Here is a 72089-nt window from a genome sequence, read left to right as displayed (position 1 = left end):
CAAAATAAATAAAATACTCTACAACATTTAAAAATAAGTATTTTTTAGAAAAAGTTTTTTTTTTCTATTTGAAATGAATATAACTCAACTAGTAAATAATAATAATAATAACAAATATAATGTCAATCTCAAAATCCCTCACTCCTATATTCTCAAGTTGATCGTCTTTTATTTGTTTATTTATTGTTTGTCGTCCTCGGTGATTTTTAAAGGAAAAGTATTGCTATCCCAAGAATTTGAAAAATATTAGTTTGCATATATTTTTTCCTAGTAAAGGGACTTTATATGATTGGATTAACATTCATACTAAATAAAAAAAAATCGATGGTTGCTAATATAACAATCAGGTCCGAAGTATTAATAGATATAGCACAAAGTAAATAAATTTGTAGATATAGCAAAATTTAAATACAACTCTTAGAGTCTATCAGTGATATACCATATTGTTGATAGGAGTCTATCTACGATAGACACTATCACAAATTGATTTTGCTATACTCGTAATTCTTTTAAATGTTGTCATACACTTAATTATTATCCATATAAATTCTACCCTTTGCAATTACCTTTAGTAATAACAAAAATTTAACAAATTTCATGTGCAAATTTTTATACTATATATGTTGTACCAACATGTAAGTGAGATTTTATATAATTTAAAAAAAAAATTATTCAATTATTTAACCTATCATTGATGGGGTTGAATTTTAAATACAATCTTTATAGTTTGGACTTTAGTTTCAATTTTGGTCAACTTAATGATAAAAATTTCAATAGGGTCCTAATAACAACATTAAGACTTTGAAATAGTTACTAGACCATAATTTACCTTTTTTTTTTCAACCATATATAAAAAATAAGATAATTCAGAAAGTGCACCGAGATATCTCAATTAAGAATGAATGTTGACACATTCATTGTACTCTCATCATACCTCAAAAGTCACGAAGTAAATTAGTTAGGAACATATTACGTATTCAATATATTGTAACGACTTTGACGATTTGTGAGGTTTTTACTAGGTAACACATGACTATATTGAAACTCTTAAATGACCAAAAAGCAACTAAACTTAAGTCATATCACATGCATAAGACTAAATTGAGAGATCTTAATTGAATATTTACCAACGAAACGGCGAATTTGACCAAATTTACAATTTAAGCTATTGGTTGAATTTTTACTCCGTTTAGTTTTCCAAAAGATAAATTCAATTTTCATACTTTTACCTAATTTTTATCAATTAAGCTGTCCCGAAGTTTATATTTCAATTTTTTTTAAAAGTCAATTTGCATTTTTTTTTTAATGATCCCAACCGTCCATTTTCATTTTCTTTTAAAACTTTATTTTTAGAGAAATATATGATAATAAATGTAGATCGGAAAATGTATCAAAATATCTCAACTAAGTTGACATATTCGCAGTACTCTTATCATATCCCACTCCAATTCATTTATAATCAAATCAATATATATGAAGAGCACAAAGACAAAAATAATCAAAAGCATAGAGGGCTAAAGAGAAACCCCGTAGCAAATGAAAAGACCATGCCAAATTACATAAAAATAGCTAAGTTAAAGGAAATCATGGTTGGACGGTAGTTTGTAAAGAATTTTGATCGATGAGATCAACAGTCTGTTAGAGAATATATGTTTTTTCAGATTTTGATTGACAATATTAAATGTGTTATGTTGAAGGTGTGGTTTTTTTCTTTCCAATTAGATAGACCAACCAATAGCGATCGATGAATTAAAAGTAAAAACTTTATCAACAACATATATTCATAGAAAGTAAAAATGATTGGACTAACATAGTACTTTCACATTCTATGAGAATATTACATATAAGATGCTCAAATAACATATAGATACACAACATTCTTGAAAGAAATGAATGCAAGAGTGTTTGTCCAACATCATTCCTTATATAGAATCTATGATGATTACAAAATTTGAAACTGGCCTTTGTTTACAAGAGTCACAATACACAAACCAATTCATATAGGTAAAAAAGCTTATCATGGGTTTGAATAAAAAATGGTTGCTTTGCTCACATTAAAAAAAAAAAGAAAGAAAGAACTAAATGGGTAAAGAAAGTACATAAAATGTAATGATATATAGAGATTTCTAGGGTTACATCTAGATGTGTATGAATTGATACCTTGATATATCAACCCACTGTCACACAAATTTGTACATTATTCAGCTCCCCCCTTATCTTTATAGTTATCCTTTTTTAAAGTAACCCTTAAAAACACACAACAACATCAACAACAGCTAGCTTTGCATTATCTTGTGTGGTCCTCTTATAATTATGTCAGTACAAAGCAGTCAGTTTCAGCCGTAGCCTTATTACTAGTACTTCACACAAACAGGAATATATATATATAAACAAATTAGGGTTTATTTATCTATTTATTTATTTATTTTTATTTTGGAATAAGTGGGTGGGGAGATAAGAGAGGACGGCATGTAAAAATGGAAAAAGAAAAAAAAAAAAAAAAAAAAAAAAAAAAGGGCCATTTTTTAAATTATTTTTTAGGGGAAGCTATGGAATTAAGAAGAAGTGGAGAAATAAAAACAAAGGGGAAAAAAGGAGGGGCTTTGATGGCTGATGGGAATATTGCCATTTTTTTGAAGAAAGATGAGATGGTTTTGTGTGGTTATGGTAGTTGGTGATTGGCTAGGGTTTCAGAAGGTCTTTGTATGAACAGTGATCAAAGTACAAATGGACTGTTTTTATATTTTTATGTTTTTATTTTCAATTTCAATCTTTTTTTTTAAAAAAAAAATACATTTTTATTATTTTTCAAAATGTTAATACCTTTTAATCTTTATTAAATTTTGAGTTTGATTTCAATTTAATCTCTAGGTTCTAATTAAAATGTTATAATTTTATCGACTTTGCTTCAATTTCGTCCCCATATTTCAAATTTTATACTTTTCATCTCGATCTTTCACTAAATATTCATTTTTAATATTTGACATTCTATTAATTAATTTAAATTATTAATAAGTAAAATTTTAAATTTACTTTCAATAATAATGAAAAATAGTGAAATTTAATTATATGTCTTTTAAATTAATCAATAGCCATTAACACCAAAGACGGAACATAATCAGTCGTATTTAGTAAAGGGTTAAAAAAGTGTAAATCTTAAAACCTAGAAACTAAATTAAAAAAAAAAATACATGGTTTTGTACAATTTCTATCTTCTTCTTCCTTGTGGCTCTTCTCCAACCCTTGATGTTTGGTCTTTTTTTCATTGATAGACACCTTCATTTGTACGTACTTTATTGATATACTTGAATGAAATGAAGCTGGAATATGACGGGGCATTAAGAGAAGGTGTCAATCTAATTGAGATTTTTCGGTACACCGATTAATCCACATATCGTATCTTTCTAAAAAAAAATGAAACAAAACTCAAATATATCAAGAGTAAACTTGTAACATTCCGAAATTTTTTTTCCCCTAAATATAGTCAATGAAAGAGAAAGGGAGGGGAAAAAAAAAAAAGAAAAGAAAGAGGGGGAAGAAAGGGATAAGCACGCATGGAGGGAAAGGCAATAACAACAACAACATTCTCTTCTCCTATGGTGAATTTGATTGATGGACACATAAGGGTTAAGAAAAAAAGGAAAAAAGAAAAAAAGAAAAAAAGAAGAAGGTGTTTCTCCTTTTTGTAGAAAGTGACATTGGCTAATCTCACATACACAAACAAACACACACACACAAAAAATAATAATATTAAATAAAAAAATGTACACATACACATATATATATTCCCCATTTTCATCTAATCTTTCTCTCTACCACTAGCGTGCCTCTTTGAGTCAAATAATTGTCCTTTCATTTTAAAATCTTAGACATGGCCACGTGGATTCTCTCAATATGCAACTTTATCGCACTCGTCATAATTAAATAAAAGTGAATTACACTCGTGAAATGATGAATTAATGGTTAATATGAGCATAGTTCAACTGGCATAGTATTTGTACAATCGATTTCAAAGTCAGAGATTCCCCCACCCCATACCTTAATTATAAAACCTTTGCAAAAAAAAATGATGAATTAATTAGTGTCGAGTTTCGTTCACTCTAGTTTTGAGTTTATTGCAAAGTATAGAAATTTATTTAATTAATCTAATGGATGTGTGTATTGATAAAGATCATGCTTTGTTATGTAAGGACATTATCACTCATCTTGGTATACTACATCTAAATTATTTAGTAATTATGATAATACTTGTATTTCACTAAATTGGATGCCTTTCACCTCTCCCTTGCCACTTTGCTTTATCAATGAAGATCTCTCCTAATATCATTCAAAAAAAAAAAAGAAAAAAGTGCTTGTGTGTAGGTTTAAAATTTGAAGACCCCCCTTTATTAGGTTTTCCATGTGTCTGAAAAAAATAGATGAATTTACAATACAAATACAATTAAAAAAATAACTAGATAAAGTTAGTCTTTTTAGTTCATTCTCTTAATTAAAAACAGGACTATACAAATCTAGGCTTTTTAGCTTTAGTCTATATATATAAATTCAAAGGAGGGAAGTATCTTTATTAGCAAGAATCTTGCCTAGATCTTGTAGAGTATGTTTACTTTTAAGTTAAAAATGGCATTTACTGATTATATAAAAAGAACAAATAGCTAGGCTACTCTTAATATTGAAGATGATGAACAATTCAGAAATTAATAAAAGTTGAATTGGGATCAAATAATAATCCAACTAACTCTTTGGTCTTTTGGTTGACTATTCAATTGGATGGATGAACCAATTTAAAGACGAAAATTCAAGAAATAAGAATCTTAATTAAAACTCAAATTAGCGATTTAAAATCATTCTCAAACATGTTATTAAAAAAAAAAAAAAGTAAAGTTGATGATTAAACAAACATTAAGTTTGGTCAATTTAAACCATCACAAATAATGGATCATAATATAATTACACAACTTAAACCCTAATTAGCCCTAAAATGATCCATGCAAGGATTTGAAAGTTATGATTAGGCGAAGGGCTCTTCTCTAACTTTCTCATATAGCTCATCCTTTGAGACGTCTCAACTAAGTTTTTACATCTATAATACTATCATCATATCTCAGACCCAGTGTACCTTCGTCAAGTTCATCCTTTGAAACAATGATATTCGGCTACTGCATTTGGGATGTGATGAGAGTATTATAGATGTGTCAACCTAATTGAGATATTCGGATGCACCTACTAATCATTTTTTATCATTTAATTTCTTGTTTAGAAAATGAATTCTAGAGGACTTGAGAGGGTTTAAGAAGGAAGATGTTTGGTGGGTTGTGGGGTTCCAAAACAAGACCTAATTTCCCTTTTGTAACTTTCATTGCTACAAACCACGTGAAGAAGTGGAACTAAGAAACCATTTTTTGATTAATAATTAAATAGCCTACATTTTTATTTTTTTCCAATTACCCCACTCACTCAATTCACATATAACTTCCCATAATATCACACTAAAGATGCAAACTTTTTGCTCAAAAGGAAAGAGCTTTAGAAAGAGATGGATCCTTGCCTTTGTCTTTCTTTACACATTAAATAAATTCAACCTCCTTCCTCTACCTTTTCTGTCTTTCTTTACAAACTCACTACTCAATTTTTTTTTTTTTTTTTTTTTTTTTTGGGGGGGGGTGGGGGTTCAAACTCTTCTAATTTTCTCTGTCTGTCTCTTTCTATTCAGCTCCCTCCAGTCTATATACAGTAATCTCCACTGTGCTGTCTTTCTCAAGCTCTATCTATAGCTTGTCCTTCAATTCCCATTTATTGAAAAAAAAAAAGGTGAAAAATGAAGTGAATTTATTGGTTTTTTATTTAATTATTGTGGTTGGTTTTATTTCACCCTCAGCAGCCAAAATTACTGGAAAAAGAGAGGGAGAGAAAAATGAAGTGAAAAGGATGTGAAGCTTTCTTTCTTTCTTCTTCAAAGTTTTGCACTTGTCATCAACTGAAGCTACTTCATCATCAAATCTAGGTCTTTGTCCACAAAAATTTTCAAAAAAAAAAAAAAAAAAGGAAAAAAAACATGTTCTTCTCCACCAATAGTAGTAGTAATACCAAAAATGGCCATGACCCATTTTGTAGTTTGCCTCATATTGACCATTCATTCCATCTTCCCATTTCTTTCTTCCCTTTTCCTTCTCCTTTTGAGGTAATTGATGAAGAATATGATCATCATCATCATCAAGATTTTCTCAATTTCAATAATAATTCTTCTTCTTCTTCTCAAAATATTAATCCACCCATTATTTCCACTAATAATAATACTCCCTCTCTTGACAAAATTCTTCCCACAATTTCAGCTCAAAAGAAGATGAAGAAAATTCCACCAAGAAAAAGATTGTCAAAGAAGGATAGGCATAGCAAAATCACAACAGCCAGAGGGGTAAGAGATAGAAGAATGAGGCTTTCACTCCCAGTGGCTAAACAGTTCTTTGGGTTACAAGATTTGTTGGGTGTTGACAAAGGAAGCAAAACAGTTGAATGGTTGTTGATTCAAGCCAAGCCTGAAATTTTGAAACTTGCAAGAGAAAAAAATCATTTCTTGATGAGTAATAATTCTTCTTCTAATTATTATTCAGCTTATTCCAATTCTTCAGAGCTTGATAATGAAGTTGGAGTTATTATTGGTGATCAAAATTTGAACACCAAAGATAATAACATCAAAATAAAGAAGAAGAAGAAGATGATGATCAGAGCCAAACAGCTTCCAAGAAAAGCCATGGCTAAAGAATTGAGAGAAAAGGCTAGAGAAAGAGCAAGAGCAAGAACTTTGGAGAAGAAAAATCAGATCTTTATTAGGGATTCTTGTTCAGATCATCATCCAAATTTTACCAAAATTATTTCATCTTCTTCTTGGAGCAGTCCTTTTGAAACTACTGGTGGTGGAGAGGAATCAGCTGGTACTCAAAGCTACAATAATCATAATCTCAATCTTGCCATTGAGGTTGAAAAACCAATCACTAATTCCCAATTTGATTACCAATTCCACCAAAATTTTTCTTCTTTTGATATTATTTTGCCAAAGTGGAGCCCATCTGAGGATTCAACTTTCAATTTGCTGCATCAACAGGTGAGTTATGTAGTTAATTAGCTATAATGTTTCCTTTTTTAAAAAAAAACCAAAATCTTAATCAAACAGTTGCTCTATTTACTTGAATATATAGAGTACTAAAGTTTGTAACTTTTTGACCAAGACAAAAATGAAGTACATGGGTATAGAAATTTTTGTGATTTTGATCAAACCCATATAACCTTTTTTTTTTTTTCTCTTTTTTTGCAGCATGAATTTGAAGACTCTGATATCTTTGGATAGGTTTATGGATGGTCTGCAAGGCATGTTACAATCCAACAACATGGGGTTATGTTTCTTAATTTTCTCAAAGGAACCTACCTAGGAGGTATATCAAGTTGGAAAAAACAAATATTATTGTTATTATTATTCTGAGATAATTTCATGTCGTGTGTTTTGTTCTTCTTCACTTTCTGTTTGAAATTAATGTAAAACATAGAAATGTTTCTCAATATATATTTTCATGAACTTTCAATTAGGGACACAAATATTGTGCAAACTTTTTTCTATGTTTCTCTCTTCATGATCTTCTTGAACTTTTTGTAGATATTTCTTGAGAACCCTTTGTTGAGAAGTTGATGTCGAATTAAGGAATAGAAAAGGCTTGAAAATATTGAGAAATTTAAATTCGAAATTCATTATTATTAGCATTATTATTGTGTTTCTTCCCTTTTTTTTTCCTTATCCACAATTCCTTTTATCCCACAAGGATCATGTTTTTATTATTTTCCTCAAAACTATGCATGATGATGATCTAATCTGTGGATTACTCTGAAGCCAATAAGGAGAGATTTAGAGAGCATACCTTTTAGGAAGTGATAGAATAGACACAAGAGAGCAATTTAACCATATCCACTTTCTCAAATTGTGGATTATGCCAATTTTCTTAGACACTAATTAATGACAAAAATTTTCAAAGTATGAATGATGGATTATGTTTAACAATAAAAGTGCTTCCATTACCTTGTAGAACATATATATCCACTAAATCATGTCATAGGCAACCAAACTAATTTAGGGAAATATCAGCTCATAGTTTTGATAATAAGCTTCAATGGTCTATGTATATTGTTCATAGAGATAAATAGTAGAAATTTAGTTTTATATAATTTTGTGTGTTTATTGATTGTAAGTTTATATGATTTACTAGATTATCATCATTGTTGATTATTCTACCGCTTTAACTTGGACTTCTTTTTTTGTAGTCTCTTGATCTTCTTTGTATGTTTCTCACATATGCAATAAAGTATCGTTTCTTTAGAAAAAAGCTTATATGATTCGTACAAAGTAATTTTATCACAGAGGCTTAGAAAGTACGAATTTATAAAGTTTGTGAGATAAAGGATGTTTTGGTAGATGAATGCATCTTCTGGATCTTGGGGTATGATGCGGATGTTAAGGATGTGTGAATCTAGTTGAGATATCTTGGTGCAACTACTAATCTCACTATTTTACTATCTTGTTAAAAAAAAAAAAAAAAAGATAAATTGATGGTTGAAGGATTAGTGAGTGCATATAGTTAACACACTATTAGAAAATACATGCGAGTGTTAGGGATTAGTCATGAACATAGTTAACACACTATTAGTAAACCACATTAATTTATGTGTTTTTTTTTTTTTTTTTGTTAATATGCAAGCCCTAAGTAAGTTTATCATGGAGATATGAAATTTATGTCACCATATATCTGTTTAAATTCAATAAGCTTATTGCATCTAATAACCTGAGGTCATAATCTACAAAAAGTAAACTGATTATTGTTTGATTATTTGAGGGTTAAATTTTTGGTGTAGTATTGGTGACTGTAATTGTAGTGGAATTGACTTTATGAAGTACAAAGCTTAATATGTTGTTGTCATATCAAAGGAAATGCGATCCCAGTTTTTCTCAACAATGCTTGGCTTCATCACTTTGAGTGTCCTTTTCAAATCAAATGTTATCCAAATGTCTGAAACAGCTAGCTTGGTGTTTTCCTTAGCTTTATCAACGAACCAAACTCCTCGACAATTTTCTATAATTGACCCAACAAATTGGCAACTGAAACTTTATGCTCATTGTTTTTAACTATAATTCTGTCTTCTTAGTCTCAAGAATCTTTGTAAGAAAGTTGTCAGTTTCCCAAGAACAATTACAACTCTTCTACATGGTTTTGATGAACTCTATACAATAATTCAAAATGTTTTTCTTTTGTTAAATAAATTAAACACTAATTTACCATGGATTAACCTTTTAGATTTAGTAGTAATTTTTTAAAATAATATTTGAGTATGACTTGCCTGATAGACTATATATGATTACTCCACTATTCCCATGTCATGCATTAACCATACATGTATTTATTTATTTTTAACAATTAATAAGAAGTCGAGGGATCAGTTGGTGTACTCAAATATCTCAACTAGGTTGATACATTCTTAACCGCTTCATCATACCTCAGTCCAAAAGCAGCTAGTAGATTAGAAGGATATATTGTTAGGAAGGCAATATTAGCTAGATTAGAAGGACATGGGTATATAAGGTAACTAACCATACATGTATTGTTATGAATGCAACCAAAGTCCAATAGATTTGAAGAATGATTTGTTAGAATAAATGGTAGTGATCTTTTGTGTAGAGTTGCATTGTTTCATGAATGAATATGTTCTTTTGAAAATATCTAACGTGAAGAAGAGACACGAGTATCCGAATGATCACGAATAGTCTATAAATATCCCTCTTCTACAAATTTCTTTTAAAAAGAACTTTTTCATAAACATTTTTTTCTCCCAATAAAACTTCTCCCTTTTTATAAAGTTATTGAAGTTCAGTTTATTTCCATAAGGTATAATTCATTGGATCTTGTGGACAGCATGTCATTTCTATACGAAAATTAATATATTCTATTCTGGGAAACAATTACTCATGAAACTCAGGCACTAAAGTGAGGAAAATTATTTTAAGAAGACCATGAAATTGTTGGGCTCAAATTCTTTTCGGTATATCAAGTTCTGTATTTTCTAATTTTTTTAATGATATTATTCATATAACATAATCATGGGTACATAAGGTAAATTAAGGACAACTATCTCCAATGCTATGAGAAATTTTAGGTGAAATCAAAAGCAAAGTCATGAGAGTAGCGTCTAAAGTGGACATTATCCTACCATCATGGAGATATATGAAGGATTGTTGCCCCTAACAACTGCTATTTGAGTCATGTCCTTGACTTAACCATTTGTCGACAGGAAATTCTTTGTTGAAAAAAAAAATCCTCTAGTGGAGCACAAATATGGGAAACATTACAAACCTTGCCCTCTCTATGCGAATCTTTTTTAATGGAATGCATCATCATTTTCAGGACATGATGAGGGTACTAAGAAGATGTCAACCTAGTTAAGATGTCTCATCCCATGTATAGTATTTTGTTAAAAAAAATAAATAAATTAACAAGTCTCAATGATGTATAGTCATAGTTTTTTTTTTTAACAAGTCATTAAAGAGATAGGAGGGACTAGTAGGTAACACTAGAATTAATGTGATGCATAATCATAGTTATAGTGAATCCATGATTGAGCTAATTTTAGACGACGGTATCCTCTGGTGAGGAGTTGACTAGTTAAAAAAAAAAATGCAATATGATCAAATGTAATTTGGAGGAATGACTATTTTGAGGAGAGATTCGAAGTGGTACTTTGTTTGAGGAGACCTTTTGTGTTATCTTTTTTAGGGGAAGCCATGGAATTAATTAGAGAGGAAAGGAAAAACAAACATGTATTTATATGAAGTACGAAGGGGGTAAGAAAAAGTACCTAATTCGAAGCCTGATTATCTTCCTTTTGTTTTTTCTGATCGTTGCATCATTAACACCAAAGTTGTACTTTTTGGGATTGTAAAACACACTACGTAAGCCCCTGAAATATCGATCATCGGATGGTTAATACAAGTATTTTTTTTTTTCTATCAATTTCATTTTCTTTTTATATAAAAGATAATTTTGAAAATCTTTATTAATATGAGAAAATACAAAGATTAGAGAAAAGCCTTCCAATTAAGAAATATAAAGTATAATAATCATAAAAAACCTTAGATTTGGTGCTCCAAAAAATGGCTTTTGTGATTACATCCTTCAAAGAGATGAAGATATTTGGGGGTTTCTTCGAAAATTTTTCTTGTTAAATTCTAAATTTAATTTGAGCCACATATTATGATGAGATTTTTTTTTTTTCATATCAACTTTTTTTTAAGAATAATTAAGGAGACTTAAAAACATGCTTAGAGTATATTTGTTATTATTTCAAAAGTTAAAAATCTTGAAAATTTTGAGAACACTAGTTATTCCTTAAAAATATTATTTATATTCCTACACAATTCGTTTTAATTCTCGAACCTAAATATTATTCTAATTCAAGTAAAGACTAAATTGCGTCCAAAAAGCAGCAGGTCATGGATTCGAGCCAGCCTGGGAGCTGTTTGTCGTAGTTTTTAAAGGAAAAAAAATCAAGTAAAGAGTAACAGAATAAAAACATACAAACTACTGCACTATTAGGGCAGGGTTTGTATTAAAATTACAAAAGTTCAATATTTCTTAAATATAATTTTGCTAGCTATACCTAATTTAAGTATTAAGAAATTTAGTAAAAATGAATATTAGCATGAAGCTCTTACTATCAACCTCGAAGTCAAATGATCGATTTCTCCATCGATACATGGTCAAAAAAGTATGAAAATTTCAACTTCGATCAATTCGAGCATAGAAAGTTTTGATCCTAAATTTTTTGAATTTGAAGGGGAAAAAGTTGTAAACAGAAACTTTTCAATTTTATGAAGAACCCAAACATATCTCTTGAATCAGAATGTTATTATTAATTAATTAAGTGAAATCTGGACATTTTGTGGTTTAGAATCAGAAAATTTCACATGTATACAATTACACCCCAACCACAATATCCACTGAAAAAAGTCTTTTTTAGAAAGCTAATTTTTAAAAAAAGAAAAAGAAAAAAAGAAACAAGTCAAGAGTTGGTGTTTGCTAATAATAAATTAAAATGGAAAAACTTACCAATGATTTTGTAGTTTAGGATAAGAGAATTTTTCACATATATGCCAAAGAATAAAAAAACAAATCAAGAGTTGATGTTTGTTAATAATGAATTAAAATTGTTAAACTTACTAATGATTTTAGTTAGTTGTGGATAATGGATTGAGGAACATGACATTTTAAAAGGAAAAAAAGTATTAAGAGTCTTGTCATAATGAGTGTCCTCTTGGGAAAAGATAACCAAAAAAAAAAAAAAAAAAAAAGGCACTGCTCCCATAGAGTTTGTTTGTACATAGTGACAAATAATATAATATAAAACATTTAATGAAGTACATTTCCTTAAAAAAAATATTATTATATAAAACATCCTTCCTAGGGTTCTTTAAGCAAAAAGATCAATACTGTTAACACACAATCATGTTTGATTTTTAGAGCTATAGAAAACCCTTAACCAAAATATAATAGAGCACTTATATTAGTGGGTTTCATTTCCCAATCATCGTCACTTCAAAAAGAAATTATTCTCACTCACCATCGAAAATTAATTTGACTGAATAATTAGTTATTTTAAAAGCATTTGATTCTCAATTTAAAAATCGAAAAATTTATAAAATTACTATCGAATTTCTTGTAAAGAAAACTTTACCTTAGAATAAATTCTAAGACATAAATTTGAAATGTCTTTATTTTTGTGTAAAGCAAGGTTGATGTAACCCATTTTAAGGATAATAACACAGCTTTAAATTTGTGATTGGATTTTTAGCTTTTGATGTTTATTGTAAGTAATCCAATTTTACTACTTATTTTAGTTTAATAATAAATGTTAAAAGCCTAGATTTGTGTAACCTAGATAGAACAGCTAGTCCATCAGATCACAATAATGTTCTATCTCTTTTGGTTCCATTATTAAAATTCCCTTTGATTTGATGCAAAAATCCATTTGGGCCAAAATTTATGGGAAGTATAATTGCTCCACTTGTGAAATACCAACTTTTAATTCCTCAAAATCACTCAATTGATTTTTGCTTCTTCACCATTAAAAGCCCAAACCAATAAGTTTTTGACAAAGGGTTCCTTTCTGCACTAAATATTTCCCTTTCCAAAAATAGACAAAACAGAGAGAGAGATAGAGAACCAATAATTCCAATACATTTCTCAGGCAGAAGAAGCATTTTAGCAGTAAACCCATCTCATTCTCAAGCAGCTGAAAATGTGATTTTTTTTTTTTTAAAAAAAAAAATTAACTAAAAAATAAGAAGAAATGAGGCACAAAAATATTGGAAACAGATGAAAAATATATGAAAGGAATGTTCTACACAACTCCAGAAAGAAAATTTACATTACAAGAAAAAAAAATCAGAAAAAAGAAATTAACATATTATTTTTTTAAAAAAAAAAAACAAAAGAAAAGAAAAAGCAAGAAAAACCCATGAAACAAAAGAGAGAAAGATACCATCTTTGAGACTTCTCATTTTAAAAAAAAACAAAAAACCAAAAACAAAACCCTAAAATTAGGAAGCACAAATCTGCTATTTTTTTGTGATCATAATGTTCGTGAAGGCTTTCCTCTGGCCTCTATTTCAGGCATGTTTGTATCTAACTACAACTCTCTCCTTGTATGTATTTTTTGGGAATGAATCGTCTGTTTTTGGCTCGAGGATGATGAAGGTGCTAAAAGATTATCAACCTAGTTGAGATATTTGGATATACCTTTTGACTCCTCTATCTTAAGTATCTTGTAAAAAAAGAAATTAGGAGGCAGAAATTTGTTCTTCAAATCTAAAGAATTTAAGCAAAAAGAAAAAATCTAAAGAAAATAAAGGAAACCCTAGAGAGCTAGATCTATGTTGATGTTAAAAGAAAAAAAAATTCAAAACTTGAAATAAGCTTAAGATATATACCTCTGAGAAGATGGGAACTTTAGTATAATTAAAGCAGAAAGAGGAAAATTATCTGTTGGATCTGATCTACCATTTCTTCGGTAGATCTTACAAAATCTGAACTGGAATTGATAATTAATTAATTAATTATTAATAATAATAATAATAATAATAAAGAGAGAAAGAAGAGAGAAAGAAGAATGAAAGAAGAAAAAGAGATGAAGGAGCATTTTGTTTCAGACAACAATGCCACAGGGTAACAAAACCCAACAAGGAAACGGAAGCCCTAACGGCGACGGAGAACAGTTAAATAGGGCTGGAAAAGTGGGAGCCCGTTGACGACAACCGTTTAAAATTGTGGCTGTGACTTGGCCATCACAATAACCTTTGGATTCTTTTTATACAATTATTTTTTTTTTTTTTTACGGATTAATTCCAATTTTAGTTTTTTCTTCACATTTCTTTTACAAATTTTATTATACCAACTGTCCTACATCCAAAATCTTCTCATGCCTTTTTTTAATTACAATAATTGGCGTAAGAAAATTTCAACTTTTTATCTAAGAAGATAGTACAGGTTAATTACTTATTATTTATCTCTACTTTTTTTTTTTTACTAAATTCTTATCTTTCTAAATGTAAAAATTAATGTTTAATAGAAGATTTTGGTTTACTAAAAAAAATTATTAGAGATTTCTATGGACTGATCATGAGATAATTAGTATAATTTTTCTAAGAATCACACTATATACAAAGGATACATCAAAATTTCTGCCCAACTTATAGTCAAAATTTGTCAGAAAATTTTAAAAATTTCTAACTTAATTCTTCATTTAAAATATTACTATTTAGAAATATTTTAATAGATCACTTTGATATGTTTATCTCTTCTTTGTTTTCTTTGTCATTATTTTCTTTTGGGATACATCAACTAGATTGACATATCTGTAACACCCGTGTCATATTCCTATTCCACAAGTGATGTGACTTATATTTATCTTCTCTTTTTTTTTATATATAAAGATATTGAAAATTTAACTGATGAGAGTCAAAATATAAAACTCCTAGGAATATTATTTTTAATTTCGTGATTTTTTTAAAAGGATAAATTTATTTTTGCACATTTCTTTTTAGAAGTAAACTTTTTAATGTTTAATATTTGCTTTGTTTTCCTTTTATTTTTAGGAAGGATAAACTATTCATAGAATTTTTTTTGCTTTTAACAGGATATGATTGGGTGAAAAGGGGATTAGTCGATGTATTGGAATATCTCAAATATTCATAGAATATTTGAATCTTTAAATTTTAAATTCAACTAAGTTTTATTATTGTTGTTAAGTCCTTATGATGATTGCCTAAAAGAAAAAAAACAATATTGAATCTTGACCCATTTTTTAAATAAAAAACTAAGAATTAAAACCTCTTCCTTTTGTTTTTGAAATTTGAGTAGCATTTTAAAAATATTCTGAAGAGTAAATTACATTGATAACTAATAAACATAATTAAAAATTAATAAAAAAAATAATTAAAGAATACTAGATGTCAAGGGATTAATAGCGCACCCGAATAACTCAACTAGAAGTAAACCTTTTTAAACCAATTTGAACATACTTCAATTGACTTATGTATATATTTTCAAATTTTCTAAAATACATATGGTTATTACAAAAAAACACTATTTGTAGTAGAAATTATTCACACCATATTATATATTTTAATTTAAAAAGTCCAAAAAGCTGAGAAATTTGCCTCTTCCCAGAACAGTTATGGGCCATCCACTTATTATAAATTAGGTCAAGAAAATTATCCTCTATTTCTTATTCAAGCCAACTGGGTAAATTTTAAAAATAAGGCCAGTGGGCTTTCTTCTGTAAGACACTCTATAAACTATCCCAATACTAAGAGGCAACATATAATTAAATAAATGCCCATCTCTTTTCTATTATATGTATTTTAAAGTTTTGTTCCTAATTAATATATCAAACATGGTCAAGAATTAATTCATTTGTTGGTTGATTTTTTTCTAATACAAACTAGAAACCAATTTACATAAAGTATACATCTAAAGTTCAAATATCTTCTCCTTCCTCCTTACACATTTTTTAAAAGAAATTACATTATTCCAATTTATAATTATATTGAAACTCATGATGTTTAAACTTCCAAAATACAATAAAATCACTTATCAATGCTTAACTTTATAAAGCTTATGAACCAACAAGAGGAAAATTAAAAAAAAAAAAAAAACAAAATTAAAATAGAATTTTTTTATATATATACATTAAAATGTCTGAATTTTTAAATATGAAGTAACCCATTTGCATGTCAAAGAAAATAAAATTTAAAAAAAAAAAAAAAAAAAAAAAAAAACAGAAGGTAAAGGAAAGGAAACCAAAGTCCAACACATAAGAATTAGAGAGAAGGAAAAAAAAAAAAACAATATAAGAAACCAAAGACATGTTTGCTTCAACACTGATCCATTTTTTAATTTAACGTCGTAATAAAATTGTATATAAAAGAAAAAAAATATATATCAGAAGAGAAGAACAAGAAGAAGAGAAGTTAAAAGGGTACCTGAAAATATAAGATGGCCAATGCTTTGAACATAAGCACTTGGAGAACTTCCATGGCCACAAAAAGCACTACAGTTCTGCAAAACAAAACAACAACGTAGTACTTGTACATATTGTTGGAACTTTTCGAACAATTTTTAAAAGATTATTAATGGTCTCTCTTATAAGAGAAAATTAATTAAAATAAAAAGAGATTTGAACTTTTGTAACGTGTCACTTATTCATATACTAGTCTAAATCAATTGATGAATTGCCCATGTGATCAAATTTAAATTAATTCAAAAAGTGTGTATTATTGATATATAATAGTATCCATTACTTGAATAAATTCATGTACTCTAGCAAGGATTTTTCCAATAGGACAATATAAATATATATATATTAAGTACTTTTTAGATTTGATATGATTACATTATAGATTTAAAAAGAAAAAAAAAAAAAAAAAAGACGTGTCTTCTTTGAGGTGTTTAGAATTCGAATGGGAGAATTAAACTCGCTCTCTATATTAATATATAATTGTTTAATTTTTCGAAAATTTGAGCTAAAACTTAGATTATTATTATTAAAAAACATTGTTACAAAATTCCTTTAAATTGAAGAACATGTTAGATGTTACTAGTTCTTCATATGACTCTAATGTTTGGTGGTTTGATTGATTTGATTGATTGAACTATTTGAATTCTTATGAACACCTTAGAATAACAAGTAAAGAATTTTTAAGAAAATAATAAAAAGAAAAAGAAAGAGGAGTTATTAGTTGTGCAGAGGAGATCAGACAAGACAAATTTTACCGAAATTGAAGGCTGCAATCTTGGGAGGACGGATCCGGCAATTATTAATTTTTCATTTTGAATTCAAGAATTCCAACCCCTAAGACAACCTTTGGCTTTAGTTCTTATATTTTGAATCCTTGGAAAAATTAACTGTCAAAATAAATTTTGTTTTACGATAATTGACATAATTTGGGAGGTTCGATTTCTTATTTCCAAAATTGTTATACTAAAAAACTTGTCGTATCAAGTTTAATGGTGAATTTATTTTATCATATTAAAATTTGTATCAAGTTTAATCATAAATTTATACTAGATAAAAATTAAAATTTTTTAAGTTTTGTAATTTAAATCATTTGATTTTTTTCCAAATATCATAAAGATGTTTTTCATTAACCATTCAATGAATTATAAAAAATATATATGATATGAAATTAATAAAGCTTGAAATGACATGGTCATTTGGATTGAGGTTTTCTCAATACCCAGGAATTAAGGATGCCTGAGAATTATATGTATGGGAATAAAATTATTAATAATCAATGATGACTATATTTGGTTGTGCATGGAAAAACAATGCCTGAGAATGGTATGTATGGGAATTAAAGATAACTATATTTGATTGTCTAAAAAATTTTATCAACTTTTCCTGAGAATAAGTAATATATGTGTTTTGTGTTGCATGAGAATATTATTAGATCACCCAGATAAATGTTATTTTTGTTTAAATTGTGTGATCACTTTCAAAATTTTGTGCAATTATAAAACATATAACTAATAAAAAAAAAGTTGCCTTAATTGATTTTAAATAATTAATTTGTGCAGTTTTATTTTTATTATGCAATTATTAAAAACAACCTTAGATAGCTACACTATATTTTATTCCAAAAATCAAATATAACCAATATCAAAGTATAAATACTAAACGTAGACAAAATAAGCATTTATATTACGTCAATATTTGTAGTTACAAACAAGAGTACAGTGCAACATTCATTCAAAATGAAGATACTTAGCAAGCACTAACATGTTGACTCAAAATAAGGAGTACAAGTCATTTGATAAGGGCACCAAATATATATATATATATATATATATATATATATATATCCATATCCATAATTGTCCATGTATAACAGAGACATTCAGAAAATTCAGCAAGAGACCAAGGAGATATATGGATGATCAAATCCTCAATTGAAAAACATGTGTAATTAATCAATGGGTATAGGGTAGGAAGGGAAAGAAGAAGTGAAAACTCATACTTCTCAATGGATATGTAATTCCTTCACTTGTGTGGTTAAAATATTCTAGGAAATGTCTTTTTCAAGATAAATAAACAAAGTCCACCAACCAAACATGGGTTTTCTAAGTCCATTCTCATTTTCACCATCTTTTCCCTCCAACCAAACAGCCCACTAGAATTATAAAAAAAACTTGAAATTTATGAATGTTGATAAAATTATTTAATGGTTAATTTATGTATTATTGTCCAACTTTTTTTAGTGCAAAACTTTATGGTGTTGAAATTATTGAGTTTGTGAAGATATTACCCTTTTTTGGTTAAACTTAGTGGGCAAATAAGTAAAAATTGCACTTAATATTTATTTAAATTTAGAGTCAAATTTGAATTAAATAAAAATTTTATGGTCCAAACTGATTCAATCTAACAAATTTAGAGATATATCTATGTTCGAATTTAGTATTTATTTAAATATTAAAAAAAACACATAAGGCTTCATTTGATAATCATTTTACTTTTTATTTTTTGATTATTTAAAAAAAATTAAGTATATAATTACCACTTTCATATATTGATTTGTGTATGTCTTATTGTTCACATTTAGGAGTATTTTTAAATTTTAAGCTAAATTTTGAAAACTTAAAAAAAAAAAAAAAAATTTCAGTGTTTGGCCAAGGATTCATATATTTACATAGAAAATATGAAATCTATGATCAAGAAATTATATGAAAAAAGCACAATTTTTTTTTTTAAAAAAAAAAAACAAATAATTATCAAATTAGAGTTAAAAATGTCATGTTTAAGATTCAAGGCTAGGTGGTGTAACTTCTAGGTAATTCTTAATTTTGCACTTAATCTTTTAAAACTCTCAAATTTATTTTCAATATATTAAAAAAAAAATTAATTACTTCTTTTCAAGAAAAAAAAAATGTTGAATTTTGTTAAGAAAAATATGTAGTATAGTATCGTACTATTTTGTTATGGTCATATTCGGACTTGGCATAATTATGTAAATATGTTCTTTTATTGTTTTCTAATATAACATGCAATAGATATTGTTGAATATCATTAGATCCCCAATACTTGGAAGAAGGAACAATTATGAACATAAAGATTCATGGATAAAAGAAAACAAGATCTTATAATATAGATCATTAAACAAGTAATTAGCAAAGATGAAAATCTTGAGTTTGTTTGTAATTTTCAACTATACGATTAAAACTGTTTCAACATAAATATAGCTCAAGAATAATTAACATGTATTCTTTTAGAGTTGGATGTTCAAATCTTCATACTCCACAGTTATTTCTTAAAATTTATAATTTAAATCTCTACTTAACATCGTTGAACTATATATATATGCACTAAGATTGAATAATACGGCCAAATCTTGCACTTGAAGGAGCATGAGATCTATTAAAACATAGTATGTCAAAGGAAAAAAAATCTTTAATGAAATCGTCACAATAATGTAATTGCTTTTAATAACCATTAGATAATCTAGATTATTAATAATTAACGATTAGATATAAATTTGGGATACTTTTATCTTTTTTTTCTCATACATCCAACCATTTAAAATGGTCAATTACATCACTAAGAATAATTTATCATGCCAAACAGTTATATGCAAATCTTGAACTTTTCTTAATCTCTTCTTTTGAAAATTTATCTATATATAAATTAATGGTAGGTTGCTTACACAAAGTATATAGTTTTAGCTTTGGTTTATTTTGATTCCCTGGCTTCCATTAATTATAATTTTCTAGCTTAAATCATCATAGCAAATCCATCCCTTTAAAAAGAAAGCATTTAAGGATATCTTTGCTACTAAAATATAAAATCATTTAACGGAAGAAACCCATAAGATTAATTGGACTAATTAACTCATTGGATCAATTATTTTGGATTTGGGATGTGATGAAGACGTTAAGAGTGTGTCGACCTAGTTGAAATATTTGGGGGCGTCTACTGATTCCTCAGACATCGTATATATTGTTTAAAAAGAAGATCAAAATGAATAATTTTTAAGGTTCATATATAAAGTTACAAAGAACCTAAGAACTTGGTGAAGCTATGCTATAAAAACTAAGTTGAAAATAGGAAGTAAAAGTAGCTTGTGGATCCAAAGCTAAGAAAGCAATGCACAAAAAGGGAACATCTAAAATGATATAGTCTCTTCAATTTCAAATGAAGAACATAAACACAGTCATAAAAATAGGAATTTTCTTTTTATGAATAGTATAAACTATATACTACACAAATATCTTTATATACTTAATTTTCATCTTTCATTTTTATGCATTTTTAAATTCATATATATTTTTTAAATATGTCATAGTTTGTGAATATATATGCTCAACTTAAGATGCTGAATTATTCTCATTTATCTGAATTGGTAAAGGTCAATCCTTGGTCTATATATTTACTATTAATAATCTTATGAGTAATTAACATGAGCTCAAAATTTTAAAACTCACTTTTCAAATTAAATAAATTCATTTTGTTTAAAGCTCATGGTATATAAATTTAGACAAATAAATTGTGGGGTAGTTCATATATCTTGTAAAAATTGTGAGATTTTTAACATATTCTTTAAGATAGTGTCTCGTTGGAGGCATCATTCTTGAATCAGATATCGTTAATTTTTGGATTGAATATCCGTTTGGATTTCAAAAGCTTTGAAATCATATTAGATAAATACAAACTTCATCTCAAATCAATCGATAATAAAAAGAGTAACTCAGATCTTTTAAAGATGGTGAGATTCTTGTGTCTTTAGTTAGAATAATACACCATATTTATTATGGTCATGATAATAGGTACACTAAAGATGTGTGGCCTTTGTGGTCTTATTGTATTAGGGAAAGACCTTCTCAATGTTATAACATACGCACTGGTTATAGACCAATCATGAACAAAAATTTGTTCGAGAGACAAATTATTAGTCACGCTATGATAAAAGGGAAAAGATAGGAATTCTTCGAGGAGATGTTTGATCTAAAGAGTTGGAAGAGTAGGAATTGGGAAAATTCGAGATTTTACCATTCTCTGGACCTTACAATTTCATTCCTTGCCTCAAACGATGAACGAAAGCAAAATCGAAGTCTGTGGAAGAAATAGCAAAATCTGATAATGTGGTTGGAAAAATTAGGGATGTTTTCTTGGAGAGAGGGTTTGTTACTATTAGGTGTCAGCTTTGTGTAATGTAGTTTCTTCCTCACCTAACATCTCCCCTTTGTCCCTCTCATTGGCCCTTCAAAAAAATAAAATAAAATAAAACAAAACATAGTTGTCCTTTCTCTTGAAGGCTCTTCAATTTTATTGGTCCAAGGATGTTCCCAAATAATAATTTTGCAACTAATTTTCTATTCTTTGTATTAATTAATTTCATCCCTATTAGACATGATGTTTCTCGAGATAGAGATATATAACGTTACATATTGATTCCTAAAGTTAAAATTTCTTTTTTTTAATTAGTTCAACAAGTATAGATACAAAGATTCAAACCTCTTACATCGATAATATATATTTTAAGATAATTAAATCATGTTCATGTTGAGAAAGAAAACTGAGCTATGACCTTATTTATATAAGGATTCGTGATCCTATACTAATTCAACATTGTAAATGATATATAAAATGAGGGTATAAGAAGTGTTAAAATTATAATATAAAGGTTGATGTTAGGCTCTACAATTGATCTATGAAGAATGTGGTCAAAGGTAAGAACATGGAAAGGGATAAAGTTAGATTTTGTGGGATATGTATTCAAATTATATATGTATATCAGAGATTCAGAGCATGCAAGTCAAACCCATGACTGAAGTCTTGCAATAACTTTGGTTCATATTTCAAATGCTTGTCAATTCTATTGGCTATATCTTTCATTCTCTTTTAGAATAGCCAACAGTTTGAGATGTTAAAGTCATGGTTCATATAAAAGTTGTGTACATCAATAATAAGAAAAGAGTTTCTGATATTCACAATTCATAAAATTTGTCTATATATATTAAGGGATGAAACCTTGAGATGGACAATGCTTTAAGATGAAATGAGAGAATAGATTAGTTTAAATACTCAAATTGCTAATTTGTGCTTAAATTCTCCCTACTTTGTATTATATATTCCATATATATAACTCACTCGTGAAATAAAATTGGTCTTATTTGAGATCCATAAACATTGGCATGGTCAAATTCCTCCAATAGAAATCGAGTCTTTCCTTTGGAAGTGGCCAGGCCTCTAAATCCTCATGATGTTGATTTGTTTGTTAGTGTTTGTTGTTTGAATTTAAATTCTTTTTAATTTCAAAGAAAAAACTTGTAAAATATGAAAAAAAACATATATATATACTTTTTCTAAAGAAATGAAGATTGGAGATTCTTATATGTTATCTTTAAAAATGAGATATCTCAAGCATATAAATACAACGACCTTGCTCTTTTAAGTATATATTAAATCGAGTAGATTGAGCAACCATTCTACAATCATATCATTGATATAGAACATTATACACACAAATGTTTAATTGAATCCCCATCTTCATTCTTCTTTTGCAAACATTTGCCACCCTCACATCAACAAAGTAGAGAATTATGTAATTATAACATCAATTGAAACTTGAAGTAGTGATTTTTAGGATAGTTATACATTTTTAAGAAATGGGTTGTCAAAAAAATCATTACTTTGGAAGAGGGATTGAAGAAAAAGGAAGATTTTTCAATGGTTTTAAATGGTGATGGAGTAAATTGTTGGGCCCTCAAGTGAATGAGCAGTTGACACTTGACACGTTTATGCAGAAGAAAAGTAGGGATAAGAGAATCTGGTGGCTGTTCTGAAATAATGCAATATCCAATGGAACAAACAACAAAATCTAAATACTGATTTTGTGTAATTCAATTTTTATTTTAGCAATTTAATTATTTATTTTGCAGTGTGTGATAGAGTAGCCTAACCATCAACATTTATTGTAAAACTCAAACAGTCTACTAAAAGATTTCTGTAAACCTAACACGTCTCTTCTGTCCTTTGTTTTGACTAAATTTTCACTTTCTTTTTCTTTTTTTTTTTTTTTGTTTTTTTCTTTTTCCTTTTGTTGTTCTAGTACCTTCTTTGTTTTTTGTTCTTTTTATGCATAAAATTAATGTTTATTCCTTCGGTTCTACTGTCACTCGACTTTTGGATCTTGCTTTGATCTTTGTAGTGAGAAGAATGGCGGGCCAAGCATTTTAAAGCAACTAAGAGAAATTTAGAGAAATAATTGTTGATTTGAACTCTTCATATATAAATCTTCCAATTCTAAAAATTTAGAGAATTTTTTCCGATAACATTGTGAATGTTAATCAACTAAGATAAGAGAGATGCAATTTTTTCCTCCTACATGAAAAGGATGAAAAATCGAGGCTTATGATTGTAGCGTTGTGCTGCCCTGAGAATATCTATTCCTTAGTTAATCTAGTGATGTGGAATATTTTTCTTTTATCTAATCAAAAACCACTCATGAAGTATAGTGGTAGTTACAAACCTTCAAGCTTTCAATTATAAAATAAAAATTGGTCCTTCAAACTTTTACGTGTTAAATTGCATCCTCAAATTTACAATAGTAGAAATTGGACCCCCAAATGATAGAAATTGAACCCTCAAACTTATACAATTGTTACAATTTCTACGATTTCTGTAATTGTATAAGTTTGAGGGTCCAATTTTAATATTTCTGTAAGTTTGAGGATATAATTGCAACTATTATCCTATTTTAAGGATACTTTTTACAATTTTCCCCCAAAAAAAATGACTTATTAATGAGTCAAGTCAATTTGAGCATAATGCAATAAACAAATGTACTTTCTTCTTCAAGTCCTAAGGCTCAATCCTTCATCCAAAACAAAATAAAACTATTCAAGGCCCATTTGTGGATATGTACGCTAGAATTCTTCTGTTGAAGTCTTCAATCTTGCAGTAAGAAACTTCTTTTTGATCGGTACAATTGATACCCAAAAGCTGGCCCAGTTGATATGGAAATGGCATTATGATTAATAGGATTGGAGTAAATTAAGATGTCTGATTATGATTAAGATTAATTTTAATAAAATTAAGATTCATTTCCTAAATTTATTAAACTTAGGGTTAGTTTCTTTGATTAATTAAAATTAGGATTAGTTTACTTCCAATTCTATATAAAAAAAAAAAAAAATTTAAAAAAAAATCTCATGAGAATCTTTTATTCAAAATAAAGACGGTTTTATTCCAAAAGATTTCTCCTTTTATCTTTTAGGTTATATCATCTTTCAAGTTTCACCCAATAGGTTAAACCGTGCACTTGGAACTCTTCTGTCTAGCCTGATTTTGGGATTCCATTCATTCACTGTAGCCGAATCTAAGGTTGTTTGTAGCCACCATTCTAAGGTTCCAACTAATTGAATTATGCGCAATTGTGACTAGAATGATTTATCTTCATTTCAATGTAAGCAGATAATAACAAAAGAAATGATAACTTATGTACTGCTTTGTGATGGAGGATAAAAAATGTCAAGAATAACTCGCAGTGAAGAATTGTGATAAAGGAGGGACTTTGATTGATTGAATTTCATTGTGCTATATCACAGAGCTCAGATTATATACCTAGCCTCGAAGAGGATTAAGGTTGAGAGCCAACAATTGGGAAGGATTTCAACTAATGTAAGAAGAAGAGCTGATTACATCCATTATGAATTGTTCAGCGTCCGATTTTTGAATTTAATTCTAAGTTTGGGGGCAGCAGAAGTAGTACCTTCTGATGCCTCGGGCTTACTATGAACTCCTACTATTAATCTTGATCCACTAGGTTCGTTTGCTTCCAACTGCACGGGTGTTGACTTGGTTGGTGGTTCTTTTATTCGAGGCATTGCAATTGGCAGTGGCTTCACCTCTTCAATCAATAGCTTTGCCATCTCTTTTTCTTTTTGTTTCTTCTCTTTCTTCAGCCGTTTGCGCTCAATGTATTCAGGATCGTTGCGATGTTCTTTATGTTCTCGTTTACGTTTCTTTTCTTTGTCTTTCTTCTTCTTTTCCTTTTTCCCATGGCGAGAGTGCGAAGAGGCTAAGCCATGATCATGCTGTGGTAAAGAAAGTGTCTGAAGACTTGCATACTTCTGTGCATCAGCATCAATATTGTTATCTTGTATGATGCTCGATGACGAAGGATCTTCTGGCTGAAAATGTCCAAAAGCCCTACTGGAATCAGCCGTGCATTGGAACTCCTTCTCGAGTTCGTCACCATAACTTGTAAGTTTTGCACTGCCAATGCTGGCTGTCATGTGAGACCCGCGATCGTGACAGGAGTTAACTTCCTCTAGAATATGGTTGCTGATACTTGTAGCCTCAGCAATATTTCTTTGGGGTGCGTCAACAGAAACGGAACTACTGGGACCAACATCTGTTTCACGAGGTGCAGCATGAGATCTTTCAGTGGTCAGATTATCAGCATCTGCTCTACTTGTAGCAGCAGACGATCTGACTTTGATCTTAACAACCGGCAACTTCCTCTCGTGACTGTTGGAAACAGAGGCTGCTTCTCTGGGAGCTTCTGCTATTGCCCTAGCTTGCTTAGGAACCTCTGCAATTGCTCCTCCTTCCTTGGAAAGCTCGGGAATTGCCAAGCTGTCAGGCCTTAGTGTAGGAGTATGAAGTGGTTCTGATGACAGAGTTGCTGGAATATACGGCATAGGCGCCACTGCAGAGACTGATGATGGCTCTGGTGGATTGAATTCAGGAATGAGAGAAGTTAACATCCTCTTCTGTTCACTGCAAGTTCCCGTGTCACCCATATGCAATGTTTTATATTCTCTAGGAACTCCATAAAGTGTTGGGGGCCTGAAAATGAAGTAAAAAGAGAGTTTATACGAAACGATGCTTTGTCAAAAAAGGAATACAACAAATAAATAAATAAATAACAAAACCGTTGACATCATTAAGGTCAGACTAATACATAACAAACATTAGCATAGCCCTAGACCATGTTTTATCAGACTAATACATCAAAGTCCATCATGCTATATTCTCTAGGAAATCCATACTGATGGTTATATACAAAACCAACACAGGCGCTACTAAAGACAGCTTCAGTTAAGTAAAGAGCATCTCTTCTTAGTGCAGGAACATTAAGGTCAGACTAATTGAATACAGTAGAAAAATGTAAGGAAAATGTCAATAGCAGACAGAACCGTAACGTGCCCTCTCATGAAGACTATTGGAGAAGCCGATGACACTTATCCCCAAAGATCCACTTGAAACAAGCTTGGATACATAGTAGCGGAAAATGAAGACGCACAAGTTAAATCTATTAGACCTACCAACGATTTAAAGCATTACTTGGCATGTTAAGCCCATTTGTCTTCTGTTTGTCACAGAAACATGGTCAGGGGGATAAAAATAATAGAAAAAAAAAAGGAAAAAAAATACAATAATTAAGTACAAAACAGTAAAGCTTGCATTGAACTACGAGTGAGAGCAATTATGTATTCCCGTCTCTACTCAATTCAACGCTTGGGTTACCAGGGAAAAGGGTACCCACCTTCCTGCAAGGACTTGTAAAATACAGAACAAGTAGTGACGAAGATAGACATTGTTAAATGCCATCTGGCCTTCAAGTAGGAGGAGCAAAGCAACAAGAGTGTCATTATTGACTACATCATTTGAATCAGATCTTCGCATTATCTGACATAAACGCATAACTTGGACCCCCAGCTTCACTTGCCCTGCAATATGAGAACTTTCTTTCTTACGCTTAGAGAAAACCCATTTATATGGAACAAATAAATGGAATGGTCATTTGAATGAACGAATAATTAAACAAAACAAGAGATCAAAAGCATAGAAGACTAGGGATAACTTGAAGAGTATATGGTGGTGGTGATGGTGGGGGGGGGGGGGCGGCGAGACAGAAAGATGAATGGCAGAATCAAACCTCGCAAGGAACTCTCTTCTTCTAAATATTTGATAAACAACAACAATGCTGCATCAATTCCGTTGCAGTGGTACTCAAGATCGAGAAGCGCTCGGGTTGCCTCAATTCGAACTTGCCACATGGAACTAAAATCTCGAAAAGGTCTTATCAGTTCAGAAATACGATCCTGTAGGAAGTTTAAAATACAATATGATACTCTTGTGGAATAGAATATCATTATAAAGTGCACCTCTTGACTAATAATATGAAGGCAAGAAAAAACTTACAAGAGAGAGAAGTCCAGATAGTTTCAGTGCAATCTGGGTTAAGGTTCTGATGCAGCTAATAGTCAAGATCCCGTTATAGCTAGGCATCAGCCTGTCACATATCATTTAGAGATGCATAAGATCTAGTTTCTTCATAAACACACTCCATATAATCAAATACCAATAGGTTGACCAACCTGTCAAACTGCAAAAGTCTATCAATCCTTTTAAGAAGCGATGCTAAAAAGAGAATGCTCTGCAATTTATCAAGGAAGAAAAATAAAAGAAATTAAAACAAGGGTCTAGGTAGAGAAAGAAACATGGCCAATAAAAGCAGAGGCAAAATGACTTATCTAAACAAATAGGTTAATTTTATTAAGGGCTCATTGGAAACTGTTGATTATTTCCCTTTTAGTGATATTCTCCATTGTATTTTTTGTATTATATTTGCTGTATCTTATTTTATTATATCTACTGTATTTTTACTTTTCCTTATTTCTAATGGGGTGTTCTTCTATTTAAGAAACTCTTTCCTCCTAAGAGAAATAAGAGAGAGAAATATTTTCCAGCGCATTAAATTTTTTGAAACCCCAAAAAAAACCTTAAAAACCCTAATTTTCTGAAAAAACTTAAAAAAAAAAAAAAAAAACAAGCCTAGCCTTGCTGCCGCTGCCGCCACCGGTCGTCTCTTCGCAGCTGCCACTCTCTTCCACAGGTCAGCATTCGCGATCTACCTACAGCGCGTCTCTGCCCTTGCAATTTCGCATCTCTGCCCTCACAAGTTCGCGCCTCTTCAGACTTGACTGCAGGTTATCTTCATCAGCCGATCTCGTCTGCATTGTCGTCCGTTGCTTTCTGCCGCTCACCACCGCAATATGTCGGACATTAAGACACCTATTGCTAAAGTCATCAACAATTGCATCCATTCCAACGGACCCACTGTTCAAATAACTACCATTCAACTTAATAGGGAAAATTTTCTTCGTTGGTCCCAAAGTGTTCAGATTCGTGGACAGGGGAAGATTAGTTACATCACTAAAGAAACAATCGCCCCTAGCCCAGATGACTTCATTTGTTGTGTAGGACGCTGAAAATTCCATGATCATGATTTGGCTTGTAAATTCCATGGTTGAAGACGTTAGTTGTAACTATATGTGTTACTCTACTGCCAAATAATTATGGGATAGTGTGATTCAAATGTATTCTAATTTGGATAACAAGTCACAGGTGTTTAAGTTGAATTCTAAATTGAATGATATACAACAAGGAAGCCAATCAGTTACACAAAACTTTCAGTCCCTATTTGGCAAGACCTTGATCTCTACGCAGCTGCCCACTCTCTTCCGCCGGTCAACATTCGCGATCTACCTGCAATGCGTCTCTGCCCTTGCGATTTCGCATCTCTGCGCTCACAAGTTCGCACCTCTTCTAACTCGACCGCAAGTTATCTTCATCGGCCGGTCTCTATTGCATTGTCGTCCACTGCTTGCTACCACTCACCGCCACAATATGCCAGACATTAAGACACCTATTGCTAAAGTCGTTGACAATTGCATCCATTCCAACAGTCCCACTGTCCAAATAACCACCATTCAACTTAATAGGGAAATTTTTCTTCATTGGTCCCAAAGTGTTCGGATGTATATTCGTGAACAAGGGAAGATTAGTTACATCACTAAATAAACAATCGCCCCTAGCCTAGATGACTTCATTTGTTGTGTGGGATGTTGAAAATTCCATGATCGTGACTTGGCTTGTAAATTCCATGGTTGAAGACGCCAGTTGTAACTATGTGTTACTCTACTGCCAAGGAATTATGGGATAGTGTGATTCAAATGTATTTTGATTTGGGCAACAAGTCACAGGTGATTAAGTTGAATCTTAAATTGGATGATATACAACAAGGAAGCCAATCAGTTACACAAAACTTTTAGTCCCTATTTGGCAAGACCTTGATCTCTTTAATATGTATGACCGGAAACAGGAAATCTACAGAGAACCAAAAGCACTATAAGAAAACTGTTGAAGATGGTCGCATTTACAAATTCCTTGTTGGTCTCAATGTTGAGTTTGATGACGTTAGAGGTAGGATACTTGGGAAAACTACTTTTCCAACTATTAATGATGTGTTTTCTGAAGTTCGTAGGGAAGAAAGCCACAGGAATGTTATGATCGGAAAAAAAAAACTATTGATTAAGTTGAATGCTCTGCATTGGTGACAAACTGAAGGCGTCTGATCAATCCAACAAGCCACTTGAAAAGTCTCGTGTCTGGTGCGACCACTGCAATAAACCTCAACATACGCATGAACTTGTCGGAAACTTCATGGAAAAACTGCAAATTGGAAAAGTTCTAAGCAAAGTGAGAGGAATTCCCATCAGCATACCTCTAATGCTAATGTTCTTGACTCCAGCCCATTTACTGAAGAGCAGATTGATCAAATTCTGAAGATGCTAGAGACCAATTCATCATCTGGTAATCCTAGTGTTTACTTGGCACAATCAAGTACTTGTTCTCAGGCTCTCTCTTGCCTCAATTCCGAAGCCTTTGATCATATGACTAGCTCCTCTTGTTTATTTGATTCATATTCCCTCGTGTATTGCAATGAAAAAATTTAAATTGTCAATGGTAGTTTCACCTCTATTGCATGAAAAGGAACTATTCCTTTGACTATAAAACTTACATTATGATTTGTTCTTCATGTTCCAAAATTAGCTTGCAATTTGTTATCTTTTAGTAAATATCTTTTGTGAAACTCATTGTATCTTCCAGGATCAGGACTCGGGTGGACGATTGGGCGTGCTAGGATGATTGATGGTCTCTATTACTTTGATGAAGTTTCAGCTAGTCATAAAAAAGTTCAAGGTTTGTGTAGTGTTTGTTCTCCTTCTGCTAAAGAAACTATCATGCTTTGGCATCGTAGATTAGGACATTCAAATTTCTTCTACTTAAAATATTTGTTTCCCGGTTTATTTAAAGGATTTGATTGTTCAATTTTTCATTGTGAAAGTTGTATTTTTGCCAAACATCATCGGTCCACTTATTTGCCTAGACCTTACAACGCTTCATCACCTTTTTCCTTAATTCACACACTGATTTTTGGGATCCGTCTAAAGTTTTGATTCATAGTGGTAAGTGTTGGTTTGTTACCTTTATAGATGATCACACTTGTCTAACTTGGCTCTATTTGTTAACAAAAAAGTCAAGGTCAAAGAGGTTTTTGTTCGGTTTTACAATATGATTGAGACTCAATTTCAAACTAAAATTCGTATTCTTCATTCTAATAATGACACTGAATATTTTAATAAACAATTAACCAATTTTTTACAAGATAAGAGTAATTTTCATCAAGCTACATGTCGCGATACTCCTTAGCAGAATGGCATAATTGAGCGAAAAAATACACTTAGTTGAAGTTGCTCGTGCCCTTATGTTTTCTATGAATATTCCAAAATATTTGTGGGGTGATGCTTGCATACCTAATAAATCTCATGTCGTCTAAGGTTTTGAATTTTAAAACTCCTCTGAGTCACTTCCGAGAGTGTTTTCCTAATGCCCGACTGTATTCTGACTTACCATTAAAATTATTTAGGGGTATTGCTTATATTCTTACCCTACTCTTTCTAACACTAAACTTGATCCTCGAGCCATTAAATGCATTTTTTTAGGCTATGTCTCTCATAAGAAGGCTTACAAATGTTGTGATCCTTTGACCAACAAGTATTTTGAAAGTAGGATGCGTCTTTTTTGGAAAATCAACCATATTTTAGCCCAAATTCTCTTCAGGGGAGACATCCAACCTTGAAGATAATTTTTGGGACACTTCACCTCTCCCAAACATCACTTGTTCTGAAATTATAAGTTCTAGTCCTTCAATGCCAAAAGTTGGAAGTTCTTCTTTAGGGGGAAAGACACTACAAACTGACTTGACAGGTCAAAATCTTGAACTTCAAGTTTATACTAGAAGAAACTTGACTCAAAGAGAGTGAGATCAAACAATTGACTTATTGCAAGACCATGGTCCGATGAATGATCTTGAGGATCCAGGTATTAGACACTCTACTTCTATTTCTCCTGGTTCGCCTTCTCATAATCCTTTACCTGATGTCTCTGATCTTGATATTCCAATTGCCCATAGGAAAGGTACTCGTAAATGTACCAAATATCCCATTGCAATCTTTCTTATCATAGATTGTCTGTCATAAAATAACCAAGTCTTCACATCTAAAATAACCAACCTATTTGTTCCAAGGAATATTCAGGAGGCTCCAAATGATTTGAATTGGAAACTCAGTGATGGAAGAGATTAATGCACCGAAACAAAATTGCATATGGGACATAGTTAAACTACTAAAATATAAGAAAACAGTAGGATGCAAATGGGTGTTCACTGTAAAGTGTAAAGCTGATGGAAGTATTGAATGGTACAAGGCCAGATTGGTGGCCAAGGGGTTCACTCAGACCTATGGAATTGATTATCAAGAAACATTTGCTCCGGTTGCTAAAATTAATTCTAACAAAATTCTGCTTCTATTGCAAACAATTTAAATTGGCCTCTTTATCAACTTGATGTTAAAAATGTCTTCCTTAATAGGGATCTTAAAGAAGAGGTGTTTATGGATTTGCCACCTGGTTTTGAGGTGGATCTCGGGATTAATAAAGTGTGCAAATTAAAGAATCATTATATGGTCTTAAACAATCTTCTAGAGCATAGTTTGAATGTTTGGGAAAGGCAGTCACTAGCTATGGATTCAGTCAAAGTCAAGCTGATCATACTATGTTTTATAAATATACTAGAAATGGCAAGATTGTTGGGTTGATAGTGTATCTTGATGATATCATACTTAAAAGTAATAATGAGACAGGACTGAATATCTTGAAGAAAAAAACTTGTTAATGATTTCGACCTGGGATCCTTGAAGTATTTCCTTGGCATGGAAGTTGTCAGGTCCAAAAATGGCATTCTTGTCGACTAAAGGAAGTATATTCTTGACCTACTGAACGAGACACGTTTACTTGATTACAAGATAGCAGAAACTCCCATTGAGCAGAATTTAAAATTGGTAGCTGCAACTAAGAAAGATGTAAAAAAAAAGGAAAAGTACCATAAACTTGTAGGGAGACTCATACACCTCTCTCACACATGTTCTGACATTGTTTTTACAGTTAGTATGGTAAGTCAGTTCATGCATTCTCCCGAGCCCATTCACTTTGACACAATTTATAGAATTTTGAGATATTTAAAAGGTACTCCATGAAAAGGTATATTATTCATGAAGTATGACCACCTACATGTTGAGGTTTACACTGATACTGATTGGGCAGGTAGCACGACTAATAGAAGATCCACTTCGAGTTATTACTCTTTTGTTTGAGGAAATTTGGTTACTTGACGAAGTAAAAAACAAAGTGTGATTGCAAAAAGTAGTGTTGAAGCATAATTTAGGGCATTAGCCCATACTATTTGTGAAGGCGTATGGATAAGAAGAAGTTAGCAATTTCCATTATCCACGATCCAATCCTTCATGATAGGACAAAACATATTGAAGTTGATAAACACTTCATAAAGGAGAAGCTTGATGCAAGAATAATATGTATCCCCTACCTTCCGATAACATAGCAAATTGTAGATGTGTTAACTAAAGGTCTTCCAAAGTGGTAGTTCAACAATTTGATTGACAAGCTGGCCATGAATGATATCTTCAAATCAGCTTGAGGGGAAGTGTTGATTATTTCCTTTTTAGTATTTTTGCATTATATTTGTCGTATCTTATTTTATTATATTTGCTGTATTTTTATTTTTTCGGGGTGTTCTTCTATTTAAGAAACTCTTTCCTCCTAAGAGAAATAAGAGAGATTAATATTTTCCAGCAAAAACACCCACCCATGAAAGACCACACAGATGTACAGTAACCCCATTACCAAAAAGGAACATAAAGGTTGAATAGGGATTGCAGAACAAGTGTAATAATAAATGGGTTTTGGGAATGTAGTCATTTATATTTTAGAGCAAGTAGATTGCCTTGAAATGGCGGTGTCCACATATATGAGCAAAGATTGTTCTGGTGGTTTAAGAAGACGAGATTTCCTCTTAAGTTGAGAAATTCTCGAGCTAAATTTGGTGCAAGGATGACGAAGACAAAGGTTTAGGAAACAAACTTCACGTTTTAAAACAGAAAACAGAAAACAAATTTGTTATCAAATGGAACTTTTGTAACTACGATGGCAACCATCCATTAGATTTGAAGTGGGCAAAATACTAAAAAATTCAGCACTGGGTGCAGTCATATAAACAATAACTAAGAGATAGAAAATTAAGTTCTACAACATATCATATCAAGAAACTATCAAATGATACAAGCAGAGAAGAGTACATTCCAACCTGTTGCCCAAATTCAAGCTCACCAACTGACTGGACTAGTGCAGCCAACCAGAAAACATCAGAGTACGGATTCCCATTGTTGTCGTTGTACTACCAAAATACAAAGAAATTGGTATTTAAAAATGAATCACAAACAAAATTTTGAAAAAAAAAAAAAAGGAGAGGAAAAGAAACATAATATCAAAAAGAAAATTAAGTTATAATTTTTATGCTACCCCAACTACATGCAGAGGTTGTTTAAAAATAAAAAGAATAATAATAATTATAATAACAGTGGTCATCATAAGATAACGATTCTCTTTTTGGCATTCCCCGAGAAAAGTCTAAAAATTACCCCAAATCTTCAGTTTATATTCCCCTATTGAAATTTCAAAGTACTAGCGCATTTTTGTGATGTAGCATCGTTTTAAAATGTTGTATCGCCATATTCCTCAGAGCCATGTGAATATTCCCCCGCCACATACTAAAAACATTGTTCAAAAAGAAAACTTCTGAGGTGTCTTCTTTGGCGCCTCTGTCGAATGGATTTCATAACTGTCATGAGCCTTGAAATTCTTGGTTTTTTTTTTAAGATAAGAAACATTTAATTGATGAATGAAATAAAGAGAAACTCCAACATCAATAGGTGATTTCAACACCAATTGGAAATTAAATAAGATAAACTTAAATGAGTAAATGGGTGGTTAGTTTTGCACCAATAAAAAACAATGGCAAAACCAAATCCAACAATCTATCAAAAGAGGAAAAAGAATCTCTGAATAAATGGCCATTGCACTCAGTCCAAAGGAATTCTTGAGTTTGGACCACTGATCCTTTCTAGTGTGTTCTCTCATTACTCCATTTTGCCCAAATTAAATGCCATTGTTTCTTCCAATTCCTCCTATTTCCTCTTTGGAAGTCAAAATCCCCAAAAAGTTAACATTTTTTACCCGGCTGGGGAGGATTAACACTGTTGACTTTACCCAGAGGTCTATGTTAGGCCTCAATGATGTGTTGATGCGGTTGTGCTTCTGAGGATTTTTTTCTTTTTTCTTTTTCTTCTTCTTTTTTTTTTTTAATAACAATTTTTTTTTTTTTTGCTTCTGAGGATTTGAATCATCTACTACGGATTTGCTACTTGCCGTTTCAATTTGGGATAAAGGGTTGTCTGTTACATGTCACCCTACCCTATTTAGAGAAATAAGAGAACGTTTACATGAATTCATAGTTCTGGGGGAAGGTGTGGTCCAAGGAGTCCATGGATCATTTTAGTATCTCTTTATGGTGTTTTGTAATTACCCCTTGTTTTTAATTCTCAACAATTGAAGACTTCTTTTAATGGAAAAAACAACCGCTCTTCGAGGAAAAAAAAATGAAAGAATATAAGGGCTTATATTCTTTGGTCAAATGCGGTTAAAGCCATGATTTCAGAAATATGGTTTGAGCAAAACCAAAGAGTATTCCACAACAAGGCTACTGAATGGTCAGACAGTTTTGGTTCAGCCCGCTTATTAGCTACCTCTTAGTGCTCTCAGTCCAAATTTTTTTGCTGATTATTCTATTCAGAACATTTTGCTCAATTGGAGTGCTTTTATACCTTCTTTATAATCAACTAGTAGCCTCTATTTTTGTTCGTTAGTTTCATCTTGTAAATGGATATGATGAGGGTGCTATGGAGGTATCGACCTAGTTGAGATGTTCTCGTGCACCAACTGATCCATAGAACTTCGAATTATTATAATTATCTCGTATTGTTGTATCTCGAGCATTGTATTTTGAGCAATTAGTCTCTTTTCATTATATCAGTGAAAAGTTTGTTCTCTTCAAAGTCGAAGCCTAAAGAGGAACATGAAATCTATCGAAGGACCAAGCATTTGAAGAATCGCTCTCCAAACCTTTATTTTTATTTATTTATTTTATTGAAAACAACTTTCATTGAGAAAGAGTGAAAGAATACAAGGGCATACAAAAAAAATAAGCCCACAAAACAACCCACTAGAGAAAGGGTTTTCAGTTAAGTAAGATGTTGCCTAGTGAATAATTACAAAAAAAAAAAAAAAAAAGAGAGAGAGAGAGAGAGCGCGCTTCGGAACCGAAGCCTAAAGCGAAACATGAAACCTCACTAAGGACCAAACCTCGTTAGGGTCCTTGTCCAACCGTCTAAACACCCTCTCACTCTAAATGTCCCACAAAGCAGCGCACACCCCACCAGACCACAACAAATGAGCCATCTCTCGACAGATGGAGGAGGAACTCCTCGATCATCGTTCGAATATCCCTCTAGCCAACAATTTGAATATCAAACTCTTGCAAGAAACAACTACACATAGACCTCGCAAACTGGCAACCCCAAAGAAGGTGATTTTCCTTCGCCTTCCAATAGAGAATACAGCAAAAAGGACCCTTAACGGATCCATCTTCTTAGCAAGCCTATCCAAAGAGTTCAAACAATTAAGCAAAACCTCTTAGTAAAGAACCTGATTTTCTTTGGTATCTTCATCTTCCAAACCACATCAAAAACCAACTCACTAACAGGAGAGAGATCCAGCAACATTCTACATAACGATTTACAAGAAAACCCATCCATAGGATCAGCTATCCACATGTGAACATCCCTTCTCCCCTCCCTAAAATTGCACCTTTCCAACAAAGAAAGAAAAGAGGTCACCTCCATTGTCTCCCTATTGAACAAATGGCAACTAAAACCGAAAGAAAAGGACACAGAGCTCCCCGACCAAACCAAAAAGTCATAGACCGGACGGTTTTTAAAGGAAGACAAGTGATAAAGATATAAAAATGCAAAGCAAAGGGGACTATCCCCAACCCACCGATCTTCCCAAAAATACATTTCCTTACTATCCCCCAATATAACGAACCAAATGGGAAAAGGAAGCTTGATCATTATATCTTTCCAAGGATTCCAGCGTGTGCCCTTAACCCCCTTCACCACCCAATCAAAGGAATGAGTACCATGCTTACTCACAATGATTCTATGCCACAAAGATTTGAATTTAGGGGCAAAACGCCAAAGCCACTTAGCCAATAGAGCTTTGTTACAAACTTTTAAATGTTTTACCATTCCTCTCTCCCTAAAGATCACACAAAATAGCACAAACCTGACTAGCCATGAAAACTAGCCTAAAAGGAAAATTTGGGAAACTTCCTTCCCAACCCTATGATGGGCAAGCTTGAAACTGGAAGTCTAAAAAGGCTAAGCCAAACAGATCTTGCATACTCACACCTCCAAAGAGGTAAAGAATATGCTCGAGGTTATCATCTACCTTCCAAGAGAGAATAACAGAATGGGCCAATAAGGGAAACTTCCTCGAAAGTCGATCCAAATTATTAGCTTGACCATGTAACACCTGCAAGTTAAAGAACCTAACCTTCTATGGAATCTTTATCCTCCACATAGTAGAAAAGATAGACACACTGTTAGGAGAAAGGTCCAATAAACAACGAAAGAAGGAATTACAAGAAAGACCACCCAAAGGGGTAAGGAGTCCGAACCCTTCCCTTCCCAACCTAAAGTCAACCTCTCATATCAAAGACGGGGGAGAGGAAACATCCACCGCTTATCTATCGGTCAACACATGACAGAAACCAAAAGAAAAAGAGACCTAGCTTCCAGATCATACCAAAAATCAGCCACCAAACGATTTTTAAAAAGAGCTCCCTACGTAATTGGACCACTAGAAATTTTTTTGTAACTTTTTTGTGTTTCTCCTTTATTTTTTGGTTGGATTTTATTGCCTTCCCCTTTTTACTGACTGCTTTATTCCAAGTTATCAAATCTTGGTTTGCTCCTATTTGGTGGATTTGTTTTCCTTTTTTACTGGCTTCTTTATTCCAAGTCTTAATTAAATATTTTATCATTCCAGAACCAAATACAAAAAAGTACAATAACTGATGAGGAAAAAAAATACCATTTCTCACTAATTTGCCTGCGTCAATTATTAAGGTATTAACAAAACTAAATTACTCAAGAAGATAATCACTAGTTAAGCCTCTTAGATTTAGTTTAAATTCAGATAAACATCAAGAGGAGAAAGAACCAATACATATAATAGTTACGTATAAAGCAGTTTTTCAGCTTCCAAAGCATCTGTTGTCTACTGTTTACATAATTAAATAGTTGAACCTTAAATCTAGACAACTTGGCAAAAACATCATAGTTAAAAAACGAAAACTTGTTTATCATTCTCATATTCACTATTGGCCAACTGTCAAGTTCAAAGAATAGCATCACCATTTACAGGAAAATTCAAGTACATACAAACCTAAATACTCCCATGTAACCCCTTGTAAACAAACACGGAGCATTAAAGAGCATTAAACAAACAAGCAGGGTGAAAATCAAGATTTTTTTTTTTTTTTGGGTCAAACATATTGGCCCGCTCATGAAAACAAGCAGAAAGAACACTACCTTCAAAAGTTGCAAAACAAACTCAACAGCTTCTCTAGGGCTTTTTTGGTCAGAGGTCCTGACCATAGCAACAGCATGAGGAATGGCCTATAAGAACCCCCAAAAAGGAAGAAAGAACCACACATGCGCACACAAGGAAAAATATAGCACCTTAGTATTCGAGTGAGAACCAAATAAAGTAAAAAATTAAGTGTACAGAAATTGTCACTCAAATAAAGTAAAAAACAACGATCAACCAACAATCCTAGATTTCTAATATCTAGACGTGATTGAAGGATTCATTCAATCAGTGATGCACACATCAACTTTAACTCAGACAATATTCACTTCTAAGTATGTGCTCATGTTCTTAATTATGGGCATGAGTCGTGGGGACCGCCTCGTAATGTTATTAAGAGTACAAAAAGAGCATACAAAATATTCTGAAATCATCAATGACCACAGCACAGACCGACGAAAAAGTCCTTTAGATCATTAGATGCATATTCTGAAAATGCTCATAAAATAAGCCACTCCTTATTGTGCATTGTTTGTATGTAGTCTGCATGAAGGTCAATTCAAACTCTATATAGAAAAGAATAGGACTGTAGAGACAGCAGAACGTAAAAAATAGGCAACAATGTCATCTTTTAAACAATCTGGAAGAAAGAGAACGACAAAGCTTTCAAGATTATATCCACTTGGAGAGTATCTGATTTAATTGGAATTATTTAGGTATCATTTTAATGATTTTCATAGTATTAGTATCAGGTTGTTTTGCATGAGTATTATCTGAATAACCGATGCCCACATAAGATATCCAGAAAGGATATGCAACAAATTGTGACAATTTTATGGCTTCATATGGTTTATACAAGAACCATTTCAGAACTGTGGAAACCAAATAGGCTGTTCCACAACACATTACAAATCCTACCTCATTGCATTACCTCAAGAAGAAAATACTCCGGAAAATCACGAAATTCATTTGGCCTGGTAAGAATATCAGAAAAAGAAAGAGTCATAATAGGCGATCCAAAAGTAAACTCACTAAAACAAAACTCTTTTGGATCTTACTTGGGGAGTCCAGTATCTGCATCAAACCTCTGACTTTTAAAAAATTTAATCAAATTAAGCAAACCAGCCCAATCAGTATCCTGCAGAAGAAAGTCAAATTCAACTAAAAGAATGAGGAACCTGCGTTACTTTACAGTTTACACAGGTTAAGTGACAAATTTATAGCTCCTGAATGTCTACGTTCCACTGGGTTGGAAAAATGAGGAATCGTTATTTAACCTTCCAACAAGGAATAGTCAATAAATAAGTAGATAAATTGCTGTAGAACCAATTTAGATAAAGAAATAAAGGTTTCAGTTAAGCGTTCAAGTCTGAAATAAAATAATGGCAATAATACCTCTGAGGCTGTTTTGGCCATTGCCACTGCTGCTTCAATTCTTACTCTCCAGAAGGCCTTCATACCAAAGTTCAGCTACTCACAATCCATTGTAAGTTTAAAAGATAATAAATAACTGTATCTCAAAAAGATTTATGACCTTGGGGTCTCTCAGGAAATTGTTCAGAGCATTAACAACAGCAAAAGATGGTTGAGGCAACATCTCTAAGGTCGCGATTGCTTGTGCTTGGGCAATGACATCCTTGTCCTTCTCTAATTGATTGATCTGATAATGAAAGACAAATTGGAGTAAATATTTTACGTAAAAATACATGTACACAATTGTTAAATCATCAATCAACCTTTAGCTTTAAGCTGATGGGTTTGAATTTAATATGAACTGCATGGGGCTTGAAAATTTGTTGAAGACCCAACAAGTGGAATTCAATATTAGTTGAAGAGTGTAAAACTATTAGATTTGAAAAAGAATCTGAATGTTTTATTCATTCACCAAAGATATGAATATATACAAGTGTACAAGGCATAGAAAAGAAAAATATCACAAAATATTTACAAGAATGGAAAATCCTAATTATAGAATTATAACACTCCCCCTCAAGTTGGAGCATATATGTTAATCACGTCCAACTTATTACATAGAAAATCTATACGTCTTCCATCCAATGCTTTCGTGAAGATATCTCCTAATTGTTCTCCAGTCTTCACATATCCTGTAGATACCAACCCTTGTTGAATTTTCTCACGTACAAAATGGCAATCAACTTCAATATTTTTGGTCCTTTCATGAAATACTGGATTAGACGTAATATGAAGTGTTGCTTGATTATCACACCACAACTTTGTCGGTGTGGTGATTTCAAATCCCAACTCAACAAGAAGTTCACATATCCAAATCAATTCACACACAGATTGTGCCATTGTTCTATATTCTGATTCTGCATTTGAACGTGACACCACATTTTGCTTTTTACTCTTCCAAGAAATCAAATTACCACCAACAAAAACACAATACCCTGAGGTTGATCTTCTGTCTTCTTTAGATCCTGCCCAATCAGCGTCTGAGAAACATTCAATATTAGTATGACCATAATCCTTATATAATAAACCACGTTCGGGAGCAGCCTTCAAATAACAAAGAATTTGTTCCAATGCAGCCCAATGATCAACTGTAGGACATGACATGTACTGACTCACAATACTTACTGAATAGGCTATGTCGGGTCGAGTCACTGTAAGGTAATTAAGTTTTCCCACTAACCTCCTATATCTTTCAGGATCTTTTAGTTGGGCAACATTGGGGTACTACATGGCTTAGCCCCTAGCTTTCCTGTTTCAGTCAACAAGTCAAGTACATATTTTTTCTGTGATAATAAAATTCCTTTCTTGCTTCTTATTACCTCAATTCCTAAGAAGTATTTCAACATGCCCAAATCTTTAGTATGGAATTGACTATGAAGAAAGGTCTTTAGAGACTGGATACCTGAAGCATCATCACCAGTAATCACAATATCATCCACATATACAACTAACAAGATGACACCACCCTCAGATCTCTTAAAAAAGACTGAATGATCTAACCTACTCTTTCGCATTCCAAAGCTTTCAATCACCTGATTAAATTTACCAAATCAAGCTCGTGGGCTCTGCTTTAATCCATACAAGGATTTACGAAGGCGACACACTGTTCCATTCTCTCCCTGAGCAACAAACCCTGGTGGTTGCTCCATTTACACCTCTTCTTGAAGATCACCATGAAGAAATGCATTTTTAATATCAAGCTAATGTAAAGGTCAATGATTGATTGAAGCTAATGAAATAAACAACCTCCCAGATGCCATTTTGGCTACAGGAGAAAAAGTATCAGCATAGTCAACGCCATAAGTTTGTGCGTAGCCTTTCGCTACGAGGCGCGCTTTTAACCGAGTAACAGAACCATCAGGATTGACTTTAACTGCAAACACCGATTTGCAACTGATAGCCTTCTTTCCTACAGGAAGAGAAACTAAATCTCAAGTACAATTATCATCTAAGGCAGTCATCTCCTCCACCATTGCGGCACACCAACCAGGATGAGACAAAGCCTCATGAACAGTCTTAGGGATGGATACAGACTCTAAGGATGCAATGAATGAATATGTGAAAGGCGACAAATGGTTATATGAAACAAAAGAGGAAATAGGATGAGCACATGTACGTTTACCTTTACGAAGAGCAATAGGGAGATCATCACTCGTTTCTAGATCCACTTACGAAGAAGACTCTGGTACAGGGCATGGAACTAAAGGAGGTTGTCTTCGTGTATAGACCTTAACGATGGGTGGAAGAGTAGAGATAGCCACAGGTAGAGATGAATCAGGAAGAGGATCGGAGGGAGAAGCAACTGTGTAGACAAGGAAATCATCTTCTACTTCCTTATGCTCCCCCTGACTCTTATTCGGAGAGAATAATGATGATGAAAAAATGAGATATGTTCAAAAAACGTGATATCAGGAGAGACAAAATATTTATTTAGCTAGGACAATAACACCGATACCCCTTTTGGACACGGGAATAACCAAGGAAAACATATTTTAAGGACTTTGGATCCAGCTTGGTATGCTGAGGCCGAACATCCCAAACAAAGCAGGTACAACCAAATATTTTGGGTGGAATGGGAAACAAATTTTGCTTGAGGCATAAAGTATGAAAAGGTATCTCGAAGAAGGCATACGATTTATTAAGAAACAAGCTGTGGAAACAGCATAAGCCCAAAAGGATTTTGGAACATGCATCTGAAACATCAAAGCTCTGGCTGTCTCAAGGAGATGACGATTCTTTCGTTCTGCAACTCCATTTTGGGATGGAGTATCGACACAAGAAGATTGATGAAGAATACCATGGACATCTAAATAAGACTTGAGTGTATGAGAGAAATATTCCTTAGCAATATCACTCCGTAGGATTTTAAGAGCACCACTAAACTGAGTTTGGATTTCAGCATGGAAGTTACAAAAATGAGAAAGTAACTCAGAACGACTTTTCATTAAATATAACCACGTAGTACGAGAATAGTCATCGACAAATGTAACAAAATACTGAAACCCTCCTTTGGACTCAATAGGACAAGGACCCCAAACATCAAAATGGACTAATTCAAAAGGAGCACTAGCTCGTTTATTGACTCGAGGATACAAACTCAAACGATGAAATTTAGCAAACTGACATGACTCACAATCTAAAGAAGACAGATGTTGAAGTTGTGGACGAAGACTCTTCAACACAGAGATAAACAGATGACCCAAACGACAATGCTCTTCAAAGGGAGACGACACACTTGAGCATGTGATGGCCGTAGGTGTTTGTGGTTCAAAGATGTGAAGACCTCCAACTTCACGCCCTTTACCAATAGTCTGTTTCGTCATAAGATCCTGAACTAAGCAATAACCAGGAAAAAAGGAGACACAACAATGAAGATCACGAGTGAGTATACTGATCGAAATCAAATTAAACGAGAAATGTGGTAAATTTAAATGTGATGACAAAGAAATTGATTCAGTAAGATGGACAGTTCCTAATCCTAAAACAGGAGTGGAGGTTCCATCAGCTATAGTAACATTAGGTGAAGAGGTAGATGTACAAAGGTTAGAGAATAAACTAGGGTTACCTGTCATATGGTCTGTAGAGCCAGAATCAATGACCATTTTGACGTGGAGGAAAGAAGGCATTTAGAAATGTTACCTGTCTCTGCGATGGCCGTAATGGGAGTAGAAGATGATGCCCTCAATGACTCTTGATACTGCTGAAATTTAGCAAACTCCTCTGCAGAAATCGTAATTGACTTGTCAAGATTATCAAGAGTAGAGGCGACATAAGCAAAGGGTGATGGCATCCTCTGACCCTTATTCAGCAATTTTTTGCATTCACGTTTCGTATGGCCAGGTTTATGACAATAATAGCAAACAATACCTCCTGGATTTGATCTTTGGTTATTTGGATGACCTTTGAAGCTATTTGATTCACCCCCCTTATTACCTCTGTAATCATTTGTGCACCCAATCAAAGCACTGCTAGAATCAGATGACGTAACTGCTTGTCTTTTCAGTACGAAGTATTCAAGTGTAAGCTTCTTCCAACGAGGAGATATTTGAGCTTGACAACACTTGATCTTTGGCCATCTCATATTTAAGTGCAAGGCCTACTAAAAAGCTCATGATAAACAACTTTTCACGTTGAGCCATTAGAACTTTTGGATCCGTGCTAATTGGCATCAAGGCATTGAATTCCACGCATGTATTTTTAACCTCCATAAAGTAGCTTGTAAGAGATTTTTCTCCTTGATCAGGTTGATATAGAGTCTTACAAACATCAAACACTCTATTAATATTCTCTTTCCCTGAATAAAGAAAATCCAGATATTCCAATAGTTCCTTGACTGATTCGCAGTGATTTACTAGTTCAACAATTTCACGGTCAATAGAATTCTTGATTTGTAGAAGCATCCTTGAATCGTCCCGCCACCAATACCCGAGAACCATAATCTTTCCTAGGAACTTCTTCTACGATGATAGATAGGGTGGGCACAGAATCAACCGAGAAGGTGGACACGACTTCTTCTAACGCTAGAAGACCACTGGAAGACACAACTTGCATACAAGGTGGTCCTTTTACACACAGTAGATTCTCACATTTCAGTAGATGAGATTAGGATGAAAGGGCTTGCTTTCATCAAATCCATATATCAATCTTGTACGCAAGTTGGCACAGCGCTTAATAATAAATAAAGGCTATAGGTCGGGTCAACCCCTCGGATTTCCAATTAATTAATAGTAAAGTAATGTTCGGACGGTTAGTGTCTGTTCTGCTTCTTATTAACATCAATCGGTGGCTCTTCTGTGATGTGATCATCCATCTCCATGCTCCTAATAAAGTGGCGGACATTTGATCTCCATGAAAAGTAGTTGGATCTATTCAACTTGTGTTCAGTTACTTTTGACACCATAGGAACAATCTCAGACATGACTACTAGTTTCTGATCAGCCATTACCTAAAAAACAATAGACACCGAACAGCAGAGAATCAAACCCTAATTTACCGAAGAGAGGTCTTTACAAGCAGTGAGAATATCTATATATCCCAAACAAACACACCACCAAGAAGAGTCAACCACACTAAAGAAAACCCACAGAAAACGAACAAAAAAGGACGGCGCATGCGCCGGCGGGAGGACGGACAGCAGAGAAGAACGATTGGCGCGTGAGCCTCACGCGCTGGTCAGATGGCAACCGGACTTTGAGGTTTTGTAGATCGACGGCTGGACTTCTCTTTGGACTGGGCGATGTCAAAAAAAAACAGCTTCTTTTTTTTTTTTTTCCGACGGCGGCGGCTAACGACGACGAACGAACCAAAGACGACGATTGTGAGCAAAAGTGTAAACTCACCTCTCCACAAAACCCTAAACATATCACAAATGGGTTCTAAATTCTCAAACCCCAAGGTTCACAAAAAACCCTAAGTTTATTTAGAGAGCTCTGATACTATGTAAAACTCTTAGGTTTGAGAAAAAATCAGAATGCTTTATTCATTCACCAAAGATATGAATATATACAAGTGTAAGGCATAGAAAAGGAAAATATCACAAAATATTTACAAGAATGGAAAATCCTAATTATAGAATTATAACAAAGAGAAAATAACTCTACAAAGGTTTGAAGTTAGAACTTTGTGCTCGTGCTCTAATACCATGTTAAATCACCAATCAACCCAAGAGCTTAAGTTGATGGGTTATAACAAATTTAATATTTTCCTTCCCAGTATTTTCTACATTTAATTTGCTTTGTGGCATTAGTTGAAACTCACAAGCTTATTTGCTTTGGATTAGTGCGGTCAAAGCATTGCTTTCTGAGATTTGGATGTAAAGAAATCATCACATCTTCCAGCAGTGTTCTCAACCTTGCTTTTCCATTTCTAACTCGGCTCGGCTTAAGTCTTCATCATGGTGTTCTCTCTCCAAAGGGTTTGAAGGGCTTTCAAATCAAGATATATATTGCAGGCTTGCTTTATTAATTCCTTATAATCTTGTGCTCTGAGTTTCTTGGTTTTCAAGTCTTTTGATAATATTTGATATGTTTTGTTTTTTGTATCCTTTTGTTTGAACTCTTCATTCTCTTTATGAAAAGTTTCGTATCTTCTTCTGAAAAAGGAAAAAAATCATTGCTGGCCACAAGACCTACTCTGATAACGAGCTAAATCACTTCTAAACCAACCAAACACAAGTGCATAAAATTGGTCTCATACATATATATTCAACACTCAAATGCAAACAAGAGTGCAAATTGTAAATATTTTTTATGAAGACACTTTTACACTTTTAAGAACTACCACAATTTTGAAAATCTAGTTGACCTTTTGAAAACAACTTTCATTGAGAAAAAATGAAAAAATACAAGTGCATAAAATTGGTCTCATACATATATATTCAACACTCAAATGCAAACAAGAGTGCAAATTGTAAATATTTTTTATGAAGACACTTTTACACTTTTAAGAACTACCACAATTTTGAAAATCAAGTTGACCTTTTGAAAACAACTTTCATTGAGAAAAAATGAAAAAATACATGGCATAAAAAACAGGCCCACAAAAAAGGAGAACACCATTTTAAGAATGAGACTCCGACTATGCACTATAGTCCCTATAGAATATTTACAATTTTGAATATCAGCGGGGATGTCGAATTAGAATATTTCATTCCTCTTGAGTTGGTCATCCCACTAAGTTTTTAACCGAGCATATCTTCGAAATTTTATTGATCTATCAAATTTCCGCTCCTATCTAACCTATTCTCCCTCTCCCCCTAATAATATCACTTTTGATACCTCCCTATCTCCCTACATCAAACCTCACTTTGCTTGTAACTATTGTACCTTCAGTAAGGCTTATAGCTTCTCCTGCCTAACCAACTCTCCCTTCTCTCCCTGTATCAAAGCCCACTTTTCAAACATTAGTTTTAGCCAGTTAAAGCTCACTTTGCTTGTAAATATTGTACATTCAGTAGGGCTTATAGCTTCCCCTTCCTAACCAACTCTCCCTTCTCTCCTATTTCAGGTTTATAACCAATTAAAGCTGAGAAGAGAAATGAAAAGAACCAACCATAGTTCCCACCAAAAACGAGTGTAAATAATTTTCCTTTCCCGATGTCTTCTGCATTTAATTTTCTTATAAAAGTCTCCCCCCAACAAAAACAGGAAAAAAAAGGAAATAAATAATAAATAATAAAGCAACAACAACACGAATAGATAAGACATCTGCATGATAATGAAACTCCTTGTGCTCGTTCACCTAAAACCCTGCTAAACCATCTTGAAAGACCTGAAATGAAATACAGGCAAACATGTAGCCTACCAACGAAAATACTATAAACAACAAAATTTGATCTTACCCACATCTGAATAGGTTGATGAAAATGAATTTCAGCAAGGTATTCCATCTCCGGGTCTGCTCTCAACCATAGCAAAGGAGATTCCACACTGTCAAGAGACAGTATAGCGCATTCAAGCAAATGATAAGCAGATTGTCTCTTATCGGTGATAAAATCAAATCAGGAGTTAATTATAAACCTAGAGCGAACGTCAAGTGCAGGTATATCAGCATTGTCATCAGAACCATCAGGTTTTGACCCCTTTTTAGTTTTCTGGAGGCGTCTAGCAGCAAGTTTGGAGTGGCATTGTATTTCTAGTAGCTGCCAAGTCTCTCCAGTCATTGGAAGAACTGGATGATCAAACACACCGTCAAGTTCGTAAATCCTGATACTCATCATGCCAGGCCATCCAGTATCACTGTCCCGATTTTCTACACTTGTGGCTGGTGAAACTGTGCATTCCCGTGACACCGCCATTTCGACCATATTTTTTCGCTTGTTGTAGGAAAATCCCATCCTGATATCACACACAAATCAAGGTAAGCAAAAAATAAGCAGACACGTAAGAGCATAAAAAATGGTATATTGTTTACCTCAACACTGGACAACCACATGATTCAACCCACCGAGGAAAGAACTCTTTAAGAAACGGCCGCTCAAGGTTTCCAATCTTATTGGCCAATTGGCGAAACTGCATCTCAAATATATAGAAAATTTAGACATTAGACATGTCATTCTCATTTAGCATGTCCACGAACCCAAATTTTTTTATTAGATTGTGTAAAATTAATGATAATATAATTTTAAATCTAATTCTTGCTTATTTGTTTTTATGAATAATTGATATTAGAAGTATGAACAAAATTCCAAAGGACTCCCCCATTAGTAGCTCATCAAAGGTTCAAAACAACCCAATTGTTCACACGCACCCACCAATTTCCACAACTTCCAGCAGATAACGAACTTCAAGAGGCAGCTTAATTTAGCCACATCTAATCTCCCCACCACTTTGAGCGAGGGTATCAAATATTTTATGGCTTCTTTCCCACCAGATATCTTATATGATTGCTTTCACCATGTTCAGCCATATCACTTTGCCTTGCTTTTGGGTATGATCCACAATGAAGTTGAAGTAGCCCATCTTTAGCATGATTACCCTTCACGAGAAGAGATTAAAATTCAATTCACCATTTTGTCAAGTCCATATTAAGATAACGACCTTTTTTCAGTTTTTGGGCTTTGGGACTTGCAACATACTTTCAACCAAAGCTTTAAACATTCTTGGAGAATAGTTGGAAATTTTTACCATAGAATGTGTCGGGAAATTGCCTGAAGACCATACCAACATCTTAACCCATACTGGCAAGAGCAAAACAAAGACTCCTGCATTCCCATTTCAGGCATAAAAAGTACCAGGTAGCCTGACAGCATTGTAGTTTACTCCAAATTTTCTGAATTCTTTTGGCTGCCAATCCCCTTCCCTCCCACAGTGGCACAGCACCCTCAAGTACCAAAGCCCAGATAGTAACCTCACTTTCTGAGAACTCTTCTTTCCCAAATAGCCGCCAGTTATATTCCTTCTATAATCAGAATTCCGCCTATTCCTTGTCCAGAAAGACTAAGAACTCTAGTTAGAGTTAAACAGATCTCTTCAATTTCATTATTCAGTAAGTTTCTAATCATCATTATCAACCAAGTGAATGCAACACACCCAAAATATATTTAAGCAAGCCACGCCGAGAATTCTTTGACACAAATACATTAGAGGTGCCTCCGTTGCAAAAATATCTTTTAAGAAACTGTAAGCGGTTTTCTTTGACAAAATTTTGAAGTCCCTGTCCAAGAAACTGATTTTAATCCAATCAATAAATATGTATTTTGAGCAATATCCTTGAGAACCAATTTCATTTGCATATATATATTTATATGTATTTTGAGCAATATCCTTGAGAATTAACTTTGTCCATAATTCTCCTAATCCATTCAACAACCTCCGGAGCCATGTTGACAACTTATTACTCCTCATTTGACCGCCCACCCTCAAGAGGGAGTTTTATACAATGAGAGGATGAGGAGTGGGTAACCCCATTTCACTCCTCTTTTGTTTTGTTTTTTTTTTTTATTATAAGAGACAATTTCATTGATAAATGAAATATCCAAAGATTTTCAAGTATAAAGGAACCAATCATATGGTATACAAAAGGTGTTTCCAATTAGGAATGGAGAACTATGGCAGTTAACCACTCCTCTCATTATGTATTCTATGACAATTTGCCCAATTTTTCAACAGACCTAGGTGCAAAATGTCACAAACGCGTACTCGTAAGGGTCTCAAGGCAATTGTACGGCACTTGTTCTCGCCCTCAAACAAGTCAGCCAATCCAAATTCAAATAGCCGATGGCACAATGGGCATTTCTCACAACCTCCACCCCATTCTTGAGAAAATGTTTTAGAAAACTAGAGAAAAAGGTTTTCGCAAACGTTAGAAAGCATGATTTGAGCAAAGAAAGATTGTAGTAAGCTAGAAGGCAATAAGCAACAACCACGGCTTTATAGCATACCACACTGGGTACGAGGATATGATGATTAGTCTTATCCCATACAGTGCATTCTGAACAAAGGCAATATCTCTAAGCATAGAAAAGAACATTTTTGGCCAGCTAGTCATAGGTATTTTTCCATAAGCACGTTGGTTGCCTTGGATTTGATCCCACCAAGCCGATGCCTCACTCTTTAGTTTCAAACCAATTTAACCTTGTTGTTTTCCGGGGTTCTCAAGTAATCGAAGAAATTTTCCACATTTTTTATCCAATCTAAAAAGATCTCAATGTTCATCTTCCTATTGTATGCTGAAATATTGATTTGAAGTCGGTTTCTTGCCTCCAATATGGTTGATCTTGCCAATATAGAAAATAATCTTGATTAACACATCTTTGCAGTTGAATGAGAGGAATTTGCCTTTGGAATAAAGGATTTTCTACATGACGATGAGGTTGAAATCTTGGAGGATAAATGGGTTGAGGACTATGGCATTCTTCTTCTTCGGATGAGTCATAATCTAAACACGTCAAATGTTGTGACATTGGTCTTATTTGCAGATAATTTGGGACTGGAAGAAGATATGGAATAGGATTAGGCATTAAAACTACTCTGTTTAACTCTCCTCGAGATTTTCTTGTTGGTTCTTGATTTCTTGAGAGAACTTGTGGGTTATTTTCTTGGTTTCTTGGTAAGACTTGTTGGTTATTTTCTTGCTTTTGCGGAAAATCTTGAAGTTGCCTTTGAATTTCTTGGCTATTTTGTTGATCACACCCATGAAAATCTTGATGAAAATTCCCACATTCTTGGCCATGGATTGGATTGTCGTGTTGTTCTTGATTGTGCAGAAGGTTATGGTGTTGTTCTTGAATAGGAATTGCATTATTTGGAGCTGCAACATCTGAAATCTCTCGCTTTTTGAGTAAGATTTTCTACAACTTGCTGAATGCACAACTTTGTGGCGATAATTCTAGCCATATTAGTTTGAACTTCAAGCAATTTCGTGTTGAACTTTCCTCGAGAAGTCTCTACAAGAGTTAATTGTTGGTTGACAGGTTGAGAGGAGAAAGAGGATGCTTTCGCATCTAGAGGTTGGAGGTCGAGAAGCTTGTTGGTGTTCTTGATGAAACACCATCAGACCCTTTCACAAAGGCGTTCTAATACCAATTGGTGAAGACTAAAGAGTCTTGGAGAAATCTTGGAAGAATCTTGGAGTCGAAGTTTTAATTCGTCATCAAAATCTAATCAATACAAGAGAGGAGTTCTCTGTTTATAGAGAATTACATGTGGGATAGGGTGATTAATCTTGAATTTACTAAACTACCCCAACTCCTACTACATCAATCTCTTCTCTGATTATGAATGATTATTGATTATATTTTTGCTTACGATGTATGATCGGTCGCTATGATTTAATTTGCAATACGTGACATTCAATTGCATGTTAATCTGGTGTAGAAATAAATTAAATTAGCTTGTAAGTTGTATATTCACCTCAACGAAGATTGTCTAATTAACCTAGGGAAGAGTTAATTTGAATGCTTGATTTGTCGTTTCCAATTGGACATTCGACTTAGCGGTTTTTCTATCCTTAATGCGGTCAGCTAAATTAGTTAGGATGTGTTACATCTAATCAATTTGGTTGATTTGATAATTTGGACCCTCACCTAGCTTTTCAAGGTGAGGTGGCTAAGCTAGGCAATATAGGAATGATATGAGGAATCCATGATCAAGTTGCAATATGTGGAATTAACTCAAAGGGCTAGGTTAGATATTTTAATTATTTGAATTCAGTCTCAATTTACTTACTGCAATTTATTTATTCTCGACCAACAAACTTCAAATTCCAACCCCCCCCCCCCCCCCAAATTACCTTAGGCTGTAAACTATTTGACTGAGAAATTCTTCAGTTCCCTATGTTCTACCCATGCTGCCACTACTACATTTTTAGTGGTAACGGTTAAAATTATTTGGTCTGGAATTGGACGACGAATTCCACTCGACCAACAATCTTTCGATCACTACCTTGAACAAATAACTAAATGGATGCTGCAGAACAAAAGGCCCTTCTAAAGAATCATCATAGAAGAAAATTAGTACCTCCTTCGTGCTAAGGGATTGTGATGTAGAGGCTGTATCTCTAGCACGAGAAACAATATTTTGTAGAATCTGGCACAGTAGAATAAAAATAAATCAATATAAAGATCATTTCTTTTATAAGAAACAGAACTTCAATTATCAAGGGAGAAAATACAAAAGGAGGGGGAGATGAGATATTTGCACACACCAATGGTTACGAAAAAAGATGCCAATTGGTGTATGAGCTTGCCTTTAATTACAATAATAATAATAATTAAAAAAATGGGGTAGTTGACTAGGTAGAAGAAAAAAAGAGTAACCAAGTGTCCAAAAAAATGTCCATGTTAGTTTCTTGGCCACAAAAAATTCTAAAACTTCTTTCAAACCTAGTCTCAAGAGGAGGACAAAGATACCACTGGACCATAGAAATCAATATAAAGATCAAGAAAGAAACTTATCTTCTATAAATAGTAGGTCTTTCTAGCACAATGTGTATTCAAACATACTAGGAAAATTAATTGACAAAATCAAGTCACATAACATATGCAACATCAGGATGCACTACGACTCAAGAAAGTTAAATGGTCAAAAAGGAAACCAACAAAATGTTTTCTTTTTTTTCTTTTTTTTGTTGGTGGGGGGACACTTGGATTGGTTAGAGCTAGGGGCTGGCTTCTAGCCCAAGGCCCCAAGTTAAAGTCGCCAAAGGGAAAAGAATATTTTAGCACGTAAGAGTCTCCATGTGGTAGTCCAAATCCACAAATGTTCAAGGAAAAAAAAATGGAGAAGAAAACACTTCTATTTTATCCAGCCAAAAGAAGTTAAAATGCAACCAACGGCACAATCTATAATCATCCTTACATCTTTCTACTTAATATCTTCACAATTTTCATGAACCAGAACCAGACCCATTACCTTGCGGAAAGACTCAGGGCCCATCTGCTTTTCCAACATTTGAAGGATTGCCACCTTTTTGAAAATAGAAAGAAATCATTAGAAAGTTGAATCAGAAGTAAAAACCTAACTAAACATAGTGAACTTACAGACTTCCATGATCTTATTTTTCCATATATACCAATACGTTGGGTCCCATACAAATCTTTACAAGCAGAAGAGGAACTCAAGGTGGTCAAACCACTATCATCTGCTCTGCAAACAGCACAATTTGCCTGCATAAAAGCATAACAGAGTTTTTTCAACATAAATTGATATATGAAAATGTGAAATGTTTTTTAACAAGAAACTCATTGGTAGGACTTAACCAGAGGACTAATTACAAATGACATCGGTGGTAGGATTAATACATTAAATATAAGACCACGTAAATTATTCTAATTGCTAAATGGGCAAGGTACAAAGTGCAATTATCTCTGATTTTTATGCTTAATGACACCAGAAATAGTAAACCTACTTTGATTGACCAACTGAGAGAAAAGTAGCTCCAAGCCCTCAAGAAAAAAGAAAGGAAAGACAGAGAAATTTCACACAGAATAACTGCAAGCAACTAAGAAAATGATGAAGCGAACCTTGTATCTCTGGTAGCGTGCCTCATTATTTCCCAAGTTCTTCTTGATAAATAAATCAGTCAGAAAACCAGCAAGACCATCCAACAACCACTCTAGCAATAAGAATCACACATGCGTGATCAAAAATAAGATGAACGAAGATGAAACAGTAAATTGTAATGAGAACATATGATAATCATTTACCATCATTTGGGGCTTCAGGGGTAATATAAATGCCAAACCACTGTCTTGCTAGAGCATAAGCAAGTTTAATCCTCGTATCTATGGTCTGTGAAAAAAGAACATTGACCAAAACACAATTATTAGAGAAGCAAACCAAACGAGTTTTTAGCATTCAAGTCATTTATGTCATTTCTCTCGGATCCTTACCTATATATAGACACTATCATTGTTATTATTTAAAATAAATTTATTATTAAAAAATAATAATAACAAACAAATAAATAAAACATTAAATGATTCTCGTGTGCACTGTGGAGCCAGACACCTTACCAACAAAAGTTGGTGGTTATTTGGACAGACTCAAACCAGACAAAACGAAAGAGGGAGAGAGAGGGAGATTGGTGCTTCACTTCTTTTTTTCCTTTTTTTTTCCCTTTTTTATATCAAGATATTGTATTTGGACCCACTTGTACATAACTCGATGAATCTCATAGGATAGTCACCAAACCCTATAATATTTGGCTGCCAAGAAATTCATAGAATTTTAACATCCTAATTCGGTAGCCACCATAGTTTGAACTCATACATGTCCCTTCACTACTTCACCATTTCCCCAGCCCTAGAAACCACTAGGTTAGCCCATGGTGGTTGTATTGGTGCTTAGTTGATTGTGGATATTTGCAAACGCTACAGTATTGCATATGTGGGACCCCATACTGATGCATTTCCGGCATCGATACACAACAAAAAATTCATGGTTTAAGCATATGATATATATATATCCACGAAACTGAATGTCCACCTACAACAGATATAAACTTCAAAACAAATTAATTGTTGAGCCCATGCTATACAAGCCCTATAAATAAACAAACCTGATCGATGATCTTCTCATCAAACAAAAGATGAGAACTAAATATACACATGGAAACTCCCAAACATATTGATGATACTGCAATCTCCGGCTCTATGAAGATTTGTTTGTACGACCCAAATGGGAAGTCCACAGAGAGGTAATCCTTATAGCAGCTATGCAAAGTAAATTTCAAAGTAAGAAATAATTTTAAAATATAGAACTTGTACTTTGTAATCATTACTGCAGCATTCAAAAAATTGAACAACAGACCTGAATGCACTATGAAAAAATTCCACCGTATGCTTGAGCTTTAAAGAATTAACAGGCGAGCACATGTGTGATATAAGTCCATTTTGGTGATCAGCAAGGATTTCAAACGGACCAACGGCAAGTGATATCCAATGTGCATTGACAGGGATGTCTACCTGATACACATAAGTTTTGCGGGGAGGATTGTCCTTGCTCAAGACCTGAAAGGAATGGAGATATATGGAAAGTCAAAACATCCAAAATGCTTGAAGTTGATTTGAAATGTAGAGAGAAACTTGATATATATACATTCAAAAATCACCTGCGCAAGAAGTAATATGTGCACATTTAAACATAAAAAATGCTTGAAGCTTATGGAGTACAAACAAGAAACGAGATTGCCTTGGACAAGAAAACGTATCTGCATAGCCGGATTAGAGGCACCTTGCAGCAAGAAGTAATATGCTACCTCTAACCAAGCTTTGAATTTCGAGATTTCTATATGAGGGGATCTTCACACTGATATGTCTCTTAGATAAGCAAAATGCAATCAAGAGGAAGACAATGAAAACCAGATCCCCCATGGTTTTACAATGCCAATAAATCCACATGCTTATGTGCAGCTCATGTTAATGTTAGTTAAATTGATTTATCACTGGATACAATAAACATTGCATGGCCAATCCAAGCATAGCATAGTGGGATAAGTAAGCTATTAGATCAATGGTTCGACTACCCACCCCACCACAATGGTCAAACTCAAGACAAAATAAACATGCATGCAACTCATCTTATTGTTAATTACATTGGTTTATTTTCAAGATACATTTCGCAGAAATATCCCCCCTCAAATCTCCCCAAAGTAAGTTTAGCTCAGTGGTATTGGCATGCACTCCAATCTCCCCTCAAATCTCAAAATTAGTTACAATGAGTTTTTTTTTAATTGAAGGCCAAGCTTTCATTGAGATAAAATAAAGATGCAAAAAGAAACATTCAAGGGGAGCCCAACTAATCTAGGAAGTGGCTCCAGTCAAGCAAGATAAGATCTAAAATATAATTACAAAAAGTTGTATACACGCAGTTCCAAAGAGAGGCGTGGTACTAAACAAGGGACCAGACCTCCCAAGGGGTCTTGCAAACCTTCTAAAAATCCAATCAAGGTTGGTACATGAAAAACATTTCACAAGCTAACGACTAATTATACATTTTCCACCAACTCAAATGGATAAATACAAGCCACATAAGGATCTTGCACAGGACATGTGCCTGTCCTACCTCCTCTCCACTTGTAAAACAAAGAGACGGAGTTTGGGAGACAATGGATAGGAGATTTTGGATGAGTAATTTGAGATAATCATCTGAATGAAAAATAATATTTCAACATACAAAAGTTGTGGTCCACACCATTTGAAAGCACAGTACATAGTTTCAATTCTTTTAGGTAATAAATGGAAGCCTCCCTGAAAGAGTGAATATATAAATATAAGTTCAAAAAACCTTCACAGTTTTTCATTTATTAAATAAGGTAGCATAACATGGTTTTGCACTGACCCAGCTAGGACAAATAATATCATAACTAATAATATCCTCGTACAATATGGGACGGAAATATGTTTTGAAGCAGCGGTTATAAGATAATGATATCAAGGTCATTATCTTTAAAAATTCATAAAAATAACTGTGTTCAAACAGAATATTGCTCCAGGTGAGTCTTTTTGCCCAACCCTTGGCTCACATGGGAAAAGGGTAGAATCAATCCCAAAGATAAGTGCGGTGAGCGTGGATTGAACACGCCACCTTCAGATCTTCAATCTGATGCTCTCCCAGTTGAGCTATCCCCGCAATTAGGCACCTTCCGGAATCGAGCCCCAGTTGAATTGGAGGCACAATTGTACTCAATAAAGAGTCCAATCTAGGAGGTATTTAATTCAAACACATACACTAAAAATCCTACTCTGCCATAAAACATAATATACTGACCCCTCACCCTCAAAAGCACATTCAAGATAGGAGCATCAAAACAGAGAGAGGGAGTTTAAATTAAAATAAATTTAATTCTCTAGCAATCATTTCAATATAATAAGAAATATAATATCTACAAAGCCCTGAGAAACCTCAAACATAAATTAATCTTGACAAAAACTTTCTTGAATAAAAACTAGAGCACTGGTGATTTGGCACTATTAGACAACTTTATTCTAATCTTTCTTTAATATATGAATGACTTCCATTGAGAAAAAAAATGAAAAGTACATAGACATCTAAAAAAAAAACAAGCCCACAATAAAAGGGAGCCATCAAAGAAAAGGCCTCCACTCAAATTTTTCCACAAGAACATGTACATTAAAAGATACATCTAAATGGGCTTGACAGTTATCTCTTGTTTAGAAAAACCTTGAGATAGATTTCTGAACATATATCAAAGGAATGTGCTTTTGTTCACAAAATCCTTTCATTTTCCTCAATGAAAGCTCGGTTCATTGAAAAAAAAAAAAAAAAAAAAACTCTGTTCACGACATTGCCAAAGTAGATGAAGAATTGAATAGCTTGAACAAGTAATCTTTACTCACAAGTCCATGTTCCCGATAACATTTGGAGAAGAAAAGTTTGTCATTATTTCCCACAATCATAAAAGAGGAGTTCATTTTGAATTCATGATTTGGATAAATTTAGCAAGATGTCTCATCTTATATGTCTTATTCAATTTCATGAAATTTGATTAGTTATTCACATTGAGACCAATAATTTCTTGGTCACTTAGGTAAGCTTTTAGGGAGAATATTTAATAGTATGAAATAATGTACTACTTGTTATCTCCAAAAAGTGGCCAGATAGAACCTACGTGAACATTTGGGGCTATTTACTATGTATTTCCATTTATCATCCTTCAAGGGGATGCTGCTCTCCTTCAAGCCAAATTTGCATTTAACTCCATGAAGAAAAAATCAAGAAAGAGACCAACAGTCGAGATCATTTATACTATACAGTTCTCCATTGAACATTGAATATGGTCAAACTACTAAATGTGCCAAGTTTTCATCAATATGCTGACTACTGGATTACTGATTCTGTTAAATTTGGCAAGGAGCAAATGAACATTTAGAATCGAGTATTAATAAGGGTGAATACTACTAAGAACAAACTTAGTTGATTTAAGCAATTTGAGACTCTGTAACTTTGTGTTCTTTATCTAGAGGCTGAGAGAATAGCTACTGAAGATCAATACAATAAACTTCAAGGAAAAAGATCGTTTCTTAACAAACTTCTTTGATAGCAATTTGAGATTCCATAATTTTGTTGTTCTTTATCTAGGGAATGAGAGAATAGTTAGTGAAGATCAATACGATAAACTTCAAGGAAACAGATTGTGCCTTATTTTTTACTTTTCTTTCTTTTTTTTTTCGATATCAATGAGTATTCTAACCAGCTTACGTGTACCTCGAGTAATCTCACAAGACAATCCACAAACCATACAACATTTGAGTGGGAGGAAATCTGTAGGAAATTAAATCCTAGGTAGGTAGCCACCATGGATTGGACACATTTCCTCTAAGTCCTTTACTGAACCCATTATCCTTTTTTACAAATTGGGCTAAACCATGATGGTTAAAAATTGTGTCTCATTAGATAATCCAAAAAATCCCTAGGAAACCAACGGGAAAGATGCCTAGGAAATACATCTTGAACCAACGGGTATCTTTACCATTGTTGGTGATGGAAAACCTACATCCTTTTGGTTTGATCAATGGACTGGTAATGATCCTCTCAAAAATAGATTCCCCAAGCTTTTGGCAACATCAGAGTCTAAATCTGCCCCTACATCAGATGTTTGGAGCACAGAAAACAGCTCGTGGATTTTGAATACTAGAACTAGAAGGAATCTTAAAGATGATGAAATCAATGAATGGGTCTCCTTCACATAGCTTTATCCCAACATTCATCTCTCACAACAGCCTAACCACTGGAGATGGAAGTTATATAACAGTGTTGTCTTCTCCACAAATTCTTTGCTCATACACCTCTCCTCTGATGGGTCCTCTCTTAATGCTGATTTTTAAAGGAAATTGTGGATATTCCATTGCCCAAACAGAGTAAAAGTTCCCATTTGGGAAATTAGCCACTCTTGTCTCAACACTATGGATTGGCTCCAATAGAGATGTCCATGGATAAGCCTCTCTCCCTCTTGCTGCTGCCTCTGTCAGAATGATCATGAATCTCAAAGTCACATTTTCATCCGCTGCCTGTTAGCTGCTCATATGTGGGGTGAATTACTTTCTACCTTTGATTGGTCTAGAGCATGCACCTCCGCAGGGTTCTATGAATTGGTTGAGAATGATGTTCAATGAACACCCTTTCAAAAATACCAAGGGTCACCTATGGACAAATATTGTCAATGCCGTCTTGTGGAAATTGTGAAATGAGGGAAATGCTCGGCTTTTCAAATGCAAAGATAGAACCTCTAAGGAAACATTAGATCTATCAATCTTCCATGCATTTCTTTGGTGGAAAAATACACACCCCTTTAACAGTTTTAGTTTAAATTTTATTGTTGCAAATTGGAGACATCTTTTTAATCTCATGAGGGCCCTTTTTTACCTCTTTGGATTATTTCATTCAATCAATGAAATTGTTTCTAATCCAAAAAAGAAGTATACAAGAGGAAAAATAAAATATGGTTCACATTACTCAACAAAATTGCTTTCCATCATAGAACTGATACACAAACATCTCATTTCAGAGTATTTCTCACCTGGTACAACAGAATTCCATTACTGACAGCCACAAGATTTTGAGAGACGGTAAACTCGAGGTCATACCTGAACATGAGAAAGCATGGAGAACATAAATAGATCGTGAAAAATTAAAATTGTCACGAGATAACCCAGTCAGATCATCGTATCCTTACTTGCATCGTTGTAGGCCATCATCCATACAAGGGAACCAGCACCTTGCACGCCTTATTTGGTTGTCAGTGTGAGCCATATGGTTATAGAAGTGAATACCTACCTCTGATTTCTCTACCCAGTAATCAATACGAACCAGCCTTACATTCTGCATCAAACATTGTCCTTTATCAGTAGCCACAAAAGAAATAATAAAACTCAACGCAAAACCCAAGGTGCTACGTGTAAGATTCCATAAACATGACTTATGATAGAACTTCAGTAGCTTCAGAAACAATTACATATCATAAGAGAACCTTTTTCCTTGGTATTCTCAAAAGTCTGTAGACTTACATCAATTATAACTGCCTAAGTTGGTTTGTGATATGCACACGGCTTTATGCGGAAAAAATGACTTGTTCCCAACTTGAAACTAATCTTCTTATTCACGTGCAATTTTCTTCACCTTAACCTCAAATCTCTCAGTTTCTGCAGTTTGAACTAAGCAAGAATGATACTGATTTCTTTCTACTCGTGAGAAAAATGGATGCTTAAACAAAGATAACTTCTTCATTTCCAAACCTACCACCTACTAAACGGATGATGAGTTCTGCTCATTACATATAGATGATTCAAAAGACTTACCAAGCTTCCAAGCTATAGGAACCGAATGAACAATAAATTTAACCAGACCATTTCCAAGGAAAGCCAAGTAATATGTCATGTATGATATACTCATAACAACAGTATTTGCATGCCATAATACACAGAAAAACAAATAACTTGATTGAAGATCGAAACTAGCGCACCACATTTAGCAACCACGTGCATATTCTCCCCCATATATACTACTGGCATCATAATAATAACTAACAGCTACAAACCTGCTTGTCCTCGTCCGCAGGTTGCACTCCATTCTCCAGAAATGGCTGGTCATGCTGCTCACTTCCGCTCTTGAAAGCCTTGCAGCAGTTTATCAACAAATTAGGAACCAGTTCTTTCTCAATCGAAGACATATAAATTGACGACGCAACATCTGCAGCAGAGTTCGGCGACGACACAGCTTTAAAACTCTTCTCACTTTCCACATGTTGAGGCCGCGGATAATACTCAAATTCAGTAGGGTCACCATCCACTGAAACACTCACAATCCCAAGATTCTCCGCGTGCAACCCAACTATGCCAATATCGGGAACCGCGATTTCCAACTCGGTGAACCTAAAATCCAGCAACAAGAACGGTGAGTATCAGATTCAATAAAACAAATTCCAACGAAGAAAGCCAACAACAAACTCAAACACATAGGAGAAAATTAAACAAAACCAAGATTCCACCAAGAAAGAACGCAAATGGGAAGATGGGAAGAGGGAGTAGCGATCAGAATTGAAGGAGATAGAGCCAATACGAACCCATAAACGCGACGTTTGTCAATGTCGATGGAAAGACACAGCTTCTGGTGACGAACTACAGCTCCGGAGTTGTCAGGTGGCTTGGCGTCGTCGGTGTTCTTTGGCTTGCGAGGCTTGGCCATAGCAAGCACATAGCCTGGGCAGGGGACTAGGAGCAAAGCAACGCGATCCAAATTCGAAGGTGGACACAAGGAATTTATATAGCCGACTTCTACCAGCTCTTTTATGAGGGGTGGGTTTCGCTTCCCCACGATGTTCCCTATTTTAGTTCTCCTAGTCTTTGTAATCCTAACCGTACACTCCCCACTGATCTAATCCAACGATCCCCCATAGATTGGAAGTTATTAAGGCAATTTGATTTTCTTTAGTTAAAATCAATTTAGGTTCGGCCACACTAGGATGTTAGAAAAAAAACAGCTATATAAAGTCGAATGTAATGATAAATTACAACATGAGCATATATATTTCTTCTTCTCGAGATGAAATTAGCTCCTAAGATATTTATGAAATTAGCTCCTAAGATATTTGTCTTAACTACATTGAAGTTTATTGTTTTAGCAATATTATTCGAAAGAAAATGTCATACTTTTAGTCAAGTCAATATAAATGGGCTACATTAGCTTAGTGTAGTCATTTCTTACTTCCACATCATTATTTTGTAGGATTAATTGAGTGTATGTTCGAAAATGATTTTGAAATTTGTTAAAATAACTTTTTTTTATTCAAAATCACTCCCAAACATACCTTAATGGTCAGATCGTTAGTAATATTTTTTTTTTCTAACTTCTAGGACTAAAAGGTGTTCCTTTTGAAATTTTTGCAATCTGTCAAGTGTTGCCCTAAGCAAACCATAAAGCCCAGAAAACTGGAAGGCGACATTAGGGAATACATATCCAAAAAGGAAAAAGTCAGATTCACGGTTTCCAAGCTGGCTATCCAACACAGAGAAAATATACCAATCGGGAAAATAGTTGAGCCCGGTTCGACACTGCGCTTCACAACCTCGAGAGTGTTGGGATTGTCCTAAAACTTGTAGTTCGTAATCATGGAAACAATTATATTTATCAATAAAAGTATTATTGAAGAATTTATTCAGTAAGAGTGTTATTGAAATCGAAGTTGCATTATGATATAAAATCCAATAACGAATCCATGGCTATAGTATGAATACTCTAACTTTACGTAGAGACATAAAAGAGGACCAAGTTATAGTATATAACCAAAAATGTCTATAAATATATGGATGAGATTGGGTACCTCATCTTGGGGACATTATGGATACGGCCTACTTTGTATACCGATACAAATTATGTGATCCTGAAATCGTTCATGTGAAGACATGTGAGTGGAGACATTCTATGCAAAAGAGTTTTACATAAGATCGTACCATGAAATAGTCACTTTTCTTTATAATGACTGTTTATTGTTAAAACTAATTATTTCAATTCGATGACTTAGGGTAAATCGATCTTAATCTTAAGCTAACTATGAACTCATGTTTATTCGAGATTATCCTTTGATCTGTATAGGTGAGAGTAGTTTAACAGCACTGCTCAACAAACCTCCCATTTTGGGGATAAGACCAGATAGATAACTAGGGACATAGTCCTACGAGATGGAATGACAGTTGTACCCAATAAGAACAACGAACTAATACCAATGCGCACAATCACCGATTGGAGGATTTGCATGGATTACTGAAAATTCAATGCGACGACCAAAAAAGATCATTTCTCATTGCCCTTCATTGACCAAATGTTGGACAGACTAGCAGGGAACAACTACTTTTGCTTTTTGGATGGATACGCGGGGTACAATCAAATAATGATCGCACCTGAGGATCAAGAAAAAAACAACTTTCACATGCTTGTATGGGATGTTTGTCTTTCAACGCATGCCTTTCAGACTATGCAATGACCCGAGTACCTTTCAAAGGTGCATGATGGCTATCTTTTCAGATTACATTGAGGACTCTTCAAAAATATTCATTGATGATTTTTCAGTCTATGGAAGGACGGTCTAGAAAATCTGGAAAAGATCCCAAAGTGGTGCGAGGACACAAATTTATTTCTGAATTGGGAGAAGTGACATTTCATGGTAACTGAGGGAATTGTTCTCGGACGCAAAGTTTCCAAATATAGCCTAGAAGTTGATAAAGCAAAATTTGAGGCCATTGAAAAGTTATCACCACCTACAAATGTGAAGACTCTAAGAAGTTTCCTAGGACATGTTGGGTTCTATTGAAAATTTGTCAAAAATTTCTCAAAAATTGTCAGACCACTGAACATGTTGCTAAAAGCTGATAGACCTTTTGATTTTGACGCCAGTTGCCTTAACGCATTTGAAAAATTAAAGAATGTGCTAGTCTTAGCTCCAGTTTTTATTACACCCGAATGGACAAAAACATTCGAGCTAATGTGCGATGGGGGAAGTTTTGGCTCAATGAATAGAAAAGGTTCTTCATCTCATCGCATACGTAAGTAAGACTCTTAATAGTGCTCAGGAGAATTACACTGAAGGTTCCACATTGAAGGGACCCTTGAGCGTAAGCAGATCTCCCAAATCCCAATTTTTCAGAATTGGAATTTTTAAGGTGAAAAAGAAATTATGCATTTAAGGGAAAAGAAAAATACAACATGCTTATGAAAAAGAAAGAAACGAAATAGGGTTTCAAAAACCCTTACCTTTGAAGAAGATTTTCAATGTAATCCTTGAACACAACCACAAACGGCGACCTCGGTATCCTCAGGTAGAAAACCCAGGAGGAGTGAGTGCTCTGGCTATGTTGGAGGTTTAAAGGAAGGAGAGAAAAATTTAGAGAGGAAGAGAGATATGAGATTTTCTTTTAAAAAAAAATTACAAAACTTTTCTATATCTTTCTATATCTCTTATCTATTTTTGCATGATGGAGATAAGCCAAATTAGAAAAACCAATTCCATTTACGTGAAAGTGGAGAGAAAAAAGAGGGAACTCCCTCCAAATAATTTATTTAATATAATTAAATAATATTAATTAATATATCTAATTAAATAAATAATTTAATATATATTAATATGATGACTACCTTATCATGTAATATATATTAAACTATATGTTATATCAAATATAACATATAATCTGATTCTCATTTAGTCCTATTGAGCTACTGAGAGGACCTTATGGACCTGTAACTTGAAGCTCCAACGGTACGTGAATAATTAATTAAACTCTTTAATTAAATTATTCACCATTCTTTAACTATCGAGCACTCCACTAAAGACCGATAGTTACACTCTTCACACTTCGGATATCTTTTTGTGTCCATTGGATATGACCAATCAACAGTACAATGACTCTTCACTTGCTCGTAAGTACAACTAGACCAATTACCGTTTTGCCCCTATAGTTACATCTAACTTCTTAAGTATCACTAATCTCTCGAATGAACAATAAATCATAATCCAACTATGATCAAATCCCTCTCGGACCTGGAGAGGGTGAAGCGTCACATTGTTCAAGCCCCAGAATCAGTCCTTAAGAGAGCAATTTATCTGCTTGCCCTGACATTGGGGGAAGGAGTGACTTCTTGTGTAACTATGTTCCCAGCTCCCCAATCAGACGAATCTCCAAAATGGTAGGGTTGTTGAGTCGGCGATCTTGCCACTCTCACCCATACAAATCAAAGGACCACCCTCATAGGCAGGAGTTCACAACTCACTCAGGATTCAGGTTATGTTACCTATGGTCATCCTAGTGAAATGTAAGTCTCTATTATGAACGGTGTTATATAATGAGACTAAACATTTCATGGTCCAGTCTTATACAAACTCCTTTGTATAGAATATCCCCATTCACATGTCCCCACATGAATAATCAAGACCAGGTCATTTGTAACACTTTAAAACAATGGTAACACCTATAAAATGGGTCATACTCATAGTGTCACCAAGATAAAGTATCCAGCCTCATCCATCTACTATAGATCATTTAGGTTATCACTTAAACATGATCCACCCGTATGTCTCTACATACACGTTTAAGCTACAAGATAACCCTGGATGTTAGTTTATTGATTTGTGATTAATGAAACTAATTTTGAAATAAAACATCAAATTTTTTATTTCATAAATAAAATTATTTGTACATTACAATTACAAACTATAAGACCCTACGAGATTTAAGGCATCAACCCCAACATACACTACTATTGAAAAAAAGCTACTGCCGGTAGTCTTTGCCATCGAAAAATTCAAACATTATCTGTTGGGATCAAGGGTCATCATCCATACAGACCACTCAGCTATTAAATACTTGATGACAAAGAAAGATGCGAAGCCAAGACTGATTAGATGGGTTATATTGCTTCAAAAGTTTGATACAGAAATAATAGACAGAAAATGGCTAGAGAATAAAGTTGTAAATCATCTATCGTGATTTGAAAAGCATGAAAATGATCGCATTCAACCCACTATAAACGCCTCATTCCCTGATGAGTTACTATTGAAGATTGACAAGTACTTGCCCTGGTTTGCAGACATCGTCAATTTCTTAGTCTGCAAATAATTTTCCGAAGAATATAAATCACAACAAAAGAAAAGGCTCATGCATGACTGCAAATTTTATTATTGGGACGAGCCTAACCTGTATAAAAGAGGACCTGACCAAATTTTGAGGCAATGCGTTCCCAAAACAACATTTCAACGCATCTTTTATCAATGCCATGAATTGCCCTATGGTGGGCATTTCAGAATTCAATGTACAGCTGCAAAGCGGATATTATTAGCCCACCTCATTCAAGGATGCATGCGAATATATCATAAAGTGCGATAAATGCCAACGCACCGGGAACATTTATGAGAAGAATGAAATGCCAATGAATGTTATTCTGGAAATGGAATTATTTGATGTTTGGGGGATCGATTTTATGGGTCCATTTCTGCCATCCAATGGCCACAACTACATCTTGTTAGTTGTTGACTATGTATCTAAGTGGCTAGAGGCCATCTCATGTGCTTCAAACGATGTGATTACTGTCTAAAAAATGTTATAGAGAAACATCTTTACTTGCTTTGGCACTATGCATGCTATTATAAGCGATGAAGGCACACATTTCATCAATCGCATTGTTGGCAAACTTCTGATCAAATACAACATTCATCACAAAATAGCCACAACTTATCACCCCTAGATAAATGGTCAGGTTGAAATATCCAATAGAGAAATTAAGATAATACCGAAGAAGGTTGTCAATCAAATGCATAAAGATTGGGCACAAAGACTAGATGAAGCATTATGGGCATATCACACTACATATAAAATTCTTATACGAATGTCCCCATACGCTCTGGTCTTCGATAAAGCTTGCCACTTGCCATTGGAACTTAAACATAAAGCATTTTAGGCTACAAAAAAAAAAAAAAACTCAATTTTGACTTGAAAGCTCCAAGGGAGGAGAGGAAGCTCCAACTATTGGAACTAGACGAATGGAGGATACAAGCATACGAGAATGCCAAAATCTATAAGGAATGAAAAAAGCGTTGGCATGAACAATGCATTCGTAAGAAAGATTTTGAAATTGGCCAAAAAGTACTATTGTTTAACTCTTGACTACGTCTTTTTCCAAGAAAGCTGAAATCACGTTGGTCAGAACCTTTAATTATCAAGGAAATCTACCAACACGAAGCTGTATAATTGATCAGTGAAGACGGGACCAACGCATTCAAGGTGATCGGACAAAGGATCAAGCCTTACTATGAAGGTGATTTCAGTCGCGAAAAGACCTCTATAGACGTGGGAAAACCTGAGTAATGCGATATAAGGAGTCTTTATGCCATAAAGCAATATCTTTTTTAGGGGCAAATCATATCCTTTTTCTGTATCATTTTATACTTTTGTTACCTGTTCTTTTTAATTAATTGCTCATTTGTTTATGCTTTTCTTATTTCTTATTTTGTGAACAATGATTGCTAGCCAAAGTTGAACAAATTTTGGGGAAGGGAAATTAGGGTTTCTAAGGTGATAAGTGATGCGATGAGCTTGGCGATACGTGGAAATTTGTAGGCTAACGCATCCCTAAAAAGCTCATCGCATGTGAGGGAACATACGTCATTTTACCATAGGTCGGTGAAAATATGTGTCGTCTGGTATTCCATCAGATTGCCATTATTGCGTGAATCGTTATGATTAACTTGAATCGCGAGGCGACCCATCGTTTCCTATTTCACTCTTACTTCACCTATTTAAACCTTTCTTCTCAAACAACCCAAGATCCTTACGCTTCACCAAAACTATAAACCCTCTGAATTCTGGAAATTCTCTGGCGAAGTTTCAAGCTCTCCAACCTGCCTTTCTTTCATACCCAACCTATTCGCATTCTAAATGGCCCACCAAAATACCCCTTCCTCCACTCATTCTTCCATTCCCACCTATTTCTATGAGGTGTTATCCCCAATCGTTTCTATCCAGCCTGTTTCCTTCACAAGCGTCGTTATGTCAGTTTATGCACCTCCACCCATGGTGGCTTCACCTTCCTCATTCAATCCCATATTCATCCCATCAGCTTCTATCCTATCGCAGTCCTCATCGCCACAAGATCACCTACAACCAACTACTTCACCACAAGTGAAGCTAGGCGACGGGACAAACAAGAAGTCTATGGGGACATTCTAAAAAAACCTAAAATAGTTCGTCTCCTTAGATGGAGTAGTAAATCAACCAAACAGTCAGAAGGGTAGGGTTGAAGTATCTTTGTATGGGTCTAGCCATGTGATAAAAAAGGGGAAACAAGGTGGCATTGAATTGATTAACATTGAAGAGGAGCCCCTCTTAAGGAAAAATACGAAAGGGGGAAGAAGAAGAAGCGATGGTGCTAGTATCCCCACTTCCTCTGCAAAGGCGATGGCAAAAGAATTCCAAAAGAAGGCCAGAAGGATTGAGAAAGACTTAGGAGAAATAAGAAAGGAAGTTGCATCCCTAATCGCGACAACTGAAGTCCATCTTGAGATACGCGAAGAAGAGCTTGAACGCACAGGAAGTCCATCGCATCCATAGTTTAAGAAATCTCCAGATAGTGTGGAGCACACTACGCTGGAATTTGAAAAGGAAATGTGCAACGAAAGTGATGAAGAGAAAAGAGCCAAATAGGAAAAGGCTAAGCGCATTAAGCGCAACTTGCAAAAGATTAGGGAAGAAAAACGACTGATTAGGGAAGAAGATAAGAGGAAAAAGAAAGAAGATAAGTCTGGGTTGGAAGAGATGAAGAAGGGCACTATCAATAGTATTTCAAAGAAGGAAAAAGCGCCAAAGCAAGCAGCAGTAAGAAAGGAAGAAAAGGGCAGGGTGCCTGCAGTGGAGGAAAAAAAAGTTCCAAAAAAGAGACCCCTTATTCTAATTGAGATGGGCTTCTTCCCGGAAAGTACGTCTCTACCGCATTTCATCACAAACATGATTGACGCATTGTGGTGGAGAAACTTCTGTGAAGGGGCAAGAACGGTCAAACCATCTGTGGTGACTGCGTTCTACGAAGGAAAGCCTTATACTGGGCGCTACCGAGCAGATGCTGGGGAAGCAACCATAGGATTCGGCGTCAAGAATATTAACCATTTATACAATCTGGAAGACAGTTTTCACGCTGAAGGAAATAGGATAATCGAAAGCCCAACATCTAAGGAACAAAAAGAAGTGCTGAAGGTGGTAGCACTACCCGGGACAAAATGGAACATCTCAGCCCAAGGGGACAAGATATTGTCACCACACAATCTAATGCTAGAAGCCAATATGTGGTTATACTTCGTCAAAAGAAAAATGCTCCCTACAAGTAATGATCATTCAATCTCTTAAGGACGTGAGAGTTAATAACTTTTATTCTCCCACTGAAGTGTTCTAAATGTTTGGGTATATTTATACTTAGGTTAGACGGTTAATTTCATACAACCTAAGTCTAAGTAGTTTATCCAAATATAACTCTTATAATTGGATTTAACCTACAATGTCTAAGTGATAAACCATTTTATTACCTCACATAGCTCACAAATGCTCATAAAACCGGTTACCAACGCTAAATTATTCGGCTATAATCCCCAGGTAGAAGGTGTTTCGTAGACCGTCAACTTAAATACCCCCAGCCTTCGACAGGATTATATACTGGTTGAGTTTGTAACCATAGTTTTACAAGTTTAACGACCTATTTTAACTATTAAAATAAGTGGTTAACCTAAGTGAGCATGCTACTGTTCTTTTTTATGGATTTTAAACGTCTAACCCAATTTTATAACAGTTTACAAAATTTAGACATGCTTAACATCCACGACAAACAACGAAGGTATCTAATATAACTATTATATTAAACATAATGCATACTTTATATCATAACAATTATAACATACTGTCAATGCATGTAACATGCTTCCTACAGTGGGGTTTTAAATCTACATGGCATACTGTATGCATATACATTAATTTATTTAATTATCACATACATCTCATGCATAAACAATTAAATATTAACTGTTATGTTTTTTGTTTTGGCATAAACAAGCAAACAGATAGCTAACTATTAAACAGCTTCATAACCGTCTTTGAACCGCTCCAAACCGAACCCAAAACAATTTGAACCGGGCTGACGAGTCTGAACCGAACCAACAAAGCCTGAACCAGACCAACCACAACCATTTGAGGCTGCACCAGATTGAACCTTGAGTAAACCAGTCGAATCGTTTGCTCTCGGTCCAACCTCAATATGCTGCTAAGGCGGATCATGTAGTGCCTGAAGGTAATCGTCTAGCGTCGTCGCCTTGGGTTGAGAGGAAGTACACGATCGCATAGTGTTTGCTGGAAGCTAGACGATCATTTAGCTCTATCGCATGAGACTAGACGATCGTTTAGTTCCATTGCAGTGTAATCGTTTAGCTCCAACGCATAGTACTAAATGATCGCATAACACCATTGCCCATTGCATTCAAGTCATCATTAAGTATACGCCGCAGCTAAACGATCGCACAGCTCTATCGTATAGAACATCATCGCATCGTATAGCATTTATCTACACGATCCTTTGCTCCGCGACCAAACAAACGCTCAGTGCTATCGCGTAGCATTTCGTCGTATCGTTTAGCTCGCATCATTGCTAAACGATCGTATAGCATCATCGTTTAGCAAAATCAACGAATCGTCTAGTCCCTACGACTAAAACTAAACGATCGCGTAATGCTATCGTATAGCAAATGAACGCGTCGCTTAGCTCCTGTAGGTACACGATCGTTTAGCGTTCAACATCACAATGAACAACGCATATTACTAAACGATCGTATAGCGTTTTTTCTCATCGTGTAGCATCTAGAGCTAAATGATCATTTAGCAACTGGACCTCAGCAACAGAGTGAAGCAAAAGCTGAAAACTCTGGAACAGTAGCTCAACCTCATTTGCATGTTTCTTCAATTACATCTTAATTTCAACTCTAATGACTCCAAATAAACTACAAACACTTGCTAACACATAAATGCTCATCAAGCAAGAGTCAATTACAAATTTAATCGAGAAATTAAAGAGAATTAAAATGCCAAAACAGAGAAAACCATAGCCGTACAAACAGTTTCATATATCTCATGGAAAAACACCCACCTTGCCAAAATTAGACTGAATTGAAAGCTTAAAAGATGCTCTGATACCAATTGTTAGAGTTAAACAACATATAGTGGAAGTATCAAGGATCCATAAGCATTCTAATTCACTAATTTTAGCAAAAACTAAAGCATGTTGTTCATAAAAATGGGTTTTCAGAACATACCTTTGAAGAACTTTTCAAGAAAATTGTCTATTCAGCTGTTGTATTCACTTGATATCAACGTGAACCACCTCAAAGCCTTCCCTACTATGCTCTTGGAGCTTTAGGTAAAGTTGTGGGACTCAAGAACAACATGAAGATGTAGAGAAACAAGGGAAGCTCACAGCAGCAAGTTGAAGAAGACAACTTCTTCACCACGATTTTTCTCTCTCAAAATTATGTATTCATCTCCTTCTCTAACAACTCCAATCTTCTTTATATATCAAGATGAACATGCAAAGAGATGGAGTGCATGGATTGCAGCTCATGCTTGAAGAATCAAGGTAGAGAAGATCATGGTTTGTGTGTGAGCAAAAATATGATGATAATGGAAAAAAAAAACTTTTTCCACTTTGTACCATGCAAAACGATTTTTCCATTTTCCTTTTTAAAACAAAAAAATGACTTTTAAATCATTTTAATTTAAAAATGGATTTTCTTAAATTAATTTAATCAATTAATTTAATATCAACTATTAAATTAATTTTTGCATAATAATCATCTTTATATATTTAAATCATATTTAAATATTTATTCTCTTGTTGCATTTAATTTGAACGTTTCAAATTAATTTCTCAAGCTACCCTAAAGCGTACCTATTTACGAGCTAGTAGGGGGATCTCACGGACCTACAAATCATGGGTTCCAATGATCTGAGATTAATCGGCTAAACTTATTAGACCGATCTAACCCCCATTCGTTAACTAATGGGTGATTCCACTAAAGCCCATAGCTGAACTTCCCTCACTGTAGATATATTATGTTCACACGATATAACCAAGATTAGTAAGTTAACCCTTCACAAGTTGCTCGTAACAACGGTTGAGTCGAATCTTTGTTTTACCCCCGAAATTACCTCTTATTCCTTAAGTTCCACAATCCCCTAATGAACAATTGATTTGTGATCCAATCAACAAATCGAATCTCTCTCAGGCCAATGAGAGGGTGAGGCCTCAAGACCTAGAATCAGCACTTGAAGGGAACAACCTCTATACTAACCCTAATCGGTTAGGAGTGAGTTCCCTTTTGCACTCTATGTTCCCAGGTATTCATCCGGTCTTATCCCCAAAATGGTAAGCTTATTGAGCAGAGGCAATTGGTCTACTCTCACCGTTTGCAGATTAAAGGATAATCCCGAATAAACAGGAGTTCATAGTTAGCTCAAGATTAAGGTTAAGTTACCTAGGTCATCGCTTTGAAATCATCAGTCTTAAATAGTAAACAACATTATAAAG

At 33.9% G+C, this 72089-nt stretch overlaps 2 protein-coding genes across 3 annotated transcripts; one reads left to right on the top strand and one right to left on the bottom strand.

Moving 5' to 3' along the window:
• Positions 1–5671: 5671 nt before the first annotated feature.
• Positions 5672–7766, top strand: LOC120083478 (uncharacterized). The gene is made up of 2 exons (XM_039039247.2): positions 5672–7102; positions 7313–7766. Exons 1-2 carry the CDS (start codon positions 6056–6058, stop codon positions 7343–7345), a joined length of 1080 nt encoding a protein of 359 aa, XP_038895175.1. The 5' UTR covers positions 5672–6055; the 3' UTR covers positions 7346–7766.
• Positions 7767–25137: 17371 nt separating this feature from the next.
• On the bottom strand, positions 25138–61246 carry TAF2 (TBP-associated factor 2). Of its 2 annotated transcripts, XM_039038722.2 has the most exons (25): positions 61054–61246; positions 60529–60862; positions 59668–59813; positions 59512–59578; positions 54783–54982; positions 54532–54685; positions 53678–53762; positions 53495–53586; positions 53012–53137; positions 52884–52937; positions 51990–52058; positions 47944–48041; positions 47550–47867; positions 47372–47459; positions 40094–40219; positions 39955–40011; positions 39618–39697; positions 39491–39533; positions 38562–38648; positions 34157–34246; positions 27972–28030; positions 27796–27886; positions 27530–27695; positions 27137–27320; positions 25138–26436 (listed from the first exon to the last, which is right to left on the bottom strand). In XM_039038722.2, the coding sequence occupies exons 1-25, from the start codon at positions 61173–61175 to the stop codon at positions 25290–25292; spliced, it is 4083 nt and encodes a 1360-aa protein (XP_038894650.1). In that variant the 5' UTR covers positions 61176–61246; the 3' UTR covers positions 25138–25289. The 2 variants fall into 2 exon arrangements, with proteins under 2 accessions (XP_038894650.1, XP_038894651.1); XM_039038723.2 differs by lacking the exons at positions 60529–60862; positions 61054–61246 and adding an exon at positions 59999–60133.
• Between the last annotated feature and the right edge of the window lie 10843 nt (positions 61247–72089).

Source organism: Benincasa hispida, chromosome 8 (assembly GCF_027475165.1).
Source record: "Benincasa hispida cultivar pf3 chromosome 8, pf3_genome.v1.1, whole genome shotgun sequence".
NCBI lineage: Eukaryota > Viridiplantae > Streptophyta > Magnoliopsida > Cucurbitales > Cucurbitaceae > Benincasa > Benincasa hispida.
This window is presented reverse-complemented; position numbering and strand designations above follow the sequence as displayed.

Excerpts from the sequence above, each read along its gene's own strand:
- LOC120083478 (XM_039039247.2), top strand. The coding sequence starts at position 6,056 with ATGTTCTTCTCCACCAATAGTAGTAGTAATACCAAAAATGGCCATGAC. Across the intron at positions 7,103-7,312 it reads TCAATTTGCTGCATCAACAG|CATGAATTTGAAGACTCTGA; the intron begins GTGAGTTATGTA and ends CTTTTTTTGCAG.
- TAF2 (XM_039038722.2), bottom strand. The coding sequence starts at position 61,175 with ATGGCCAAGCCTCGCAAGCCAAAGAACACCGACGACGCCAAGCCACCT. Across the intron at positions 47,460-47,549 it reads GCACTTGACGTTCGCTCTAG|TGTGGAATCTCCTTTGCTAT; the intron begins GTTTATAATTAA and ends GTCTCTTGACAG. Across the intron at positions 28,031-34,156 it reads AGCTTGAATTTGGGCAACAG|AGCATTCTCTTTTTAGCATC; the intron begins GTTGGAATGTAC and ends GATAAATTGCAG.